The sequence below is a fragment of the Benincasa hispida genome, chromosome 2 (assembly GCF_009727055.1).
Source record: "Benincasa hispida cultivar B227 chromosome 2, ASM972705v1, whole genome shotgun sequence".
Taxonomy (NCBI): Eukaryota; Viridiplantae; Streptophyta; class Magnoliopsida; order Cucurbitales; family Cucurbitaceae; genus Benincasa; species Benincasa hispida.
Window position 1 is genome coordinate 57,981,246 of NC_052350.1, and position 72,089 is coordinate 58,053,334.

The window sequence follows — 72,089 nt, forward strand, 5'->3', positions numbered from 1 at the left end:
CAATTGGAGAATAATCAAGTTCATAGCTGTTGCATTTCGAATAGAGAATGACATAAGAACCTTATTGAATCGTGATGGTTGCTATGGATTGATATATCTGATATATATTTTCTATCGTTGATTTGTGCTCCATAGTCTTACACTAACAACATCGTCCAACCATTTCAAATGAATTGTTCAAATACTAATCTATTTGGTGTTCAGCATTTATGTTGAAAAGCTCCACTTGGTGGTTGGTCAATAGCTTGCAATCTCGCATCAATTACCATCAATTCTATATACCTATGTTTGTAAACAAATCAAAAATGCTCAAGCATGTTGTTCTGCCATTTTCTTGTATAGAGAAAAAAACAAAAAACAATTATCAATTTTTTATTGTATATCTTTTGTAGAATGTTATAATTAAAATATTAAAATTTTTTCAGTTTGATAAAAACATAGGACTTTTTAGAGTTTATGAACATCAACTTTTAAACATAACAATAAATTAAACTTTTTATATTATATTTTTAAATCAGTAACAATAAATTTAAAACTTTTTAAACTATTTTTGTAAATAATAGACTAACAAAATTAAACTTTTTGTCAAATTAAAATTAAATCTAATATTTTCAAAGTTAATACTGAAAAATTATCAACTCTATCAACATTAAACATAACAACAATAATTTTTCATATGAAATAAACTAAAATTTTCAAACATATTACATAGTGTAAACTTTTGAAAACTATTACTAACTCTATAACTTCAATTAACTTTTCAGATATTAAATGTATTAATATCACTCTAAATATCATCTATACATAACAATTAAACTTAAACATTTTTAACACTATATAGACAGTCAAATTAATACTAAATAAAGTCAAATATCATATATTGAATATAAGCTAAAATTTTGCAAATATCATAAGTTCAATTCTCACAAGATTCGACTGGGTAGTTGTCTCTTTTTTCTCAAAGTGACAACGTTCTGACGGCCTTTTTCCTGTTATTTGTTATCTGACCCAACAACTACAAAAAATTGAAAAAATAATAGGAATTCTATAAAAAAAAAAAGATCAAGAACAAAAAAATAAAATTTTTAATTATTCTTAAAAATAAAAATTTAAGTAGAGTAACGAACCAGTATAGTTGTTGTGTTAGAATAATATTTTTATTAGAACGAAATAGCAGAGAAGAGAAATGGAAATGGGAGGAGAGGAAGATGATTTCAAAGGCTTATTTTCGAAGGCAATGAGGGAGCAGTGACTATGAAAGGACAGTTGAACAAATCAAGGGGAGAGAAGTGGCAAAATCAAGGGCAGTGATCTATCGAGGGGAGTGAGTGAACAAAAATGAAAAGATGTGGCTTATGGGGTGAGCTTAGAAAAATGAGATGAATATGGGTCGACGTGATTTGAAAAACTCAAACCTTCATAAGAGTTTAGTGAGTGTTGAAAAGAGAGCGGCCATATAAGCTATGGTGTGAGAATAGTCATTAAGGTATTTGCGGCAGGAGGGGCATTAAGGCTATAGGTTAGAGGGAATCGTATCAGTGGGTAGGTTAGAGAGAGCATGCATGCAGGAACACATAGAGGGAATCGGAGCAGAAGGCAAGCATTGGTGATAGGACCCTACACACCTTTTTTTAATTTACTTGATAATAAAATAAAAGTGAAGAATGAATTTGGTCAATGGTGTGTTATTATATAGTATATACATATAATAGTATATATACTATGCATAGGAAACTATCATATCATATAACTTCTATGACAAGGTAATTTATAATGATAAGATCACATATGAGCGTAAGATTCCTGCGTATGAGCCTATAATCTACACAATCTACTTATATATCCTTGTCAAGGGTTGAAGTTTCGATTTATGTATGTCGAAACTTCAACCTTCGACAACCTTTATATACATATTGTTTCCAAGTTTTTCTTTGTTTGTCGAGTTCTCAACGTTCGACCTCTACATTAATCGAATCCTCAACCCTCGACTTCTAGCCTCGAACTCCAAAAACAACAATATTTCTCTAATAAGTTTCAAAACAATAATATTTCTTTAATAAGTTTTGAAAATAACAATATTAATATTAAAGGTCCGCGTTTTAATTCTTAGTCAAATTTAAAAAGCGAAAAACGAACTTTTTGAAAACTAATTTTTATATTTTCAAAACTTTGTTTTCTTTGAAAATATATGAAGAAATTGGATGACAAATAAATAAACTTGGGATGTGTCTATAAGGCTACTTAATTTTCAAAAACTAAATGGTTATACCTAAGCTTTCACGATCATTCATTTAATTTTTTCTTATAAAAATTACTATGGATATAATTTATTTATGAGTTTCTTGTTAATTTTTTAGCTTTAGATTGAGCGATTCTTTTTCAAGTTCAAATAACATGGAAAGATTCAAACTAACTATGATGTTTTAGAGAAAAGCATTACTAACACTAAATTATATCATATCCTAAAAATATATAATAAAATATCAAACTATATTTAATAACCAACCAAAGTGAATATCAATATAAACATAGTTTAATTGATATGAACTTGTATTTTCAATTTTGAAGTCTAAAATTCAATATGTCACCTCAGATGTATAGTAAAAAAAAATGGGCATTATTGTATTTCATAATAATAATAATTAAAAAAACAAAAACAAAAACAAAACAAACAAACAAATGGTAGGTACATATATGATAAACCTACCATTTATATTTCATAAATACAATGCATAGGATTGTTGACTTCAAATCTTTACTACCAACCTCTTAATTAACTTTATCAAAACTTAATTAATTCAAATTCAAAACCTTTTCTTCACCAACTTTATTTTTATTTAAATGATAGAAGTATGAGAATTTAACTTTCGACCTCAAGAAAATAAGTACACAGGAATAAAATGAAAAAAAAATATTTCAAATGGCAAGATTGTTAAAAATATTTATATAATATAGCAAAATTTCATAATCTATCAATGATAGACACTGATAGACTTCTATCAATGTTTATCAATGTCACTAGTAAACACTGATAGAAGTCTATACTAATAAACATTGATAGAAATCTATCCGTGTCTATTATTGATAGATTCTGAAATTTTACTATATTTTGTAAATTATTTGATTTATTTTTCTATATTTGAAAACAATCCAAAAAAAATCTAACAAGCTCAAACCACTAAGAAAGTGGGAATTGTTGAATCACAATAATTAGATTTATTTTCAACCATTCAAACACATGGCATATATCGAGGATTATTTGGAGTTATTATCCTTCCAAAAAGGTCATAGTGAGAAATGTTTGGAAATGGGCAAAAATTTCAAAGAATCCATCATCAACATTCCAAGTGATCATGAATAGTAGATAAACACAACAATAACTCAAGGGTACAAAAATACCTAATAATAATAATAATGACAAGAGGAGGGTTTTTGAATATTATATAAAGAGAGAGTGGTGGAAGTAAAATTATAAAGAAGGGATTTGAGTAGGGTTTCATTTGAAATATATGGTGATGGAGATGAAGAGGATGATGATGGTAAGAATATCAAGAGAAGGTTTTTGGAAGAGTTGGTTGATTTGTGGAGTGGTGGGTTTGGTTGTGATGTTCGGATCAATGGTTTGGTTGGCAAATTCTTCTTCTCAATCTCCAATGAGAATTCTTGTGGATACTGACGTTGATACCGATGATATTTTTGCCCTATTCTACCTTCTCAAGCAACCTTCCTCGCTCTTTCATCTTCAGGTAAACGTATAGTCTAATCATTAAACATGCATACTGTTGTTTCCAGGTTTGAATTAATGAGATTATAGAGAAGTCTCTGTCTTATAGATTTAAACTTACGACTTCTTAAAATTAAAGGAATTATTTAAATTCTTTGTATCTAAAAAAAATTACAGTAATTTTCTAACAAATCTTTTTTATGATAAATTTTGAAAGTGATACTCACACTTTTTTGAATTCAATCTAATGATATTCTTTTCCGATTAAATACTTAAAAGGAAAAAAAAAGGCAAATAAGTATATTCATATCTTGATTTGATAATAGTTAGTCAATTTTTGGAAGCAAACTTTTTTTTTTTTTGGTTAATCCTAAATTTTACATTTATTTATTGTAGTATTGGTTGATTTCTTAAAAATTATTTACCTGGTCCTTAAATAACATATCTTTTTTTCTTTATTCATCAAATCATGACAATAAGAAATTTTTTATAAATATTTTGAAGGTATATATATTAAGATAAATTTTATTTTCAAGGGACTCAAAATTTTAAGTTTTTTTTTTTTTTTTTTTTTTTTTTTTGTAAGTTTAAGAATTAAAACCTAATATTTGAAGTTTGAGGGAGTAAAAAGGAATATTATAAAATTTGGGCACAAAATTCTCCAAACCAAAATAGAAGTTGAAATATTATAAATGTATTATATTGAGGTTTTAAGCATTATATTTGTTATAAAAAAAAAAAAAACACTATATATTTATAGTTGTAGAAGAAGCTAGAAAGAGAAGTGATTGATTGAGTGATGGAAAAAAATAACAAAGTTGGAGAAATGAAATAAACACTTTTTTAAAAAATCTTATTTATTTTCATTAGTAAAATAACAGGGAAAATGAGGAATCTCTTCTAATCTCATTTTTATTCTAATTAAACAAAAAAATAATAAATCAAAAAAACAAGTAAAGGAACCAATTCCTCATTTATTGGAGACACCATTCCATTTTACTACTTTTAGATTTGATCTCATGAAATTACAATTTCTATTTCTTTCTAATCTTCATCTTTTATCATTAATATCCAAATTTACACCCCTCAAAATTTCAAATAAAATTTCCAACTTAATGATTAAAATGTTAAACTTTACGCATTTACCACAAATTAAATCTTTTTACCTCTCCATAGGAGAAAAAAATTACGTCTAATTACCATTAGTTTTAATTATTTTGGATCTTCATTATTTAATTTGTTATTAGATTGAGACTTATTGAAAATTTAATGATCTATCACAAATTAACAACATGAGTATAATCCAAGAGGAAAAAAACAATAATTTTATCCAAATGTCAGAAATTCAAAACTTTTCACCCCTAATTGTTGTACTAAAAAAACAACTTATTATAAATTTTAAAAGTCCAGTGGTCCATTATATACAGAATTAAAAAATTACGATTAGATACTTTTTAAAATTTACGAACTTTTTTTTTTTACACAAACCTGAAAATTTCAAAATATCCTTTGTAAATAACAAATATATATATATATATAATTTGAATTAGTTTTCTTAATAGGAAAATAGACTATCTCCTTGCAATATACTATCCTTAAAAAGAAAAATAATCAAGGTCTGAGCTATTTCATACATATTATGCTTTTATGGGAGAATTAAGGACTTTTTTGGCAACTTCTTGTCAAATTTGTTTTGAAGAACTCTCATTGGATGAACTGTCAATTGCCAGCCTTTTATTATTCTCATTGGAAGTTGTTTTCAACTTTGTTGGGAAGAAGTCTCAAGTTGTCACCAAATAGGTAGTAGATCATTGAATTATATATATATGTGTGTGTATATATTATATTTACAAACCTACTAAATATAAAATTGAAATTTTAATTAACATGATCGTAGCTCAACTAACACTATCAACCTCGAGGTTAGAAGTTTGATTCTCTCACCTCACACTTTAATTACAATATATTTACAATATAATAATAATAATAATAATAATAACAACGACTTATTAAATACAAAATTGAAAGTATTTTTCATCAACATGTAAATATCTTCATCAATATTTTCACGTTTTCATGAGTTATCAATATGAAGAGTGAATCAGTATTTTTATTAATGTGTTTAAACAACGTGTAATGATTATATATTAATTTAAATATTTTATTTTTTATAATTTTTTAAAGAAAAAAATATCTTTTTAGTCACTAGATTTTAAAATTTTACATTTTTTAGCTTTTAAATTTTGAGTTTGATTTCAATTTAGTCCATAAATTTCAAAATGTTACAATTTTACCCTTGAAATTTGTGTTTTGTTTCAATTTGGTTCCTAAATTACATGATTTACCTCTAATTTCAATTTTCCACTAAATATTCACTTTTAGTCTATATAGTATTAATATTTTATTAATTAATGTAAAAGAATTAAAATAACTCTAGCTAATTAAGTTTCATTATTTTCTTTTTACTATTAAAATTTTATTTTATAATCATTTTAAATTAATTAATAGACATTAACGTCAAAAATCAAAATGAATATTTAGAACAAGAAAAACGAGGTTAAAATTTGTAAATCTTGAAATATATAAACCAAACTGTAATGAAACTCAAAGTTTAAGAATAAAATTATAACATTTGAAAATGTAGACTAAAAACTCAAAATTTGAAGATTAAAATAGAAGATATTTTTAAATTTAATAACAGAAATTTTAACTTTTTATTTTTTAAAAAAATATCTATGGACACTACTTTATTGCTACTATTATTATCATTAATGTGTGTATTTTGGGATGTAGGCAATAACAATCAACGGGAATGGATGGAGCGACGCGGGACATGCGGTGAACCATTTGTACGACATGTTGTTCATGATGGGGCGAGACGACATCCCAGTTGGTGTCGGCGGAGAGGGCGGCATTTCCCCTAATGCTACTATTTCCCCTCACGTCGGTGGCTATTTACCACTCATTGATCAGGTTATTTAACCCAATCTCATGCACTGACGTCATTCTGTAATGAAAATTGATATGGTCGTAATAAAATTTTATTAATAGATCAATTGTTATAGGCTATAACCACAGGTTTAATTGAATTACTTTTGAATATTTTACTTAAAATTATGAATCTGTCACTTTTATTATTACCGTTATCATTTGACCTAAATAGTAATAGAAATGACAATGATAACAGTAGGATTCGCAACAGGGTCGAGCGGAGCGGGGGGCGTCCCACGTCCCCGACCCCGTGGGGGAAATTCACCCTCATCCCCACCATTTGAAGGTGTGGACAGGGGTGGGGATTCCCTGTTTCCCCACAGAGATTCCTACCTACCATATTTAATTTAGGTTTTTTTTAAAAAAAAAAAAAAATTGGGCTTGGCTTCCTGGGTTTAGAGTTAGAAATTAGATATTTAATATTAGACTTCAATCCAACACTATACATTATAAACATATATATAAATAAATTATTTTATATATTATAAATATATATATATCAAATCGGGGTCGGGGTCGAGATGAGGACGAGGCCCCAAAAATTTTCTCCGGTTTGACCCCATCCCCGGTCAAACTGGGGATTCTCCACCCTGATCGGGGCGGGTCCCCTTGACCTCGTGGGGAATTTTATCAACCCTAGATAACAGTAAATGCAACAAATTTTACAGTTTTCATAATGTGATAATATAATAACAATAATCGTAACACTAACAGTAATAGTAACGTAATTTTCAAACGCAGTCGAATTGGTCACTCTCTGCTCCTTAATCGGATTGCGTTTTTCTATTATAGATTTAGAAGTGGCCCCAAATGGCAGTATTAATACAGAACACAAATAAACAATACCAAACATAATAAAATGGGGTCCACTTTTTAGATTATTATTGATTTATTACGTTTTCCTTGGGGTAAATGAAGTCTAAATTATTTATTTAAAGGTAAATTACAAAAACTACCTTGAAGTATGGTTAGTAGTTGCAGTTACATCTTAGAACTTTTAACGGTAAACATTGAGCCTTCAAACTTATACAAAGGTTAAAATTGGACCATCAAATTTACATAATTGAATAAATTATAACAATCGTATAAATTTGAAGGTTCATCTTTTATTACTTAGAGGTTCAACTTCAATAACTATTATAAATTTGAAAGTCCAATTTTAAATATTTATATAAGTTCGAAGGCTCAAATTCTAGAATTGAAAATTTAAGAGTATGATTGCAACTACAATCATTTTTGCAAGTTCCCCCATTATTGAAAATCCAATCAACTTTATCTTCTATTTCTAGTATTTCTAACATTTCTCATGTTCAAATGATTTTAAGTTTGACATCGTTATATTATGTTAAACAAATTTCTATTTTGAAGTGGGTTGAAATGATATATGTCTTACTTTCTTAAAATGTTTTTCAGTTTTGAGTGTCTTTTCAATTTAGTCCATAATATTTAAATATGTGTAAGATTTCAATTTGGTAACCAATATTTTAATTTTTTTTTATTATTAAAATATCATTTTTAGTGCACACTTTGAGTCTCATTTTAGTTTAGTAATTGTAATTTGAACTATTCAAATTTAATCTATGCTCTTTTTATTTTTTTAAAAAAATAATATCTACATTTTTTTTTGGTTAGTTTGAAGTTAATTTTTACCAAACTTAGTTAAGTGATAGGCTAAATTGTAATAAATAAATAAATAAAATAATCCTAAACTTTGTTATTTATTCAAAAAAATATTTATACATTTCAAAATTACAATATTTTTCTTAATCTTTTATAAATATTTCGGATCTACTCTTACAGTAGTAATTTGTTACAATATTGAACATAAAGTCGATGTGGCAATGGCTTGGAATAAAGTGGTCGTGACTAAAACATTTCTCTGGATTAATTCTGAATGAACGATGTTAAGCCCACGTTCGGATTTATTTTTAATTCAAGGGTAGTTTTGAAATATTTATGAAAGATTGAAGATCATATTACAATTTGGAAAAATATTTTTTTTTTAACGAATGAACGAGTTCATGGGTATTTTCTTCTATAATCTATTTAAAATAATAATGATAGTAATAATCATTTTACTCAACAAAAATAGTATGTGAACATGTTTTAAAATTTTATAGAAATCCTTACTAAAGGCATGGTTAGGAAATAACCATCATTTTCAAAAACAAGAGAAACTAAAAACAAAAGCGGTTATCAAATTTAACCTTAATCTTTCCCTCCTTATTTCCTTATTTTTGTTATAATTTTAGAAAAATTTTAATTTACACCCTGGGTTTGTCGATTTAAATCATAAACTTCCGTAAGTGTATCAATTAACAATAAGTAAAGTATTGTATTGAAATGCACTATAACCGAAGTTTAATATCAATATTAGAGGGAAATGTTGAGTTCTAATTTTTATGAAAATTTTAATAACAATATTGATAAATATTTTTTATACATTATATATATATATATAGTTGAAAATGTCAACTTATACCCCTAAACTTTGTATCGATTTAAACTCTAAACTAATAATTGTCTCAATTTAGATCATGAACTTTTGTAATGGTATAAATTTACACTCTTTATTATATTCGATTTGGAAAACCTTTTGTGAAACTTACAATTGTATCAATTAAATCCAAAATTTTCATAAATGAATCAATTTAGACTCTTAAACAAAATTTTCTTTAAACATTATCCCTACATTTTTTTTAGTAGTCCATTTTTGTAAGGTTGACATTTAAAGAAGTCTACACCTATTCGAGAATTAATGCATAGATTATTTTCAAATGTAATCGAAATAAAGAGTCTAAATCGATTGAACTATAAAAAATTAAGAGTTTAATTAACTTAAATTATAAGTTTTATACGATATTTGGATGAATGAAATTTAAAAGAAGATATAAATTGATCAACCCATAAAAATTTAAATTTTAATTAATATTACTGTTAGTTCATAGTTTTAAATGATACAATCTCTAAAGTTCAAAAGTTTAAATTAATATTATTATATTTGTAAATAATTTTTGAGTTATTTTCTTTTAGTGAAAACATCCCAAAAATTTATAAGAAGTATTTAGTTCCTTTTTTTTTTAAAGCTGGAGTAAAACTGAAATGGCGCGGTGGCCGGTGGTTGGTTTGAACAGGGTGTGTCGACGGCGGGGCAATGCAGATACAGGCAAGCGATTCCGGTGGGAGAGAAAGGACGTCTCTATGCCAATACCAACTTTGGTTTACGTAAACCCTTTCTTCCTCAGGTACTGCTCTTTCCTCTTCTTCTTTCTTCAATTCAATGGAATTTCGCATTAACCAACTCACCTCTCACCCTGTAAATGATCAATGACCCGTCCCAAACTTAAATAAAATCTAACCTTATGTTTAAGTCAAAATATAGTACCGCGTTAAGGATGACCATGTCATGCAATGGTTTCTATTGCAATTTTTATTTTTCTAGTACTTTGATGTGCTTATTGCGATGGGTGGAGAAAAATGAAGATCGCGACAAACATGGTCATTGCGTTTAGACAACTATAGATGTTTCAATTGTTTTCGGGAACAGGACGGCAGGTCATTAATCATTGAAGGGTTGAGAATATGTCTGTACGAAAAAAATTATTGATTTGACTTGCTCCATGAACTTCAAATAACTTATTGGCTAAATTGGTAATTTGGTCCTTATTTTTTGGTTTAAAAAGTTTTAGTTTAGTCTCTATGCTTTGGGCTTAGTTTCAGTTTGATCCTCATGATTTTGGTTTAGTTTCAATATAGTCTTTATGATTTTTATTTCTCTATGATTTGGTCAAAGCCAGCAGTGAACGAAGTGTTAAAGTAGAGAAAGCTAGCGTTCCGTACTCAGCCGGCCAAGCAAAACTCCAGCTAAGCTAATAGCTCTCATTGTGGGATATCTAAAAAAGTCTTCTTTGTGGCCTTCCTTCTCTTCTGGATCCAAACTTCATAAATTGTCCTTGAAATTATCATGTTGACAAATAGTGCTTTAGTGGATTTTACTGTGGTTTATGGCTGAGAAAAAATTTATAGAATATAGGTAGGTTGTTAAAGTGGGTAAAACACAATTTTAGGACGACTTGTGAGGTTGAACTAACTATAGGAACCAAATTGAAAGTTGAAGCTAATCTTATAGCGTAGACTGAATTGAAACTAAGCCTGAACCATAGAGATTTAATCGAAACTTTTAAAACCATAGAACTCGATCCAAGCCATGTAATTTAACCACACTTATTTGTTGATAGTTTGTACTTAAGTTTCAATGTAGTTCCCAGTTTTTTAAAAGGTTTTATTTGGTCTCTGTAGTTTTGTTAAATCTCCTACAAGCTTCCATGGTATTACCAAAAACTGAAAAAGTTAATAGTTCTCCTTCTCTTCAGTAGAATGTTTTCCAAGCACGGAGGATATTTTCTTTGGACCCACAGGGCATTGACTTGGCATTCAAAGAAAACTATCAACATTTGGTTGATTAAAAGTTTTTTGTAGAAACATTTAGAATTACAAAGTTCGAGTTCAAACTGAAAACAAGTCCAGAAGACTAAAGTAATAATTAATCCAACCTATTCTAGACTGATAGACTTGGTTGTTTTTCGACAATTTTGCAATTCATTGTGCCTTTGATTCATTGCCTCATTCTTCAAACAGAAATTCAGTCCTTGTTATTTCAAGGGGCCCCCCTTTTTTTATACATGTTGATGCTTGACAGGGTAAGAGGAGATATATTCCTATGAAGCAGCCAACTGCACAGCTGGTGATGAAAGATGCAGTATCTGCAGGGCCTACTACAGTTTTTCTTATGGGAGCTCATACAAACTTGGCCATATTTCTTCTATCAAATCCTCATTTGAAGAAAAATATAAAGCATATATATGCCATGGGTGGTGCTATTAGAGAAATTTGCTCAGAAAATGCTGACAAATCTCATGGGAAGACGTGCAACAATATCGGGAACTTGTGGCCTCCAAATACAAATCCATATGCCGAGTTCAATATATTTGGAGACCCTTTTGCTGCCTACACAGTAATTTCTACTTCCACTGTTGTTAAAAGTTGATTATTAACATTCTAATCTACGAAACAATCTGTATATGATGATGAATGTTATGTGTCAAATGTTCTAAATCATACCTCTAAATAAGATAACTCGACATGGAGAGTAGCTAAATATGGAAAAAGAGAAAAGGTTGATTAAAATTTCTGTGAATGCTTTTGCTACAAATTAACATGCCACTATTTGCAGTAGAACTTTCGTAGAGATATGGATCTCTCATTTTGATACCTTCTCTCTTTGTTTTTCTTTCTTCATTTTGTTTATCATATATCCTTCTGCTAGTTAAGTTTGGTATATTGGCATTGTATATAGGGTGCTTTGATAATTAGTATTTAGTTCAACGTTTTTTAAGTGCTTGGCTATCAATCGCTTGGGCTGAAAACACGCTATAAGTGCTCACATTGAGATGCTTTTGACTCTTTTTTAAGAACACTTCAAATTCTTCCAAATTTGAACTTTTTTAGTGAGAAGTGCTTTTGGCCATATTTTCTTTTGTGTAATTTTGGGTTATGTGTCTGACATTACAGTGTTGCTTCTTTGGGGAACAGGTACTACATTCTGGAATCCCTGTTACACTTGTTCCTCTGGATGCAACAAGTACCATTCCTGTGAATGAGAAAGTATTTTTGGAATTTGAACAGAGACAGAACACTTATGAGGCTAAATATTGTTTCCAGTCTTTGAAAATGGCTCGCGATACTTGGACTGGCAATGGATTTTTTGAAGTAATTTTCCATAACTGATTGATTCAATTATCTTTCACTTAGAAAGATGTCTGATTTCTATAGCTTCTCAAGCTAAGATAAAAATAATTACAAACTTATCATGTTCATTGTAGTGACTTGGCATTTTTACAGATTTATTCGATGTGGGATTCTTTTATGGTTGGTGTAGCTTTGTCCCAAATGTATAATTCGGACAGAGGGAGTGGAAATAATGCCTTTTCGAAGATGGAATATCTAAATATCACTATTGTTACGTCCAACAAACCTTATGGGATCTCTGATGGATCAAATCCACTTGTCGATGGACATTTGCTCCCAAAATTTGGTGTCCAAAAGAATGGGGTGCACAGTGGTCATGTTCAGACGGGAATGCTAGATCCATTCTGCCTTGTTTCAACTGAAATAGGGAAATGCCAGGTATGTTGCATTTTGAAGTTTCGAGCAAATTTGATGATCGTGCAATTTTTTAAATAGAGAGCAACTTCTTGTCAATGATATATGTACAAGAAAGTATTCATATGTTAGCATATTTGGAATTGTCCTTTAGGATTTTTATAGAAGATTTATAGCAGCTAAGAAGAAAATTTGTAGGAAGTGGGTTGAAATTGCATTAAAGTCTAGGGTCTAAGTTAAGAAACTTGTGACAGACTCTTCAATCACAAGAAACTCTTCTATGCTAAATATAATTTGTTGGTTGACAAAATAGTGACAGTACAGCTTCCAAGGATTGACCCTAATGCTAGGTTCAAGCCCTCAAGTGAAAATTCATTTGATTACCATTTGGTTTTTTATTTCTAACAATTGTGCTTGTATTCTTACTCATTCTTTCTAATTGTTTTCATCTTTCCTAAGGGAGCATTTGAATTCCAAAAGCAAAAATATGTTTTTAAGTTTTCAAAATTTGGCTTGGATTTAGAAAACATTTATAAGAAGATAACCCAAAAAAAAAAAAAAAAAAAAAAAATCATACGTTGAAATAGTGTTTATATAGATATAATTTTCATAAATAAAAAATCAAATAGTTATCAACCAGAGCTTTAATTATTTGAACCCATATTATTGCTGGAAGTTGGTCTTGGAGTGGGAGAAACAGGGGTGGGCCTTGAGAACATTGCACGGAGTGGATCCTCCATGCCTTGGTTATTTTTGGAAAACATGGTATTCGTGTAATTCGTTTTGTAGTCAAGTCAAAGATTTTAAAAACAAGTTGATGAAGTCTAATGGCTGTGTTTTTTTTTTTTTTTGTTGCTGATGAAGTTTCTTTTAAACAATTCTAAAATTTTTAGTAGAAGTTTAGATTTTTCATTACTAGACAAGTGTTAAAAGAGTTTCATACAATGCTCATAGGATGGTTATACAAAGGAGGCAGATGGCCCTGAATCAGTTCAAGTTCTAGTTGCTGTGGAAGCTAAATCAACTATTGACACCAACAGCTCAATTGATAAAGCATTTTATAGAAGCTTCCTGGATGTAAGCTCTCTAAGTCCTTCAGGCAATGATGTTGAAAAAGTTATTTGTTCTTTAAAAGTTTATTTAATTTCAAGGCAATTCTCTATATGGTTATATTTGCTGTTTTGTATTTTCTTTCTTTCTTTTTCTCTCCCTTTAGGAGTTTGTTTCCTTCAACATTTATTCCTTTTAATTATATCAATGAGAAGTTGTTTTGGAAAAAAGATTATGTAGACGTGACTTGTGTAGCGAGGGGTTTTCGCAGATACAAATTTGGATCCAGTTCATTATTAGTTAAGCAGTGTTTCTATTGTTATGAATTTGTGAGTTAGTGTTTTCCTTAGTTTAGAGAGTTTTTGTGGTTTCTAATCGAAGCCTTCTAAGGATTAGTAGCTCCCTATAACGAACCTACCATTATTTATTTTACTTTTATGTGGAAATAAATCTATCAGATTATGTGCATGAAAGTGTTGGATTTTTCTAATTATAACTGAATTAAAAATTTTGATGCTTGATTGTTCTACCATTTCTACCCCATTTACTTTCTCAGTGAAATGTTTACTAAAAATTGCAGGTCCTTAATAGTCCACGACAGACAGGGAGGTTTGATTTTAGAGCTCAGTTTCCTAACTACAGGGAAGTACTATATAGACCAAAGTTTGGGAAGAAATTACTAGGAAAACCAGTTATTTTTGACATGGATATGAGCACAGGAGATTTTCTCACTCTTCTCTATCTCTTGAAGACACCCATTGAAATCATCAATCTAAAGGTATTGTGTTATTTTGTTCGGTTTTTCATGTTTTAAAATACTTTTCAAACTTTATCATGATTTCAAAAATCAAAACCAAATAGTTATCAAATGGGACCTTAGCTTTAAAAATTTAGTTATGATTTCAAAAAAGATCGAAAGAGTTCGTCACAAAATCAAGAAAAGTATTAGGAAATAAGCATACATTTTAAAAAAAGAGTGAAAAACAAAAATGCTATGAAATGTAACCTGTATGTTTAAGCAAATATTAATGTGAATTTTCTTGGATGAACCTATAAAATCAATCAAGATGATCCTATAGTTTCTACTTTTAGTAGAAGTGTTCAGTTCAAGTTTGTTCCAAAAACCAAGAATTGCGTGTATTTCAAAGAGAACTTCAATTCTATTTCAATAGGTGTCAATTACCTTGCCTTACTTGATATGAAGCCTAGGCATGGCTGTTTCTCTTTCTTCTGTTCTTGTAAATGTTAACACATCATTTCCCAGGGAATAATAATTAGCCCAAATGGATGGGCAACGCCTGCAACAATAGACGTTGTATATGATGTATTACATATGATGGGCCGTGACGACATTTCGGTTGGTCTTGGAGATGTATTTGCTATTGGAGAAGCACATCCATCATTTCCTCCTATTGGAGACTGCAAGTATATCAAGGCCGTTCCTCATGGTAGTGGTGGCTTCTTGGACTCTGATACACTTTATGGATTTGCTCGAGACTTGCCTCGTAGTCCTAGAAGGTAATTCTTTTTAGAAAACATATATCTTGATATGACTTCTCCTTATGGTTGAATAATTGTTCATCTTTTTTTCCTAGTTCACAACGTGTGAGATTGGGAGAATTGGGATTCAAATCTTTGACCATCTTGATCGAGGGTATATATTTAAATTAGTTGAACTATATATTCAAACTAACCATGATTTGATGATTGTTTAGCAATAAATAATTCCCCACACATTGTATTGGATGTTTTAAGTATGAGTTTGGAATGACTTTGTGGGGGAGAAAGTGCTTTTCGCTAGTTAGATTAATTTTTCAATATCTTCATGCTGTTTGGTTAAACAGAAAGTCTCTTTTTTGAAATTTCAGAAACATTTAAAATAATTTTAAAGTGCTTTTAGAAGTACTTAAGCTCCATTTGGTTCACAATTCATTCTCGTTTTTATGTTTTCAAAAAAAAAATATAAATACAAGGAAAACAATTAAAACGTATTTGGTATACTTTTTTTTTTAAAACGATTTCTATAAACAACCTTTGAAATAGTCAATTTTCAAAAACAATAAATTGTCGTTTTCTTTGTTTTTAAAATTTGTTTTCAGAAATTATGAACATGGGATATACTATTGCATTTTCAAATTCACAACTAAACAAAAATTTTGAATTTTGAATTCAAATTTTCAAATTTTAAATTGGAACCAAACGTATTTTCGCATATAGTGAAAAAGAAGAATTCGTTTTTGTTTTCTACTGAATTTTTTATTTTTTAAAACAATGTTCGGATCACGAATCAAACGAGACCTTAGAGTGTGGAATGACTTTCTAAGTGCTTAAAAATGTTCTAAAATAAAAAAGAAAATGTTTTTAACTCTTAGAAAACCATTCCATATAAACCCTTAATCGATGCTTAAAGTATTTATGGGAAAAACATTTCCTTAAAGCATTACTCTCAAAAGTCATCACAACTTACTATAAGTTGCATCCGACAGCATAGCTCAAACGTTTTGCAATATTTGGTAGTCCTATGGGTTCAAATGGTCGAGTTGAAAGTTGAATGAATAAAAGGATTTGGCGTCACTCAGAATTGATACACACGAGGGTGTGCAGGTCCATTTATGGATAAGTAGAATGGGGCTAAATACCATGATTACCATAAAACAAAATTACATTGGTTAACCATTAGTTTTAGTTTCCATAGAAATGGAACTTAGTCGTTTATAATATGATGCTTATATCTAGAAAATCATTTGCTGTTGAGATCTTAATGGATGATTTTCTTCAAGTACATGTAAAATTGCTACTGCATAAGTGACAAACTTTGGACAAAACCAAACTTCCATGATTTTTCCTGTTCAGATATACAGCTGAAAGTTCAGTGAAGTTTGGACCATTTAGAGATACTGATCACCCTGAACTCAGACAGATGTCTGCACTTGATGTTTGGAAAGATGTTGTGCAATCTCTAGATCTGGAGAAAAAAATAACTGTTTTAACCAACGGACCTTTGACGAATCTCGCTCAAATTGTACACCATAAAGCCATAAGCACAAGGATTCAGGTAAACGATCATAATCTTTCATTTATTGCATACGCATATTATATACGATTAAGGATTGATGATATGGTGAGAGAAGATAAACTGCATAGTGAAAACATTCTTTGGTTGGGTTAAAAAACACTTCTGCTACTTCAACTTTCATGGAAGTAACAATTTAGTGCCTAACTTTAGTTTATGATAATTTATTCTATGTCTTTTCAATTTTGTAATAATTTAGAACATTAAATGTAATTGTTCAATATTTGTTTTTTAGGTACAACTGGAAATTCATACGCCTTTTACTTTTGATACTGCCACTTTAAACACAAGATGATGTATATTGAAACTGTTTTAATCAATTTATAAAAGTCTATGACCTCAATCTTCTATCAATTTCAAATGGTCCGTTAATCAAATAGTTCATAAACTTCTAACATCATGCAAATTTTAATTTATAATAGGTCAAAAGTGTAAGAGTTTTGGAATGAATCTCAATTTCTATTAAATTCATTAATGAAAAGTTAATTATAAGAATTAAAATAATGTTATATTCAAATTTCAGGGATTAAAATCTGAACATTTTAACATAAAATAAAGTACCTGAAAGTTGTAGAAACCAAGAACAAGTTCAAAAGTATCCAAAATATTGTCTTGATTATTTGTTGTTGCAGGAGGTATATATTTCTGGAGGAAACATAAATTATGGTGTAGACAAGGGAAATGTGTTCACTATACCTTCAAATGAGCATTCAGAATTCAACTTCTTTCTGGACCCCACAGCTGCAGATTTGGTTTTGGGCTCGGGATTGAACATCACACTTATCCCATTGAACGTGCAACGGAAAGTAAGTTCTTTTCACAAGATCCTCAAAAAGTTGAAGCTCGGAAACAGAACTCCCGAAGCACGGTTCTCTCGACGTCTACTCTCCAGGCTATATCACCTTAAGCAGAAGCATCATCAATACCATCATGTGGTAAAGTTGCTTAACTTGATTATTCTATATAGACTCTGCTTTTGTCTATTGGTCAATCAGGCAGTAGTTTCTTGAGTTTCTTTATCTCTGCTGGCTCTTGGGCATCTTAAAGATTTTTCGTGTGGAACATGCATTTATAATCAATTTGTTGCATTATAGGTTTTTAGACATAGAACTTTCATCCTCAGTTGAAAATCATGATCATTTTAGTTCAAAGTAGAAATAGTTTAAGAAGAGAAAATTTTAAGACTGTGTTAGATGGGTTTTTGGTTGTTTTTTTTCCCTAAAAATATTAAATTACTAATTCAATCCTAAACTTTGATAGTTGTGTCAATTCAGTCCCGAAACTTTTAACAGTTTCATTCACGATTACATTTCTCAATCATAAATTCTTGTCATATAGCCTCCAAATGATGTGACATATCAATTGGACAAATGTTAGAAGATTTGGTATGATATGATGCAAATGACTGAAGGAAATAAATAGTTGGACAAATTTTAGTGATTTGATATGTTGCTTGGATCAAATGTACTAGTGAGTCTGAGATGACTTTTGAAAGAGTCTAATTGAAATACTTTTAGCAAGTTTTTGGACGAAGCATTAACTATGCTTCTTTTAAAGCACTCTAAAGTATTTTGAAAATATTTGAGAACTTCAAAGCCACATGTAATTATTTAACCAAATCCTAAAATTTACTTTAGGAACTGTTTGGAATGATTTTAAAATGCTTTAAAAGGTATTTTTAAATGAAAAAAGTGTTTCTAAAAAAAAGAAAAGTTCTCAAGTTCACTTTCTTTGCATGTGCCACTTTATTATGTCTACTTGACTGCTTTTGTCATTTTTCTATCATGATGCATCAAACTTGCAAACACTTGTCCAATTAGTATATCAGATAACATTATCATTTAGTTATGGTTAACCTAAGGGATAACACTATCATTTAGTTATGGTTAACCTAAAGAAAATATTTCTTTTGAGTTCGACAACATATGGGGCGAAGTTGAACCTTTGACTACTTGGTTGATGGTACATGTCAGAACCGGTTGAGTGATGTTTAGATTGTCATAAAGATTATATCGAATCGTAGTGTAAAGTTTAAAGACCTATATAATTAAAACATTCTAAAATTTAAGGATTTAACATCACGATCGTGATTGAAATATTGACTTTTAATTTAGTCTTTAAAAAATGAATTTAGTTTGCTAACCTTTGTCTTTGTGTTTTTCATTTTCTAAAAATACTTTACACATCTAAGCTAAATTTTGAAAAATCAAAAACAACTTTCTTAAATTTACTTTTCTTAGTATCAAATGTTTTCAAAAGTAGGTTACAAGACAGAAAATAATGGAAACAAACAAGCATCCTACTCAAAGTAGAAAACTAAAAACAAAACCGTCATCAAATTGGTTGGTAAGACATCAACATTTTTTTTTACAGGATATGTTCTTAGGAGAAGTCCTTGGTGGAGTGAGCTTAGCTGGAAAACATATGAATCTGAAGCAAACATTCAGCATGAAGCCTCTCAAGGTAGTCACAAATGGAGGTGAATCAAAAGTAGGGCAAACAATTATAGATGAGAAGAAAGGGAAGTGGGTGAGAGTTTTGGAGAGTGTAGAACCACTTGCATTCTATGAAGATCTTGCAAATGCATTGGCTGATGAAAAGCAATCTGCTGTTATTGGAAGCTTTGAGGGCCAGAAAAGGCTGTGGAGTGCTTAAGTATTGGTTTTGTATGGTGAAGGAGATGTGTTGAAGAATGTACATAAGAAGCTGAATGATAAATAGCTACTCAGAAACCCTTGTATTATAAGTGTCATACTTATGTGACTCTTCTCAGAGCTTGGTTTTATGACAAATGAAATATGAAAAAAAAGCCAAAAAAAATCAATTTTTTTACTGTGTTATTTAGTCAAGTATGTTCATTTTATGTTAAATTATAAGTTTAGTCCATGAATTTTCAAGTTTGTTTTAAATAGGTCCATGAACTTTCATTTGCGTGTCTAATCGGATTTTGGAATCTCAAAAGTGTGTAACAAGTCCTTAAACTTTCATTTGGGATAGTTGCAAGAATAGGAAAAAAAAAAAGCCTACATTAATATATTTTTGCTTTTTTTATATATATAAAAAAATACAAGGATATAGCTCATAATTGAAATTTGATTTCCATCCCACTCTTATCATACACACGAAAAAAGAATTAAAATGTTTCAAAAAAGAAGTAAGAAGAACTTGCCTCCTATAAATGACCTAAGAAGAACTTGCCTCCTATAAATGACCAGTTATGCATCCCTCTAAATGGCTAATAAGTATGAAGAATGTGCACCCCTCTAAATGGCTAGTTATGTGAGAGCTATAATAGCTCACTTATTGGGTGGGGTGTGTTAAGAAAGTAGAGCTAATTCTAATCCCAATTTTGCTACAGTATCGCTATTTACAATTCTTAGTGGTTAAAATAACCAATCTTCCTCCAATTTTTCTAATGGCTCCACCTACCAACGATCAGCTCCACCGAGCATCTCTACCAGCCAACTCCAACGTATACCACCTCTAACACTTGATTTTGACGACGATCACCTATGCTAACCACCTATGATGATCAACTTTGACGATTACCTCCAATGACCACCCATGCGACTAACTTTAACAACCACCTTTGGAACCAACTCATAATATTTATGTTGAATTTTATGTCCTAAAACTCGTAGTTTGTAAACATTAGAACTTATTCCCTTGACTATTATATGAGTACTTGAACTTTATGTGGAGATATACTAGTGGATCAGGTTCAAGTAAATAGTCAAAATGATCTATAGTATATGAATAAGGTTGGGTACCTTATTCTGGTAACGCTATTGGATGCGACCTACTCTATAGTTGTTACAAACAGTTGTAAAGTGCTACATACGAAGTGATCCTAATTCGTGCATGTTGAGACATGAGGAGTGGGGATGTCCTGTGCAAATGAGTTTTGTGCAAGACCGGACCACAAAACCTGTCACTCTTACTTTATAATATTGTTTACTGTTTAAGACTGACTATTTCAAAGCGATGACCTAGGTAACTTAACCTTAATCCTGAGCTAACTGCGAACTCCTATTTGTTCGGGATTATCCTTTGATCTGCAAACGGTGAGAGTAGACCAATTGCCTCTGCTCAATAAGCTTACTATTTTGGGATAAGACCGGATGAATAGTTGAAAACATAGGGTGCAAGAGGGAATTCACTCCTACCCGATTAGGGTTAGTAGAGAGGTTGTTCCCTTTAAGTGTTGATCTTGAACAAGAGGCCTCACCCTCTCATTGGCCTAAGAGGGATTCGATTTGTTGATTGGATCACAGATCAATTGTTCATTAAGGGATCAGTGGAACTTAAGAAACAAAGGTAATTTCGGGCATAAATCAGAGATTTGACCCTGCCATTATTACGAGCAGCCTGTGAAGGGTTAACTTACTAATCATTATTATATCGAGTGGACATAATATATCTACAGTGAGGGGAGTTCAGCTATGGGCTTTAGTGAAATCACGCATTAGTTAACGAATGGGGTTAGATCGGTCTAATGAGATTAATCGTTGGAGCCCATGATCTGTAGGTCCGCAAGGTCCCCCTACTAGCTCGTAAATGGATAAGCTCTATAATAACGTGATAAGTTAATTTGAAGTGTTCAAATTAGAATTAAATGAATTTGGAGAAATAATATTTAAATATGATTTAAATATTTGAAGATGAAATCGTGTTAAAAATTAATTTAATATTTGATATTAAATTAATTAGAATTATTTAAATTGTTTAAATAATTATTTTATTACATTTTATAAAGAAATTAATTTTAGGAAATTATTTTGTAAAATTAATAATATTTTAAGTTTTATTAAATAAATTTATTTTGAAATCAATTTTGATAAAATTGAAAAAGAAAGAAAAACATAAAGTTGAAAATTTGATTTTCCATTTACTTCAGAACTAGCTCACCAACAACCCACTTTAACTTCATCAACTCCAAGCATGAGATGCATCTCATGCAGCAAGCTTCTTTGCATGAATGTCTGCAATATATAGAGATTTTGAGTGTTTTTGGAAGAGAGCAACCGAACAAAATTCTGAGAAAAAGTGGGAGAGAAGAGTGTTCTTCTCACATGGGCTACTATGAGCTTCTCAAAATTCCCTTAATTCTAACTTAGTTTGAGTCACACTACTCAATCTTGAGCCCAAGAAGATAGTAGGAAAGATCTTGGGGTGGTCTACAACAAGATCTCGTGAGATTGCAACTGAATCAAAGCTTAGAGGAAGTTCTTCAAAGATATGTCATGAAACCATCTGTTGAAGCATGCTTTCTTTTCTGCCAAAATTAATGAATTACAGTGCTTATGGATCCTGGTTTTCTTCCGTTGCACATGGGTACCTTCCAACTATTTTAGTTTTTTCTTTGTAGTAATTTGACATGAATTGCTCTCTTACGTTACTAAATTAAACGTAAAAGAACAATTACATTTAACATTATTTAATATATTTTTATATTAATTAGTTATTTAATCATTAAATAAAAATAAATAAAAATAGGAGAGATTTTCAAAAATAGAAAAATAAGGGAAACTATTTACACAAAATAGCATAACTTAATCATCTTCCCCTTTCTTCATCTTTCCATTTCTCCGTCTTTTTTTTTTTTCTATCTTCTTCTTTTTCTTCGGTCCAATCCTGGTCTCTCACTCTAACCCACACACTTTCTTCTTCTTCTTCTTTCCGATCTCGGTCTCTCTCTCTAACCCACGCACTCTAATGTCCAACAGCCACTGCACTCATGCCCAACTGTCGATACATTGCCGTTTGGGTTTACATCACAGATCTAGTTGTACGTTATCGTCAGTCAGTCGATTTTTCTCTCTCTACCCAATTCAATCTCTCTCTTCCTCTAAACCTTAGATCCTTATAGCCTAATCCTCGTTGTCGTTGTCACGTCACCACTAGCACTACAGTTTGCCAGATTTTTTGCCATGAAGGGTAAGATTTTGGGCATTTTGGGTTAATTTTGTTTGGTTCTTGAACACCTATTAAGTTTTGGTATTGAAATTGATTTACCCATGAAGCCAATTTTTGTTTTATTGCTTTTAGATAGTTGTGATAGATATTATTATCAATGTGTATCACAAATAGATGTTGATAGACTATTAACGATAAAAACTTATACAAGTCTATCACTAATAGACATTGATAGAAGTCTATCAATGATAAAAACTAACAGAAGTCTATCATTGCTAGAAGTTGATAGAAGTCTATCAGTATCTAGTAGATACTGATAGAAGTCTATCGTAATACTATCAGTGATTGAAACTGATACAAATCTATCACTAATAGACGCTGATAGAAGTTTATCTATATATATCAGTGATAGAAACTGATAAAAATCTATTCATGTCTATTAATGATAGAAACTCATAGAAGTCTATCATTGATATTATAGTGATAGAACTTATACTAGTTTATTACTGATAGACGCTGATAAAAGTCTATCAGTGTGTTTTTTTTGCTATTTTTGTAAATAGTTTGACATTTTTCTATCTATGAAAAAATTCCATAAATTATTGTTATATTAAACATTAATTAAATTAATTACTAAAAATAATTAATTAAAAAATTAATAATGAATAATAAAATTTTATACTAAATAGTTAAGATAACATAAAATATTAACTTAAATGTGTATTAGTTGACTTTCTTTTTACTATAATAGACATAGAAAGATCTTAACCACATATTTCATGATTACTATCACTTCGATGCTAGTTGAGATACACTCATTTTGACTTTACTAGTTAGAACTATGTGTATTGCATGTGTTTCATGGGTTGAAATAAGAGTCTAATATTTGGTAGTTATCTTTTTCTTTCAAAAATAATTTTTTTACTATTTTTTTTAGTTTTCGAATTGAATTTTTATCTCTTAATTTAAATCGTTGATGGTAGAGAAAAAAAAACAAAAGTATAATATTTGCATTTATAATAAGAAAACTTTGAAATAAAAAGTTAATCACTTTTATAAGAAATAAAAACCTATTTCTAATAGGTTTATAGCTCCTATTTAACTTCCTTAAAAAAAGACTATTCTATTATCTTTGTCGAAAAAAAAAAGACTATTCAATCTAAATCTCAATCCAATACAAAAGCTTTAAAAAAATGTCGTTTACCTTAAATGATAATAAAAAAAATAAAATAAAATGTGATATTAATTAAAGATAAAATGTGATTTTTTTAAAAAATATTTCTCCTCTCGATAGTGATTCTCCACCAATATATATATATATATGATTTGTTTTATTTTTACATGTGATGCTCAAAATTAGGATTTTTAATTTTTTTTTTATTTTCTCAACAAAAAAATAATATTATATTTTTTAATTTCATTATTACGTGTGATGCTCAAAATTAGGGAAAAAATGATCCTATTTATTTATTTATTTTTCTGATGCATGATTTTCAACTTCTATCCTCCAATATTGCTCATGTTATTTATTTATTATATAATTATTTTTTTAGTTTGTTGGTAAACAATGAAGTAACAAATATAAAGAATATTCCACTTCATCCATCTTCGTCCGATCGACCTCCACCTAATTATAATGGAAAAAACAACATTAAGTTCTAAAAAGAAAAAAAAAGCTTATCGATCTGATTAAGGGAAAAAAAGTTTTTAAAAAAAATGTAAATATCTCAAATATAAAAAAATAGAGAAAAAACATGGAGTTATAAAAAGAAGAAAATTCATAATAAAATAGAAAACAAAAAAAGAAAGATACATTAAAAGATTGAGAGTATAATTTAGAGAGGAAATTTAGATTCAAATTTTAGTTATGTTTGATCTTAAATCAAATTCCGAGAGAAAAAAAATCCAGGCTAATTTTTTTTTTTTTTTTTTTTTTTTTTTATCGTGATAAAAGCTATTTTTCAACCTGATAAAACTATTATTTAAAAATAAATATGAAAAAAATTCAAGATTTTAATGTGATAATTTTTAAATAGGGATTTTTTAATGCGATAATGCTTAAATATGCCAAGAGAAAAATCAAGACAAATATAAGAAAAATTGAAGAGAAATGTTTACATATAAAGGTGAAAAAAAAGGAAGGAAACAAAGTCAACAAACATTAAAAAATAATAATAAAAAGAGAGAAACAGAGATACCTTCTACATAGTTCTATCTCAGCTACAAAAAGAAAAATATGTTAACAAAATAAAAGAGATAAAGATATCATATAATACCTTAGAAAATTGAGAACGTAATTTAGTCCCAGATTTAAAAATTTAAATAAAAAAAGAGAGCACAAAAACAAAATAGAAGGAAAGGAAGAGGGTGGAAACTCGAGATTTAACATACCTAGAAATTTAGATTTCAAATCTTAATTTGATTTTTTATAAAATTAATTTAGAATTATCATATTTTATTTTCCCCCCCCTTTTATCTAGATGTGAATATTTAAAGATCTATTATTTTTCATTTTTTTTAATTCCCTTTTATCTTGATTATCTGCACGTGAATATTATTTAGAATTATCATATATATATATATATTTTTTTTTATATTTTAAAAAATTTTTTGTTATCTTTTATCTAGATGTGAATGTTTAAAAAATCTGTATTTTTTTTAGATTCTTCAATTTTGTATAGATATCTACACGTGAAAAACAAATGTCGCCGAATCCTAATATATTTATATTTAATATTTATTTGAAATTAATAATCATAATTAATTAAGTTATATTTTTATTTGAAAATCTAAAACTTCCCTAATAATAATATTATAATTTTTAAAAAGTGAAATTCTTGTGCAATAAAGAGAATATTAAATTTCATGGCAAAACCCGTAAAATTGGTTAAAAAAAAAAGGAAAAAGAAAGAACAGTTTTTTTTTTTGGTTCAGCCGCAAGCAACTCCCACGCGAAGAACTCCCTCCCCGCAGTCGTCAACTCTCAACCTCGCCTACGCCTCTCGCCGGTCGCCGGTCGCCGGTCGTCCACCGTTCGCGCCGGTGGGCTTCTGTCGCCGTCCGTCGTCTCAGACCAACGTTGCTGTCGCTGGTGGTGAGTTTCTCGTGGATCTCTCTCTCTTCCTCGCGGTTTTTTTTCTTTATTTGAAATTTCAGTTTGTATTCATATGCCAATTTTTATGTTTAATGAATTACTGAAATTTTCAGTTCAGCTAGTTTTTCTTTTATGTATGCCTTTCAAAATCAAATGGGTATTTTTCTAAAATTCTCTCCGGAATTCAGTTTGAAGGAACTTCAGGTTTCCTTCCTCGTTTTTTTGCTTGTTATTGTGGTGTTCGTACTGATTTTTTTGTTTTTGTGTCTTTTTTGTTTTTCAGTTTACCGACCGTTGTAGTTTATTGTGACACATTTCAACATGGTGTGGTGTAGCAATTGTGTAAAAAATGTTGCTGGGTCTCGAGATGAAACCGGTTTCCTGTTAGTATTTATTTTGAAATTTTAATCTATGACCATTTGTCTTATGATATGAAGATGCTTACTTAACTTTATCGTATTTTTTTGTGGGTTTTTGTATCTTTGTTTAATAGATACTGTGATATGTGTGGGAAGGTGTTGGATTTTTACAATTTCTCTCAAGATCCTACTTTTACAAAGGATGCTGGAGGGCAGGTACTTAAATTCTAGTTGTTTTGCTATAGTTCTATTCATATTCCTTTTTCCTAATTTATATTTGTCCCGTTGGTGATGTTGTAAAAGAATAGTGTACTGTTATTATCCACAAAAATGGTCAATTCTCTCCTATGAATCCATGGTATTGCTGTAGTATTCATATTTGATGCCCGAATGAATTTGCAGAGTCAATTGTCAGGAAATTTTGTTAGATCTATTCAGAGTAATTTTTCTGCTTCACGAGAAAGGACATTAAATAAAGGTTTGCTGTATGATTTACTCTCTCTTTTTATGACCAACATGTGTTATATTTGTTTTCTTCAGGAATGTAATCTACCTTGATTCTTCAAACTGTACTAAGTATATTATATATGAACTTTTGTATCCCAGCTTTTGAAGATATGAGATACATGAGGAATGGTTTAAATATGGGTGAGAGTGATGAAATAATTCGTGTAGCCGGGGCATTTTATAGAGTAAGTTTTTTTTTTTGAGCCCTATGTATGTGATGTTTATATGTATGTATATATTTATTCATTGATGTTTCTTCATCTTTAACTTGCAAGATTGCTTTAGAGAGAAATTTTACACGGGGACGCAATACAGAGTTTGTACAAGCCGCTTGCCTTTACATTGCTTGTCGGTATGAGATTTCCCCTTCCTTGAATTACAATTATTCTGGACATTTATTCTAACTGATCATATATATTTTTCGTTGCATTGAGTGACGATATAGATTTGGTTATATAAGGCCGTTCAAGAAATTTCTTGGCAAACAATTTATTGTGATCTCCCCAAGAAGATTGTCAGGAAATGAAAATGCTATGCTTCAGAATGATATATTCTTGTTGGGATCATCCATTTGAACCTCTTTTTTACTATGGTTTGTTTGATTGCTTTCCACAAAAACTTCTTTTCTGATTCATACTCACTGTCTACCATTATAACCATTCCCATGTGTCATTGTGTTCTCTATTTCTTTGAAAATTGTGAGTGTCCAAGTCAATTTATGTGCATCTTAACCTGTCTCACAAGAAACATGCTTAGGATTTATAATAATTTACCTTGAAACATTCATCCAACCAAACATTTTAAATATGATTTTAAATATGTGGCTAGTTGTTAAATAACTGATAGACCCAAAAGCTTATGTTGATGAGTTATGATAAATTTATTTATATCAACACTTTAACATTCTCTTTCACTTGTGGGCTTAGAAATATAAGATCTAACAAACGAAAATCAATATTAATTGGAGAGTAAAGGGCGTTGGAGGGGTTTGAACACAAAACCTCCAACTTTGATATCATACATGTTAGAGAACATGTGGTTCCATCTCAAAACCTATCGGCAATGAGAAGCGTAACTCATCTAACTTATTAAGATTGCAAGGTCCCTTGATTTTTCATGGAGTTCCATTTCAAAACCAATTGACAAGGAGAGGAGTAACTCATCATTTTATTAAGATTGTGAGGTCTTTTGATTTTTCTAATGTGAGATCCTCAACATGCTCTCTCAAGATGGTGCCTCTTTGGATTCAACATTCTTGTGTTGGATCTCAATTTTTGCTTTTTGGACCAAATGCTCATTTGAGTTTTATGAGCTCTGATACCATGTTAAAACATCGATTGACTCAAAAGCTGAAGTTGATGAGTTATGGTAAATTTAATTATATCAACACTTCTACACTAGTATGGTTTGAACCCGTGATTAGATGACATTTACATTTACGTAGTATCCCTTTGACTATTAAACCAATTTAGTTATCTTCTTCTTCTTCTTTTATTTTTATTTTTTTTAAACTTAAGAAATAAATACCATTTCATTACCAAAAGAGGGCTCCTGAGATGTCTACACACCAATGGGTTACAAAAAAGATGCATCATGGGTGGCTAATTGAGACAAATTATAATTACAAAACTTAGAAGTAGATGACCAACTAGAAGCAAGACGAATGACTAAATCTCAAATCAACTCCCTTCTGAAATTCTGATGATGGAACATTCTTGAATTTCTTTCAAACCCAAGCCACCTTAGGAGAGAAACCACCCCATTATACCAAAGGATCTTAGTTTGCCTCCTAAAGAAGGTGCCATTAGTGAGTTGAAGAAGGGCCTTCAACGTTTTGCTAGGCCAACACCAATAAATATTTAAAATACTGAAGAGATTCTCCCAACAAGCAACCATTAAGAGTCAAAAGAAGAATAAATACATCAAAGTTTCTTCACTATATTTGAAAAGAACACACCAATAAGGGGTAAGAGCCATATTCTGAAGGGTCCTTTGGACTCAACAAGTATTCAACCTCTCAAAAGAGAAGATCCACAAGAAAACCTTCCCTTGTTTTGAGCAGGGGCATACAAGTCAAATTAACATACTGGTGATCCAGAGCTGCATGATGCAAAATCAGCTTTGACAAGAAAGACTTGCAGAAAACCTACCCCTATATTCGAGAGTCATAGCTTAATGTCTTCCATATCAATGTAGTTAACATCCTGTGCCCACCTTTGAAAGAGGCATTTTACCTATTGTCGACGTATTTATAAAGATGTGAATGGAGCACAACACATCAAATTCTATTGGAGATCCTTAAAAGAATAAAAGAATATAAGAAGAATGGTAGTGACCTACTTATTTTTCGAAAATAAAAAAGGATAGTAACCTAGGTACTTTGAAGAATCCAAAAGCTTCCTTTAAGCCAAGCTCATTATCTACCTCATTGCTACCCCTCCTTTATTTGTAGCTGTTGAACCTACTTTACAGTTTGTTGAGCATCAGACACTAAATTTGGTAAGGAGTTTCCTCTCTCCCTCTAATGCGAGTTGGAGAGGGTTGCCTCCTTTTGGTGAAATTCCAAAGGGAAAGATTTGTGTTTAAAAAAATTTGTTCAATGATGTATGATGTACTAATTTCAAACTTGTATTTTGTTTTGTAGGGAAAAGAATAAACCATATCTTCTAATTGACTTTTCAAATTATTTGAGGATAAATGTGTAAGGGGTCTCTTCCTTTAGTATATACATTTTGATTTTTATGTACTAGTATTTTTACACCTTTGATGTTGTTTGCAGCTACGTGTTGGGTGCTGTATTTTTGCAACTCTGTAAAGTGCTAAGACTAGAAGAACACCCTATTGTTCAAAAGCCTGTGGATCCTTCCCTTTTTATCGATAAATTTACTCAATGTAAGTATTTCATGTCACGTAGTTGCAAGTGTAAATGGCTTTTTTTTAATGGTGTTCTCGAAGAAAGGTGGACTCTATTTGCTTGTTTGTTTGTTTGTTTGTTTTTTTTGGAAATGAGAAACGAGATATTTCTTTGAAAAAACGAAAAGAGATTAATGCTAAAAAATGCGAAGCTCCATCGAGGAAAAAAACAATTCAAATGAAGTTAAAACATCCTCGAGATGGTATTGTACATTATACAATACCATCATGAGGATGTTTTAACTTTATTTGAATTGTTTTTATCCTCTATGGAATGGGACCCAAACCTTTCTTTTGAAGTTAAGTTGAGTTGCCCAAATAAACCCTCATCTGCCATTGGCCTGGTTGCTCAGGTTGTTATTATCGAAGGGAGGCAAACGTTCCTTCTCAAAGGCACGTGACAGTCATGGTCTGGTATCACAACCATGACTCCTCAATCTGAATCTGAAGAACAATTTTCTAGTCCTTATACCAAGTCAGAAGCTACCAGACAAGACCCATCCTCCTGTTATCTGCTATCCCTCTAGATTTCTATGAAGATGGCTGTGAACAACAATCCGAGAATATTGAGACACTTTAGTCTAATTAGCAAATTGGGGGATCTGATGGAATCGACGAGGACGAAATTCCTCTATTGCATCCGAGTCTAAGAACTCTGGCGTCGATGCTGTTGAAACACGACCTGTGTATCATGGCCATTCCAAAGAAGCCAAAGAAGGGAGGGAAGACCAATTCGAAAGCAGGCAGATTAAAAAGGGAGTTGAAGAACCTTGCTACATCTATAAACTATAATGGGAAGCCACAACCACTGGCTACAGAAGTGTTGCCTGCCCAACTATGATTATCATCTTATGGAATGTTCATGGCCTCTACTCGAGGAAAAAAGAGCGATGGTGAAGGATCCATTTAACAACTCCAATGCCACTTTTGTTATTTTACAAGATACAAAAAGTGTCAACATTGACAGTAAATTTATCAAATCGATTTGGAGCTCTAGGAACATTGCTTGGGCCTTTTTGGATGCTATTAACAAGGCTGGCAATATCCTCATTCTTTGGAATGAGCTAACGACACAAGTTGATGAAGTCATTAAAGGTAATCATTCACTTTCTATTCGGATTTCCCTTATGGATGATTACTTTTTTTGGTTGATAGGGTTTTATAGCCCATTAAAGGCCAAAGACAGGGACTCATTGTGCGAAAAGCTCTATGACCTCTCACATCTTTGTAAGAGCACTGGATTATTGGAGGTGATTTTAATGTGTCAAGATGGTCGTTTGAAAAATCAAGTGGTAAACCAAGAACTACTAGCATGGATCTTTTCAACAAATTCATTGATGATTGTTCCCTCATTGGACCTACTCTATGGGAAGTACACATGGTCAAACTTTTGAACTCCTGTAATGACATTGATCGAATGCTTTTTTATGTCCGAATCGTGCATTGATAAATACAAGAGTGGAATTGTCAAGCGTCTACCTCGGCCTACCTCAGATCACTATCCTATCTACCTTACCCTTGGTGTTAAAAAATGGGGGCTTGGCTACTTTAAGTTTGAAAACGTGTGGATGAACCATCATTCCTTTACTGATACTCTTAAAAGTTGGTGGTTACAAAACCAATTATCTGGATGGGCTGGAAACAAAAATTGAAAGGCCTCAAACCGGTTTTGGAACAATGGAAAAAAGAAATTTTTGGATGCATACATACGAAGTAGCAAGACCTACTGAATGAGCTTAACAACATTGATGAATTTGAGGAAGCCCATTGTTTGGATTCTGTTAGACAGCATAGATGGTCCTCTATTAAGGATGAGCTCATGGAGATTACTTTTATGGAAGAGACCAGAGGGTGACAAGAGATGTAGGGTGAAATGGGCCAAAGAGGGTGACGAAAATAATAGATTCTTCCATAGATTGATGTCATATCGCAAGAGGAAGATCGTGATTGTGGAGATTCTAGCGAGGTAAGGACAGAGCCTTGTTGACGACAACGACATTGAAGCTGAGTTTATTGATTTTTACCGTGAGCTCTATACCAAACAAAAAGGATGTCGTTCCTTCCCAATTATTGACAATTGGGACCCATAACCAATGATCAAGCTACTGCTCTAGAGGCCCCGTTTAGCAGGATGAAAATTTTCATGCTATATCTGACATGGAAATCGATAAGTCTTATGGCCCAGATTGATATACTTTTGAATTCTTAAAAAGGCATTGGATCATCCTTAAAGGATGACATTAAAAGGGTGTTCCAAGACTTCTTTGAGAAAGCCATTATCAATGCAAAACTCAATGAGACTTACATTTGTTTGATTGTCAAAAAGTTTGGTGCAAAAAGGGTTGGGGATTATAGGCCTATCAACTTGACAACTTGTCTCTACAAAGTCATAGCTCGAGTTTTATCAAAAAGACTTAAGAAAGTCCTTCCACACACGATTACACGAAACCAGTTTGCTTTTGTGGTGGACCTTCAGATTGTTGTTGATTGCAAACGAGCTTATTGATTTGTATGCTAGATCCAAGACTAATGGTGTGGTTATAAAACTTGATATTGAGAAGGCATTTGATATGGTTGATCGAGAGTTTTTGGATAATATTTTGCTTGTTAAGGGTTTTGGTCACCAATGGATAAAGTGGATTACGGGATGCCTCTTGTTAGCTAATTTCTTTATCATTATAAATGGCCACCCGAGGGGCAACAAGATAAAAGCCTTCAGAGGCCTTAGACTGGGAGGCCCCCTCTCTCATTTTTTGTTCACATTGGTGGTTGACTGTCTTAGCAGGATGCTCTCAAAAGGCTCCAACACTAACCTTATTGAAGGCTTTGGTGTTAGGAACACGGGCTTCAAATTACACATTTGCAGTTCGTGGATGACACCTATCCTTTTATCCTCACCCAAAAGTGAAAAGCTGACCAATCTTTTTGGGATTATTAAAAACTTTGGGCGTGGTTCTAGCCTTAGAGTCAACCAATCAAAGACAAAATTCATGGGCATCAACATTGACAACACTAAAATCAATTAGATGGCTACTCTTTTGGATGCAAGGTGGGATCTTGGACATCTACATACTTTGGGCTACCATTACATGGTAAACCTTCATCTCCTACCTTTTGGGCGCCTATTATTGAGAAGATTGAAAGAAGAATTAATAATTGGAAGGGTTCCCACATTTTCAAGCTCTACGGCTTAACCTTAATACAAGCCACCCTTAGCATTCTTCCAACTTATTATCTCTCTACTTTCAAAATATCCACCAGGTGGCCTATTAGATTGAGAAGCTTCATAGAAATTTTATATGGAATGGCAACAATGACAGTAGAGGCATTCATAACATTCGATGGCAAACGGCACAGCTCCCTACGTGTGAAGGGGGTCTTGGGTTGATTAAGATAAAAAAAGAACCAAGGTCTTTTGGCTAAATGGATTTGGAGGTAACAGTTTGAGAGAGATGCTCTTTGCAGAAGGCTTATTGATGCTAAATATGGCGCCCCTTTACACCCTCAAGGTCGTTTCTTCAAAAAGTACAAAGGTCCTTGGACTCATATTGCTTCTCAGGTTGCCCACATTCACCATAATATCACCCACAACGTTGGCAATGGCACAACCATTTCTTTTTGGAATGACAGATGCGATGAGAAGCTAAGACTCATTTAAAACAATGTTGATTAAACACATCCATCGCGCCTTGTGTTGAACGATGCCAAGCGCCCATGCCTAGCGAGCCATGTGGTGATGCCGAGCGTCCTATGCGTTGATGCTGTCGAGCGACCTATGTGTCGATGATGAGCGAGCTATGCGTTGATGTTAAGCAACCGTCCTATACGTCGAGGCTATGCGACCATGCTATGCGTTGGAGGTTGACGATGACATGCACGATGGATACGTTGGACATAGGCCATGCGATTGTAAGGTTGGACGCATGGTGGTTGACTCTTGCGATGGTTAAGGCTTGCGATGACTGAGTAAGTTGGGTTGCGATGGTGCTGTGTTGAAAACCAAGGGGAACTAACGGTTGCTATGCATTGATTGCATACTATACGTTGATGACCCACTATGCGTTGATGATTACACTATGCGTTGATGGCATACTATGCGTTGAACATCCAAGGGTTTGTGTTAGCCTAAGAGAGGGCGTGACTGCAGCAGTTATCAACCCTTTTGTTGACACTTACTGCCTAAAAACTCTTGTAGAAATAACTCTAATGCCAATGAACAATTTCAACAATCAATTGATTAAGTCAAGGAGGCAATCAATAGCTGATCAAGTAGGGCCATTTTATTACAACAATGTAATGTTTATACAACTCCAAGACTTAACAACAAAGTTTACAACAACAACTGTAAAACCCCGGAAGTGTAACTGTGGCATGTGGCAGACCTTGACCTTAGCAGCACCCTGGAACTTCTCACCTTTCGCTACCTGGGGGGGAATAAAACATAAAACATGGAAAACATGAGCTATAAAGCCCAGTGAGTGGTGCCTTTAAATAAACAAATAACTTTGTCAACAGAAATATACTTTTGGAAAGCAATGCATAGTCAACAAGAGTATTACCACAAGTTCAATATTATTTTCCAACCAAACTGCTGGACAATCCCCAGCTCGACCGTTGGTTAAGACAATCAACCCCAGCTTGACCACTGGTTATTGTGTGTTGTACAACTCCTTATATTTCCTGCCGGTCATCACCGACTATCATTTCCCGCCGATCGAAGTCGACTATATTTTTCCGCCAGTCGAAGCCGACTATATTTTTCCGCCAGTCGAAGCCTACAATATTTTCCCGCCAGCCGAAGCCGACTATATTTTCCCGCCAAGTACCTTTGCAAGCATGCTAACTATACATCCCGGGTACAATTTCAGTTTCCAAAGCAAACATACAAGCAATATCTTAACAAACATAGTAATCAGATAAACATATATCCTTGATCATGCCAATTTAATATTATCCCCTATATATATTTACCTATATATCGAAATTACATCAACAATACAACAACACAATAACCACTCACCTTGATCGGTTAAGAACCTTTCTCTTTAAAAGTTCCTTGGTCACCTTGGGCTCCCTTTTGAACCCTACGATCCAGATTCAACTTAAAGCTCAGATTACTCATAGTTCTAGAACTTATTTTAAGATGCTTCCTTCTGCAAACATGTTCTAAAATGTCTCAGGAAGCTTACCATAAAATATTAGCTCAGAAATCCTCGTGGTTTGGCCGGAATCATCATAACATCAAGACTGGCCCAGCTTACCCGACAGCCTGACCCCTGTCTTTTTCTCAGTTTCCATCCCGATCCCTTGGAGCTTCTTCTCCGGCAGCCCTACCCTGAAAACTAGACTTGCAGAGCTTTCAGATGGCTTTGGAATCATTCCAAACGCACGAGTATCCTGGGAGAATTCCTCGTCCCAAGTTGATGCTACTTCTTGTCTTTTCTGCCCGACAGCATCTCCCCTCTTGGAACCTCTTGACCTACGCATGCGTTCTTCCATCAATGCATAGTCTTCTCCCAGTTAGTCCTCACACACTCTTTTTTATGTCCTTTGAAGAGAAATTGAGTTCTCATCTGAAGTCCTTGGCCTTATTTATTGGCGTCCAAGATCGCTCCACGGCTGACACCTCCTACTTGGCCGCATGTCCAAGTGTCTCTTCCTTACACCATCGATACAACTTTTGATCAACGCAACTTTGGGTGTCCTTCTCCTACATAGCCAACGCATGGGGCTTAATTTTGCATGTCACCTCATGCACCCACCTCAAATCTAGTTAAGACTCCTTCCTAGCAAGACACATGTCTGATGACGTCCTCCATATGAGCTCATCCTTCATATGCGTCCACAAACCCCTGGATGTTCAACGCATAGCACATCACCAACGCATAGTGCATCACCAACGCATAGTGTAGCACTGCCGCAGCAAGGCCGTCGATTGCCATCAACGCATAGCCTCGCTACATGTCATCAACGCATAGCCTCGCCGCATGTCATCAACGCATAGCCTCGTCGCATGCTATCAACACATAGCGTTGTCGCATACCGTCAACGCATACCTTCGACCGCAACGACAATCAACGCATACCCCCATCACCGCATGCCATCCATCGCCGCATGCTACCAACGCAACCCTTCGGCCGCATATTGTCGCGTCCAGCACATCCATCGCGCTTGCCTCCATCGCCGCATGCCTCTATCCATTGCATCCATCGCATCCAACGCATCCAACGTCCAGCGCCCTTGGATGCGCAACTTGAGGCTGCCGCATGCGTTGTTCTAACCTCTTCAAGACCTTGGCTGCTGCATGCACTACTAACCTCCTAAATAACCTCTCAAAGTCTAATGGCCAACACGTGGCACATACTAACGCATTGTTAAATACTTAGTCATTTTTCTCCTTGGCTTACAACGCATAGTTACTCTTGGAAATGCCTCTTGCCAATACTTCGGCCAATCATGTGTCCAACCTTACAAACGCATGGTTGGCTTTTCAACTTATGCATTAATGTCTCCTAATACTTCACGTATGGGTCCTTTTTGACCTTACACTTAGCCAATATTTCATCAATTAAAGCTTAACTCAACACTACTCAAGGAAAATCTATTTAACACTTAGAAATTTCCTTCTCTTCAACATAGGATTTAACTTTCACTTAGTTAATTTCCTTAACCACTTGCTTAAGTAGGGAAAATGGAAATCCGGGTTTCACATTTACTTTTCCCTTAAGAAGGTGGAAGTTATCAACCCAAGACTATGAACTTACGGACGCAATAATTATCAGCTTAGATTACTCATAGTTCCAGAACTTATTTTAAGATACTTCCTTCTGCAAACATGTTCTAAAATGTCTCAGGAAGCTTACCTTAAAATCTGAGCTCAGAACTCCTCGTGGTTTGGCCGGAATCACAAAATCTCCAAGACTGGCCCAAGCTTACCCGACAGCCACACTTCTGTCTTCTTCTCAGTTTCCAGCCCGATCCCTTGGAGCTTCTTCTCCGGCAGCCCTACCCTGAAAACTAGACTTTCAGAGCTTTCAGATGGCTTTGGAATCACTCCAAACGCATGAGTATTCTGGGAGAACTCCTCGTCCCAAGTTAATGCTACTTCCTGTCCTTTCTGTCCAACAACATCTCCCCTCTTGGAACCTCTTGACCAACGCATGGTCTTGCTACCAACGCATAGTCTCCTCCCAATACACTCTTCTTTATGCCTAATAACTCTTGCGGAAATAACTCTGATACCAATGAACAAATTCAACAACCAGCTGATTAAGTAGACCCATTTTATTACAACAATGAACGTTTATACAACTCCAAGACTTAACTATAAAGTTTACAACAACAACTGTAAAACCCTCCGGAAGTGTAACTGTGGCTTGTGGCAGACTTTGATCTTAGCAGCACTCTGGAACTCCTCACCTTTCGCTACCTGGGGGGAATAAAACATAAAACATGGAAAACATGAGCTATAAAGCCCAGTGAGTGGTGCCTTTAAATAAACAAATAACTTTGTCAACAGAAATATACTTTTGGAAAGCAATGCATAGTCAACAAGAATATTACCACAAGTTCAATATTATTTTCCAGCCAAACTGCTGGACAATCCCCAGCTCGACCGCTGGTTAAGATAATCAACCCCAGCTTGACCACTGGTTATCACATAATAAAAACATCCCCAGGTTTATCATTGGTTATCCCTGGCATGATCCTACATTTTCCCCCAGTACTTTCACACGTATACTAAGACAACAACAATTTCTGTGGAAACTTTCCCTGTACCCTATTATCCTGCCAATGTGCACATTGACTATTTTCCCGCTAGTTATGCTTAGGTAACTTGACTATATTTCCCGTCGGTCGTCACCGACTATCATTTCCAGCCAACTGAAGCCGACTATATTTTCCCGCCAAGTACCTTTTCAAGCATGCTAATTATATACCCTGGGTACAATTTCAGTTTCCAAAACAAACATACAAGCAATATCTTAACAAGCATAGTAACAAGATAAACATATATCCATGATCATGCCAATTTAACATTATCCCCTATATATATTTACCTATATATCGAAATTACATCAACAATAAAACAACACAATAACCACTCACCTTGGTTGGTTAGAAACTTTCCTTTCCGAAGTTCCTTAGGTTTCCTTGGTTTCCCTTTTGTACCCTAAATTCCAGATTCAAATATCAGCTTAGATTACTCATAGTTTCAGACCTTATTTTAAGATACTTCCTTCTGCAAATATGTTCTAAAATGTCTCAAAAAGCTTATCATAAAATCTTAGCTCATAACTCCTCGTAGTTTGGCCGGAAACAACAAAACATCAAGACTGGCCCAGCTTACCCAACAGCTCGACCCCTCTGTCTTGTCCTCATTCTCCAGCCCGATTCCTTGGAGCTTCTTCTCCGGCAGCCCTACCCTGAAAACTAGACTCTTTTAACTTTCAGATGGCTTTGGAATCACATCAAACGCACGAGTATTCTGGGAGAACTCCTCGTTCCAAGTTGATGTTACTTCCTATCTTTTCTGCCCAACAGCATCTCCCTTCTTGGAACTTCTTGACCAACGCATGGTCTTGCTACCAACGCATGCGTTCTTCTATCAACGCATAATCTTCTCCCAATTAATCCTCACACACTCTTCTTTATGTCCTTTGAAGAGAATTTGAGTTCTCATATGAAGTCCTTGGCCTTATTTATAGGTGTCCAAGATTGCTCCACGGCTGACACCTCCTACTTGGCCGCATGTCCAAGTGTCTCTTCCTTACACCATCAGCGCAACTTTTGATCAACTCAACTTTGGGTGTCCTTCTCCTACATAGCCAATGCATAGGGCTTAATTTTGCATGTCTCCTCATGCACTCACCTCAAATCCTTAAGGCTTAAGACTCCTTCCTAGCAAGACACATGTCTGATGACGTCCTCCATATGAACTCATCCTTCATATGCGTCCACAAACCCTTGGATGTTCAACGCATAGTCTATAATCAACGCATAGTGTAATCATCAATGCATTTGTTCTTGACCAATGCATGGTCTTGCTACCAACGCATGCGTTCTTCCATCAACGCATAGTCTTCTCCCAATTAGTCCTCACACACTCTTCTTTATGTCCTTTGAAGGGAATTTGAGTTCTCATCTGAAGTCCTTGGCCCTATTTATATGCGTCCAAGATTGCTCTAAGGCCGACACCTCCTACTTGGCCGCATGTCCAAGTGTCTCTTCCTTACACTATCATTGCATTCTTACATCAGCGCAACCCAAGGTGTCTTGCTCTACTTTCACCAACGCATAGCCCTCAACTGTTACATGTCTTTTTATGCATCCACCTAATTTGCTTAAGGCTTAAGATTTCCTCCTAACTAGCCACATGTCCGGATGACGTCCTCCATATGAGCTCATCCTTCATATGCGTCCTCAAACCCTTGGATGTTCAACGCATAGTATGCCATCAGCGCATAGTTGGCCATCAATGCATAGTCTATAATCAACGCATAGTGTAATCATCAACGCATAGTGGGTCATCAATGCATAGCAATCCTTGGTTCCCTTTGGTTTTCAACACAGCACCATCGCAACCGAACTTACTCAGTCATCGCAAGCCTTAACCATCGCAAGAGTCAACCACCATGCGTCCAACCTAGCCCATCGCATGGCCTATGTCCAACGTATCCATCGTGCATGCCATCGTCAACTTCCAACGCATAGCATGGTCGCACGGCCTCGACGTATAGGACGGTTGCTCTTAGCATCACGCATAGCTTGCTCGTCATCGACGCATAGTCGCTCGGTTAGCATCGACGCATAGGATGCTCGGCCGCATTGACGCATAGGACACTCGGCCGCATTGACGCATAAGATGCTCGGCTGGTCCAACGCGTCCATCGGGGCCAACGCATAGCAATGCCTAGTTCAACACTTAGTCAATTTTCTCCTTGGCTTCCAACGCATGACAATTCTTGGCAATGCCTCTTGCCAATACTTCGGCCAATCATGTGTCCAACCTTACAAACGCATGGTTGCCTTTTCAACTTCTGCGTTAATGTCTCCTAATACTTCACGCATGGATCCTTTTTGACCTTACACTTAGCCAATATTTCATCAATTAAAACTTAACTCAACACTACTCAAGGAAAATCTATTCAACACTTGGAAATTTCCTTCTCTTCAACATAGGATTTAACACCCCCTTCCTCTGATTGCTCAGTCAGAAGGATACTTCCGTTGTACAGTGTTGGAATGTGGATTATGAGTCATGGGATTTGGGATTAAGGCGAAATCTCAATGAGTCGAGATTGATGAATGTGCTTCCCTATCGACCCTTCTTGTGGCTCCGAATGTCACTGCGACAAACGACTCTTGGAGGTGGAACCTAGACAAATCAATCCATTTTACCCCCAAATCTCTCACTTAACATCTTGCATCTGATGGCAATGTCCAAAATGCTCTCCTTTATGATAATATATGGAAGGGTCGTATACCCAAGAGATTCGATTTTTTCTTTGGGAGGTGAGCCATAGTAGCATCAACACTACTGATACCCTTATTAAAGGACTCCCTCGGTTGTCTCCGCCCCAAGTTGGTGCGTCATTTGCCATGCTAATGCTGAAACAATTATGCACATCTTGGCACGTTGTAATTTTGCCCAATCACTTTGGAGGTAGATGCTAAAATCTTTCAACTACCATGTGGCCTTCCCTAATGACCCATTAACTTTGTTGAATATTCTTCTTATTGGTCATCCTTTAAAAAAGGATAAGGCGGTCTTATGGGAATTCATCATCAAAAGCTTTTCGTGGCTTATTTGGAATGAGTAGAACCAACGTACTTTTGAGGACAGAGAAACTGAATTTACAAAATTCTTTGACCATCTATTGTACACTTCTTTTTCATGGTGTAATTTTACACAGTTTTTTTTTGTGATCACAATCTTACATCCCTTATTGCACAAATGAATAGCATCATGTAATCCCCTTGGCATGTTTGCCCTTTTGTAATTTCACAATATCAATGAAATTATGATTGAATGTTTCTAATAAAAAAAAAGAACATCCTCGAGAAAAACCAAAAATAATAATCCAATCAAAATACAAAAGGAAAAAAAAAAAGAACCAAGAACACTAGGCAAAAGAGACCAAAGGAAGCACGAGTAACAAAACCTGAAAACAAAGGACTTGTAAGTCAACAAATGCTTCGATAAACTTCAAACAACCAAAACAAAGGCGCCATAGACTTCCAAAAAAGGCTTCAACCATCAAAACCTTGAACTTCAAAATGAAACTGAACAAGATCAGCTAGACAACACCAAAATAACAACCAGTGAAGTCTTTGAAATACTTAGAACTACACATTTTAGGACAATGATTACACTTACAGGCCAAAAAATCATAATTAGATCTTAATTTGTGGTGACTAGGGCATGATATCTTTCATCTGTAGTCCACAAACCCTAATTAAGGAATGAAATTCAGAGGACTGAGGGATAGTTAACTACTAATGCTGATGATTGCTAAACTTCCTGCATTCCTTCTATCCTCACCCGGAAAAGACTTTCGATGCTTCTGCAAAAGAGTCTTCAGTAGGAGATTCATCAATCTCTATATCAAATAATTGTGCTTTAGGTATTTTACTACTCATACTAACGTTTGGAGAGGAGATAGGATCCTTAGTAGAAGAAGAGCTTAAAAAACCTTTGGTTAAAGTAACATTTGATCCAGGAGTCTCATCCAAAAAAGCATTTGATCCTGAAGGAGTGATCACCGAATGAGTGTACGAGATGAAAGGTTGTGAATGAGGTTGTTGTAACTTTGGTGAGGAAATATCGGCTGAAGAGACTCAGCATAATTTGTAGAAACTTATGTGGCTTGAAAGTCATTTTGGGGAATTTTTTTGCTAATGATCATGCACAAAAGTAGAATTCAAATCAACATCTTTGCCCATAAATTCCTGAGGTGACAAAGTAAAGCCTTCATCCATCATAACTTGATTTATTCTCTAAAGATCCATTGAGTTTATAATATTAAATTGACAAATCCCCATGACCAGCATGTGGAAAATCTGTAGAATATATATCCCTAAAATGAAGAGAAAAATTGCCAAACTTCCAATATATCATCTCAATCAGCCGAAATGAAACCACATATCCTTTTCTCCGCTTCAATTTTAGTAGTTGTAGAATCAATAAAATTAAGAGTCTGGAAAGGAATATTGATCAAACCTCCAAAATGTTGACCAGTTGTTTCAAAACAAGAACGTTTCCAATAAGACAAAGGTATGTTATTAAGAATTCTAGCTGCCATATCCCTCAATTAACTTTGGAGGAGATTATTCATCTTGGGACCATTTCTCAACTTTTAGGTGAAAATATCCAATTTTCCTCGACTTTCCATCGAATTCCAACTAAAAAAAATTACCATGTATGTTATCTTCGAACAAAAAACCTATGCGTGAATGGATGTTGCTCTTAGACGAAAAATATCCACGCACGTGTGGAATATCCAACACCCAATTTCAAAACGCAATACCCAGAAGAATATTGGAAACTAAAATCTACAATGAAAGTCCAGTTAAAAAAGTTGGTCAACAATGAAAGCAGCTAATTGAAAGAGCTTCGTGACTTTGATACCATCTCAAACATAAGAATAATATTAGTTCTTATTGAATGAAAAGATGACTACATGGCTTGTCTAAATAACAAATCATTTGGGAAACAAAAGTATAGAAAAAATGGTATACAATAAAAGAATACCTAGCTCCATCAATCATTTACTAATTAGGAGATCACTACAAATAAGGAAATAAACATCAAATATCTGAACAATATAATTTGACAGGTTTCGATTCTTCGATAGGTTTTAGTGGAAATGTCAATAGTTTGTAAATCTGCTTCCTGATACAGAACATGGGGGATGTTGATTTATGCAAACCTTGGACTAATAATGTGTATTTACCTACACTTCAACTTGGTTTTTACTACAAGTGGACCACTTTGCCATGGTTTTTCATTTTCTTTAGTTTGATTTTCTAATTTTTTATGGGATTTTTTTACAATATGTGGGGTGGTAGATCAAACCTCAAATCTTCAGGTTGATAGCATATCATTACTTCCTTCAATTTTATGTTTCATCATCATCATCATTATTTTATGTTAGTTTGCATGTATAATGTATTTTAAGGTCTTAGATATTAAAGTATATGCATAGATATATTTAAAAAAGAATTAAAAGAATCATGTGTACCCAATGTTTTAGCGTCATACTTTTTTTTTATAAATTAATATGTTGTCTTGCTATGTCCGTTTGTATCCCATGTTAGTGCTTCTTAGACTTAACATTTTGAATAATGAGATTTGATGAACATAATGGTTCCTAGGTTTGCTTGGAGGAACAAAGGATGATGGAATGAAAAAGGAGGTTTCCAGAACTGCATTGAAGATCATAACCAGCATGAAGCGTGATTGGATGCAGGTCTGGTATGGGAATTACCATATTTTCTATCGACTTCATTTTGGTTCTTTTTGAAGTTGATTTTGACTACTAAAAATTCTTGCAGACAGGGAGAAAGCCTAGTGGCCTATGTGGTGCGGCTTTATACATATCTGCACTTTCTAATGGTGTCAAGTGTTCCAAGTCAGACATTGTAAGTAATGTTGATCGTTCTCTTTTAGTAAGTTTGAAATTACAATGTTAATATTTTCTTTTTGCACTTTTTCTGATGAGGAACATTGTTTTTGAACTTGAATGATTACCAAATAGATTGTCTTTTTCTTTTCCTTTTTTGAACTTGATGTAATACCAAAGGACTGAATTTAAATGAATGTAATTATATTTCTCAAAATGAGCAGAGATCTTTATTTATAGATGAAAGGATTACAAGCTTGTAGAATAACAAACTAACTAACTACCTATTTTAGCTAACTCACTCTTAACTCATTTACAAACTCTCGGTACACCATATTCCACCCCCCTAAAATCAGACTCGACCACGAGGATGACAATTAGGATGTCAACTGTAGTCATCGGGGGGAAATAAGGTTTGAGATCGGCAACATTGAATATTGAATTAATATGTAGGTCATAAGGTAACTCAATGTGGTAACTTGGTTTGGCCATTGGTCTGCGAATGAGAAATAGAACTGAAATGTAGTCTTCCACTCATCCCTCGACCTCATTCGAATCTGGTGTATTACTCTTCAAGTCCTCTTTTGAAAAAATCAAGGCTGGCTCCTCCAAGTTGATCAAGTAGATCACTTATTTGAGGAATTGGAAAGTGGTATTTCACAGTGATTCGATTGATGGCTCTACTATCCATGTACATCCTCCAACTACCATCTTTTTTAGGAGTAAGAAGGATTAGCATCACACGTGTGCTAAGGCCTGATTGAATGTGCCTTTTTTCCATAATTCTTCAATATGTTGGTGGAGGATCTCATACTCCTTATGACTCATCCTATAGTGAGGAAGATGAAGGATTGTAGCACTTGGAACCAAGTGAATATGGTGCTGAATATCTTTGCTATTTTTATATTTTTTTGTCTTTTCAGCAACTATAAGACCCAATGTATCACTCTCGTTACAAAACATTTTGCAATGTATTTGAGGATTAAAATCTCCTTTGGGAGCAATCAGCACCGTTTGGAGAACACAAGACACCCTATCACCTTCATCCGTGTCAATATAATTGGCTTCTTCCTTATTATCTTCACTGCATCCAGCCAACGAATCCTCTTTTTCATCACATATGCTGCTGTTTTTTGTTGGGGACACTCATTAGATAGTGCCCCATTTGGCCACACCTCAAACATTTTCCCGATGTAGGCCAATTATAAGGATTTTAAACTTTCTGCTTGTAAAAAGCCTCTATTTCCTTCTCACCAACCTCTTCTTGCTTTTCTTTATCCTTTTCCTTGGATGAAATTGGTGGAGTAGGATGGTCCAAGGTACTGTTTGCTCTTCTACTTATAGAAGCATCCCAAGGACTTTTCTTGAAGTTTTTTTGGAGCATAAATCATTCAATTCCTCTACTGTTTCAGCATAATAAATTGCATCATCCAACAGATGAAAGTATTGTAATTTTACCTTCTCTTTGATGTCCACCCATAAGCTGCCAATGAATCTTGTAATTGGATGTTGTTCATTCTCCATCAAATTTGTTCTTGCTCCCAATCAGTGGAATTCTTCCACATAATTTGCCACTTGTCGAGGCCCTTGTCTACGGTGTTATTGATTGTAAAGGGACTGCTCATAATTGGGAGGAAGGAACCTCTATTTCATTAACCGCTTCATTCTTTCCCACGTTCGAATTGGCCTCTTCCCTTGCCATTGCCAGCTGATCTCCAATTGATCCCACCAAGTGGAAGCTCCCCCTTTCAACTTGAAGGCTACCAAACGTACCTTTTCGTGATCCGGCGTATTCATATATTTGAAAAAATTCTCAGTGTTATTGATCCAATCGAGGAATGTGTTGATGTCACGCTTCGTATTGAAAGTCGGCAAGTCAATCTTCATTTTGTAATCATATGAGTCACCTCTATCTCCATACCTCTCTTCTCGTTGCCTTCTTGGAGCATATAACTCTTCTTCTTTATCATACTCACTTGAAGCATCCCAATCTTGGAATTCTTGTTGCCATTCTTGCCTATTCAAACGTCTTCTTGGATCTTCTTGGAGCTGCCTATGCAATCTTGGAGCTCTTTCTTGATGAATTTCTTGCTGAAATTCAAATTTCTTGGCTTTCCAGCACCACACTTACCTCTTCCCCATTATTGCACGAATGGTTGAGCGTTCTCCTGATTTTGAGGTGCTGCTGCCAGTCTCTCAACCCTACGAGTGAGGGTTTCCATACTTTCTTGAATGCTAGCCACCGTTCCATGAATTCCCTCCAAAAAGTTCTCAACGGACAGCCGGTATCGTGTTGTAGTTCTTGGAGAGAGGGTGGGGGTTTCTTCCACCTCTTGATCTTGCCACAGGTTGTCTCCTCTCGAGTGGGTAGCCCTTCTTCCCACCATCAGCCCAGATTCTTGGTGTGCTCCTGTCTCTTATACACATCTAGATGTGTATAAGAGACACGGACAGCCGGTATCGTGTTGTAGTTCTTGGAGAGAGGGTGGGGGTTTCTTCCACCTCTTGATCTTGCCACAGGTTGTCTCCTCTCGAGTGGGTAGCCCTTCTTCCCACCATCAGCCCAGATTCTTGGTGTGCTCTGACCAATTTGATGTTAACCAAAGGACTGAATTTGAATGAATGTAATTCTTTTTCTCAAAATGAGCGGAGATGCTTTATTTATAGATGAAATGATTACAAGCTTGTAGAATAACAAACTACCTACCTATTTTAACTCACTCACTCTTAGCTCACTTACAAACTCTCAGTACACCACAACTTTTCATTGATAAAATGGAAAGAGATTAATGCTCAAATTACAAGAAAACCAAAAATAAAATAATCCAAAATTACTAAAACGAATACAAAGAAAAGAAATGGAGAAAATGACTAAGCAGGAGAAAAAAATCAATCTGGATCTAATGTGAAGAGGCTTGAACCGGTGCTAAAACAAAGTGAGCAATCCAATGAAGAGGCTTATCCTGTAAAGACTGTTGAACTCTTTCAAACCAAAGCTTTAGCAGAAAAACTTGAACGCCAACTAAGCTTGAGAAATGCTCTTGCTCTCTCTCTATTCTCATCCCTGTTCTTACTTTTCAACCTGAACCAAACAGGGTTTCTAATCTTGCTCTTGACCATGACAGCCTCGCTTAACAATGTCAAATAAACATAGTCCCCCCCCCCCCCCCCCCCCCAGACATTTTTTTTCATTGAAAAGATAAAAAGAGAGACTATTGCTCAAAAGATATGAATCAACATAAACAACGGCAGTTGTATGATAAAAATAATGTTGAATATGCAATTTAGAGGGTCCAAATTATTTATTACTGTTGGATTTCCTTGTTTGTTCTCTTGTAATATTGGATGTTTATTATGTATTCATCATGTAATATTTTTTTCCTTGTTGGTAGTTGGTCTCCCTTCTTATATAGAAGACCTTGTATTTGATTCATAAAGTGGAGGAAAATAATATTACATACTTTTCTTCCCAACTTCAACTATTACGTTCTTATCATTTTTTTAGGAAGAAACAAACTTTTCATTCTAACCTCAAATGTAAATTAACCCTAGCGTAATTTCTTCTGATTTTGATATAATATTTGTTGTTGTCTTATTTATGATGTCCTAAATGAATATCAGATAAAGATTGTGCATATTTGTGATGCAACATTGACAAAGCGGTTAATTGAGTTCGAGAATACAGAATCTGGCAGCTTAACGGTAGGTGATTTGCTTTGATACAGTCATTGCTTTCTTGTGGTGTATTGTTGTTCAATACGAGTTATAAGAGATGCTAGCAATAGAATATTTTCAGTCATCAGTATCCTTTTAGTTGATCTTATTTTATCGAGAAATGTTGTTTTACTTTAAGATAACTTGTTATCAGTTCGACATAAAGCTAAGATTCTTTGACTTTGAGTTGTCGAGGTTTTATGGGATTGTGGTTCTGAAGAAGCGGTTTAGTTTTTGATGATAAAAGTACATTATGGAGATTCTTGATGCAATATATAGTTACTACTTCTCAGTTTGGGTCTTACCTTTTTTTATGCGATGAAACAGCAGTCTCATCTTTCTTACTCCGTTGAAATTGGTTCTTATTTATATTTATATTTTGAAAATTGATAAATAATTATCTTTTATGGAAAAAATATATTTCTACTGTTAGCTCAACATGATGAATTTGTTATTATGCATTTTTTTTGTTTATACTGTTATTTACTTATACATGGAATGTATGTTTGTTGATTCTTGTTCAAGCCTTTGAGCACATTGATCTTGAGGAATATATTCCATCTGGGAATGCTGATATTTCAGGGAAAATGAATGTTAGAGTTGGTTGTATTGCCAAACATGTTTTTGCAGACGGCAGTAGAAATTAAAATAACTAGTTTTTATTTTAAGCTCTTAAATTTATTCTGCATGTCTTTTATTTTCAAACCAGGGTAAACCTGAGTATTGATAAGGACTCATTGATTATTTCCATTTTTAGATGGAGGAATTTATTGTCATGGCAGACAAGATCAAGGGAAGCAACTCTTATACTCATAATGGCTTGAATGCAACGAGTGATGAAGTACTTTGCGTGCATAAGAATGAGTGCAAAAAGCCATATGCTCTTGGTCTTTGTAAAAGTTGTTATGATGATGTGAGTCTCTCTCTCTCTCTCTCTCCATGCTAAAAAAGGTGATGCGTAATTGTAATTTCTTAAGTTCTATCCAATTTGTGCAGTTTGTTGAACTTTCTGGAGGATTAGATGGGGGATCAAATCCTCCAGCATTTCAGTGTGCTGAGAAAGAAAGAACGGAAAAATCAATGGTTGAGGAAGGCTCTGATGACTCTAGTGCTATTGGCAAATTTTTTCAAGGACTAAACCCATGCACCAATGTAATGCTTTCTTTATCAAAATTTTCTCTTCTTTTCCTTCGTTTCTTACTAATTGACATCATCAATAATTGTAATGATTTTCTTATTTCAGAAGGTGGTAATGACTCTAGTTCCATAGGTAAATTTTAGTGAATAAATATTCTAAAAACGTTTGCTGGAATAAAGTAATTCTATCTCAATAACTTGGGCTTTTGAGACTTAACAACGTTCAAAGGCAGCGTCAATCACTTCAATTTGAATTTAAATTTGGATAATTTCTTCATTTTAAAATGGATGGATCGTGTATTATAGTTACCCGTTGTTTTTTTTTTCTTCTTCTCCTCCTTCAAGTATAACATGTGAGAATATGGGGTTTTAAACCTCCGACCTCAAGAAAGGAGTATATGCCAACCAATTATTGTTGAGCTAAGTTCATTTTGACTTATTCGAAGTTTTAAGATTGCAAAAGTTGTTAGTGGGCTTTATTTTTAAAGAAATTGTATCTTATTTGATGCCTGAGGTTGCTCAAAAGTAAATGGGCTGGAGAGGGCCAATGAGAGAAGTGTTTATAAATGGCGCCACCGAAGATAATTAATGGTAGACTTGTGAACCCACCAAACAAGGTGCACCAATATCAATTGACTAGGGAATAAGGCCAGCATGGAGCAAGGTTTGGAGGTGGCATGTGAAGGTCTAAGTGAGAGGGATGTGCTTCATAGTTTAATTGGCGGTGTACTTTAAGACTTATCTGTTTTAAGGCATCTGATTGTAATTTGTTGACAAAGAGAATAAGTGATGGATTTGTCAGAGTTGCACTGAAAGAGAGTGGATTATGCCCCTATCAAAAGGGAGCAAGAGACAAGTTATGTTGTCAATCAAGGTGCTATTGTGAGCCTGACATAAGGGCCCAATAAAGGTTTTTATTTCTTATTAATGTCCGAGGTGGACTACAAACCCAAGAGTAGCAATTCGAAATTGGGATATTACATAGAATTACATTAAATGAAATGAAAATCGGTACGAACTTTCATAATTGTAAATGAACTCACTTTAGTTTGATCATCATATTATAAGGCATGTAGTTTGAATCAACGATGTTATAGAAACAGGGTTCTTTGGTTAAGCATAGATATTGAATTTTCATCCATTTACATCTGTCTTTGTTGTTTTTTCTTTTATAGACTGAAAAAGGATCGGACAATGTACATGCAGATGCATCAAAAACTGTTAGTTCTAAAGAAGCTGAAGCGAAAGGTAAGATGCAAAGTCTTAACTTCATGATGCACTGAGAATTGCCGTTTTTCAAATTTGTTGATGGATGTAATATTCTAGTGAGAGAAAAAACCCAAGCCAAAAGAGTTACAAAAATTTCTTCAATTGGACAAAAGTGAATCAAAGCTTTACAAGCTTAAAAGAAAGGATTATTTACACCAGGATAGCTAAGAAAATCATAAAAAATTGCTGTTGTCTGTTCCTATAATCCTTTGCTTGTGGTCTGAGTGTAAAATGTTACCATGACAACATAATGTCTCAGAAGCTGCAGATGAGCAAAGAGGACTTGATGATGGTGCTACAAAAGCTGGAGCTGATGGCCCAGGAACCAGTGCTTCAGATGAATCAGAAAATTGGTCTGATATAGATGATATTGAGGTTTCTTTTCTTTCTTCTTTAATTTTATTTTGATTTCAGTTCATTTCACTATTAATATTTGGTATTTGCATAAGGAGTTGGAATGAATGGACTACAAAATATAGATCGAAACATTAATACGTAACTGTTTTTCTGGAGTAATAAGTGACATTTGTGGAAACTCCGAGTGCATGTTTGGGAAAATTGAAGCTTAATATATATTATCCATTGCGCTGACTCAATACCTACCACTGTATGTGCGATGTGGAAGGAAGTGCAAGAAAATGCACCCCGCGGTTGCTGGGATAATGAGATATTGTAGTTTTACTTTACATTTTAATTCTTCATTTGGAAATCAGGTGCATCTCTTTTAAGACTTGCTTGCCACTTTGGTGCTCTGTGTAGTTAAAAGAAAGCCTGGTTACTGCTGCTCTGTGATAATCATAATTTTGATTAACATTGAAGTTTACCAATTGTGCTATGATTCTACTTGGGCGTATGCTTCTTTAAATGATTGATCTTATATCTCTTGAATTTTTTTAGTGTTTTGTCTTGACTTGATATACAACCACTCAAACGTCAATACATTGCATAGGTTGATGGCTATCTTCACAATGAGGAGGAGAAGCATTACAAAAAGATAATTTGGGAAGAGATGAATCGGGAGTATCTTGAGGTGCATATTTTCATTCTATTTTCTCAGTTAGTATACTTCAGAAAAGTCAACTGTGAAAAAGGGACACTTTTTTTGGAGTAACTTTATGCGTTTAGTGCTATAATTATTGCCAATTCCTTGTTTGTAACTCTGAATATGTTATAATTTTACAGGAACAAGCAGCTAAGGACGCAGCAGCAGCTGCTGCAAAGAAAGCTTATGAGGCCAATTTCCAAAATTGTTCAGAAGATTTGAAGGCAGCAAAGGATCTTGCAGATGCTGCAGCGGCTGCTGTTGCAAAATCTAGAAAGGTTCCATCTTCATTTGTTCCGTCTAAATTTGTCTCACTTTTGCCCTTCACTTATTCATCTTTGTGCTTCTATTGAATTTTTTATTTTTTTATCTTTTAAATATAGCAGAGGATATTGCATCCTCTTTCTCTCATAATTTGATTTTGTTGATATAATTGATTCATGATTTTTATTTGCAGGAAAGACAACGAAAACGAGCAGCAGAAGCCAAAAATGCCTCTCCTGCACAAACGGCAGCAGAAGCCACCAGACAGATGTTGAATAAAAAGGTCCTACTTCAAATCATAAATTCATTTTTAGTTTTTCTGTATTAAATAAAGCTGATCAGAACATTGACAGACTTTGTTCTGACTGGCTATCCTGCACTGTGCAGTGTGGCTGATGGTATTCTTTAATTGACCTCTGATGTGTCAACAGAATATAATTGGACTATTTTTTCTTTTTTCAAATTTTTGCACTAATACTTGTACTTTTATTATGCTTACCTATTTTAAGTTATTGATGTCCAATACAATATTGTTCTACTTTGTTTAATTCGTTATGACAATTGAAAGTGGTGTTTCTTTGCTTATTTCTGTGCAGAGACTCAGCTCAAAAATCAACTATGATGTCTTGGACAAACTCTTTGACGAATCTGTATGTTTCTATTGCACCTTTTTATTCCACTAATAGTCGAGATATATATATATATATATATTTGGTCTGATTTTACCTTCACCTATGAGCTTAAGCTTTTAAGTTTTTAAGGCTAAAATGAGTACAGCTTAACTGACAGTGCTTGTGCTACGAATCGAAGTCAGCGGTGCAATTCCCCCACCTCACATATTGTCAAAAAAAAGTTTGAACTTTTAGATCAATTAGTGATTTAACGAATTCATCACATACTCATAAAGATTACATGCTACTTTCTTGTATTTTGGCAATGAATTTCCTCTCTTTCGAAAAATGTGCATCAATGGGTATTGTGTGGTGATCTACTTTGCAGGCTGGTACAGAGCCTTCGACTAAAAAGAAACGTGAAGAGCAGGCTGAAGAGACTGACAAGCCGCAAAATACAACTAAAGAATTCGAACCCACAGAGGATCAGGATGATGACGATGATGGTGATGGAACATATGATTCTGGTCTTTATTATGAGAATATGGAAGAATACAACTATGAACAAGATTATGGCTATGATGAATATGATTGATTTCCGATATCTTGGGTGATTCATATTCAGCTGTTTGAGATTACGAGCTAGTGTTGGCTGTCAATAGTTAGCTGATCTTATATTTTTATTGTGCTGCTGTGTGTTCTATTAGATGAACATTAAGCATGCGATTTGTTTTCTCTTTGATTTTGTTCTCCCATTTGTTTAAAAACTACATTTGAGCCTTTTGTGCTCATTTTCATAAAGTTTTGCAATGAAGATAGATTAGTTAACATAGCTTCCATATTCAAACTTCAAAGCATTTATTGGTCTTTTTTTTTTCTTTACTAAAAGGTAAAGGAAGTTAAAACCATATATCCCAGTGAAAGAATATGGAATTGATAAATTTTAAATAAAAATAAGGTCTTGTTTACTCATCCATAATCAAAATGAAAATTAATCGGAATGGTAATAGTATTTTGTTGATGTTTATTATCTGGAATTAAAATGATATATATGTGTGTGTGTATGTATTTTTATTCTTAATTTTATCTATTTATATTTACTTATTATTCAATTATGTTTATTTACATAATATTTTTTATTTTCATGATCAACTTGATAAAATTTTAATATCTGAATAAAAAGTTAAAAAATAAAATAAAAATATTTTAAAATCAACCATCCCATTCAAATTCTAATTTGGTCGTAGGTTTTTATTTCTTCTGCCAGAACATGTGGATATACAAATTTCTGAAAGAAAAGAAGTCAATTATGACTTTTCATTCAGATTCTGCTTTCGTTGAAAAATAAAATATAGTTACTAAATTAACTTCTCGAAAAAGAATATTATTTTATTTATTCATTTTAAATGTTATTACTTATTTATACTTGAAAGTTTGAAAAGTCAAGAATCCATATTTGTTAGCCAAATTATTATTGGCCGACCCAAACCACATAGACCAACCATGCATTTTTTTCAAACTTCAACGTATTCAATGATTACAACTTATATTCATCGATAACTATAAATCTTTTGATAATAATATTTATATGAGAACCCCAAAGGGATTTAAGATATCTGAAATATATAAATCAAATTTTCGGAAATTGTATTCAATAAAATTAGAGATCATTATATGGATTGAAACAATCGAGACGAATGTAGTATAATCGTTTGAGTGGATATTTATTGAAATAAGGATATCGAAACAATCCAATATGTCCATGTGTTTTCATAAATAAATCAGAGTAAGGATTTACTATTATATCTATATATATTGATGACTTAAATATAATTGAGACTCCTGAAAAGCTTTCAAAGACAATATAATATCTTAAGAAAGAATTTGAGATGAAAGATCTTGGAAGAACAAAATTTTGCCTTGGCTTGCAAATTAAGCATTTAACAGATGAGATATTTGTTCATCAGTCAACTTATACAAGAAAAGTTTTGAAAATGTTCTATATGGACAAAGCACATCCATTAAACATTATAATGGAAATTAGTTCACGAGATGTGAATAAAGATATATTTTGACCTTGAGATGATAATGAAGAACTTATTAATCCTGGATAATGAAGAACTTATTAATCCTGGAGTACTATATCTTAGTGCAATTGATGCACTTATGTATCTAGCTAATAATATAAGACTAGGTATTGCATTTTCAGTAAATTTATTAGCTAGATATAGTTCTTCTCCAATAAAAAGACATTGGAATGGAATTAAGTATATACTCCGTTATCTCTGAGAAGGATTGATATGAGTTTGTTTTATTCAAATAAATCAAATTTTGATCTTGTTAGTTATGCAGATTTTGGATACACACAAAGCTAGATTTCAAACAGGTTATCTATTCACATATGGAGGAACTGATGTATTGTGGAAATAGATCATAATAGCTACTTCTTCAAATCATGTTGAAATTTTTGCAATTCACGAGGTTAGCCAAGAATGTGTATGACTAAGATTAATGAATCATCACATTCATGAAACATGTGGCTTGTCTTCTAATAAAAAATTTTCAACAATATTATACGAAGACAGTACAACATGTATATCCCAAATCAAAGAAGGATATATTAAAGGAGATAGAACAAAACATATTTTCACCAAAGTTTTTCTATGCTCGTGATCTTGAAGAAAATGACAATATCAATGTACAACAAATTTGTTCTAAAGATAACTTGATAGACTTATTTACAAAGACATTAACTACCACAATCTTTGAAAAACTGATGCACAACATTGGAATGGGGTGACTCAGAGATCTCAAGTGATGTTTCCATGACGGGGAGTAAATATATTTTTTAAGAGTATAAATTATAGGAAATATGTACTCTTTTTTCTTCACTTGGATTTTTTTCACATTGGGCTTTTTCCTAGTAAGGTTTTAAAGAGACATATTTCATATATATACTAGACATATAAGAGGAGTATTATTATGATAATAGATGCCTATTAGATGCTCATACTTAGTGTCCATTGACTATGTGTCGTGCCCCAATTTCTCAAAGTATTGTCTATGTGTCTCAGCATTACACATTATTAGTGTCCGTGTAATTCACCTCCTACTTGCCAAATTGTCTATAAATAGTGGCATTTGGTGGGTTTTTGAAGACACATTAGACAAATTTCATGAAAATTAGAGAAAGTGAAGAATTTATATAAATCTTATTTTATATTTTACTAATTTATTTTATTTTGTCTATTTATATATTATGTTTAATTTATTTTAATATTTATTTATTTTATTATTATATTATACTATATTTATTTTAATATTATATTTTATTGGTATCCGTGTTCCCGTTGTGCTCCTCAAGTTCATAATATGTTTATTTTTTTATATTGTTACATTTCTTATTTATGTTTTTTTTTTAAATGATGTATTATTTGAGGTTGTTTTCAAATAAAGAAAAATGAATCAAGTTATTTATAAATATAACAAAATGTCATTGTCGGTGATAGACTGACAATAGATTTCTATCACTCAGTGATAGAAGCTATCGCTACATACCATAGTTTATCACTAATAGACATTTTGCTATATTTGAAAATATTTTCAATAGTCTTACCATTTAAAACAATTACCCTATTATTTATTTGGCATAATAAGGAAAAGAGAAAATTGCCTTTTTAGTGTTTGAGTTTTGATTAATACTTGTGTTTGGTCTCTGAGGTTTTAAAATGTATTTTTTTAATCCTCAAGTTTTTAAGGATAGCTTTAGTAAGTCTTTGGAGTAATTTATATGAACAGAGTGATTGAATCTTCATAACTTGTAGAAATACAAGTTATTTATATTGTTTTATTTAGATATTACGGCTAAAAGAAAGAAAAATTGCGTCGAAAGTATAGAAATTGACTAAGAAATGCGAGAATTATAAATTGTTTTCAATACACCCACTGACACCATTGCAATGGTAGAATAGAATGTTTCAAGATTGTTTTACAGGAAATCAAGTCAACGCATGCGTTCATGACTCAAAGATAAAATGAAAAATGCATCTACGTCGCATTGTGCCCGTCAATCAATATTGGAGAGACGATCAACGCAATGACGGTAGATGCGACAATCGATCAAGAGCTTTGCGATCAACACAATTTCAACCGCATGCGGTAATAAAAAACAACATCTCATGCGGGCAAACGATCGAAGATGTAAAGAGCAACGCAATTGCGGAGGATTCAGACGTACGTACAACTGTCAGTTATGCATTTCTGACGGGATTGATTGCGTAACAGAAGGAATATTCACTCCACTATTTCAGGATCTGCCTTAACAATAAAGTGGGAACCACAATACAAAGATTCAAAGCTTCGCCTATAAATAGCTTGTGCAATTCCATTGAAGAAATATACTCGACACGGGAGACTTGAATATTAATCTAAGAGAGAGACTGGTTGAGTGACTCATCAGAGTAGATCCGGGATAATCAAGAGACAAGGCCGAGAGGTGAGTCTCCGGGCAAAGAATCTTTTCAATCCCCGCCGTTGAAGCTCAATACGAAGGTCATTTCTACCAGGCGAACATGCCTGAGAAGGAAGCTCTTCTTTTCATCCATTCCACACGCCGACAAGCAAAACCTCCATCCAGATCTGTGTCAAGACATTGACACTCTTCTGTATTTATTTATATCTCATTTTCATCATTTGTACTCATCTTCTTCACTCTATCACTCACTCCATATATCAGACGCTTAATCTTAGTATTAATTGTTATGATCATTGTCATTATCATCTCTCTGTCTATTTCCGTTCATCCATGATTCAATTTCTCCATGATGTTTTCTTAATTCTCTGGGTAATTAATAATAATTAAGCAAGTAAATTAATCTGTGTTAAGAAAATAATTTAATCTGTGTTAAGGAAATAATTATGTTTAGCTAAAGCATGCTAGATGACATCTTCACCTGTGAGAGCAGAAGTGAAGATGTCATTCCGCCTATCGAGAGAGGGTTGGAAGAATGCGTTAACTAAAGCGAGAAGTACTTCCAGAGATGGAAGCAACCCTGTGCTCATCACGTTCATCCCTGTTTCACCATAGAGATATGGAAATGCGGTCGATCACTGAGAGGTGTACGCCAAGGGAAAGCGGAACTTAGTTACATCTTTAACACAATTAACAAACTTGCGATGTTTTTACTAATTATTCCTTCTATTTCTGATTCATACATAAAAACTTGTCATCGCATACCACGATCCTTTTGTATAACTTCACAGTCAGTCTCGAACTCAGTATCATGTATCATGTATCTGTTAGTTTTAGGGCTTCAATCAAACCAAGTATTTTGATGATAACATACTCATATTTTTTGTACTAATATTTTCAGTATTTCAGAGTCACTATCTTGTAGAGCTTGGAAAGACGATTCCAACGCAATTTGAATCGCTCAAATCGGAGTTCAAACGAGAAAGTTATAAGCAAAAGAAGATTGGAGAGGAAATCCAACGTGGCACCTTGCTGACGTGGCATCCGATATGGCGGCTGACATGGCACACAAACGATCAATATTATGACATGACAGCTGACGTGACACTCCAACCAGTCACTTTTTGCTGATGTGGCAATGACGTGGCGACCGTGGACGAATGAGATAATGACAAGTGGCGGTCACCCAGCTTCACGCGCGGACGTGCCTGTGGTTTCTTCACAGAATACAGCGGTGACGCTCAATCTCCTCCCCTATGCGTGTGGTGCTCATATCATCCGGCTATTTTTTATTTTCTTATTTTTCTTTAATTTCCTGATCCAATTTTCTCCAAATTATCACCAAATTTCAACCTTTTCAAATTTGATTTCCTTCCTAAATTTTCATCCTTCAAATCTTTTTTATTCTCCAAATCTCAATAATTCCAATCTTTCAAAATTCCTTTTCAAATCATTTCCTTTTCTATTTTTATTCAATCTCTACCCTCCATTTGCAATCATATCCAAGGCCAAAATTTATCCCCCTCGTCTATAAATTCGACTTGATTTTACTCTTCATAAACACACCAAAAGCTATTAAGTCTTAAGCTCTCAATTCTCTCTACTCTCAAATTCTTGTCCTCCTTGCTCCTAAATTGGCCTAGAGTTATTTTTGTGAGTTTTTTTTTGAGTGCTCAACTTGTGTATTTAGCCTTCAAGAGGTAATATTGTGAGGTTTTCTTTTAATTTTTGGGAATTGTATTAAGGTGTGGGTACACCTTGGGTTGTGAGAAAAAGAAATTGGTTTGATCCTGTACCAGTAAAAATGATCTTGGGTTTCTCTTTAGTCTAGGAAAGAGAGGGTCGTGTGTCGGTTTGGCAAGAGGATCACTTAGTGAAATATCCAAGAAGGAGACAGAGAGTGGAGTAGGCAATTTACCAAACCACTATAATTCCCAGTATTTTCTCTTCCTCTCTCTTTTATTTCTTGTTTTCAAATTTTTTGTTTCTTGTCTTAGTTATTTTTTTTAATCTTTCCAAATTACATGATTTAATTTTTAGTGTGTTATTTAAATTTATCCTTGATTAAATTGTCTTTAAATTTGAAGTTATCATAGCTTGCATGATTTAAGTTTTGTGTTGCATAAATTTTCTTTAATCAAATTAGTGGATTAACTTTATTGAGCATTGTTTGAAGATAAAATTATTTCAAAAAAAAAAAATTTGGTAGTCAACCCTATTCAACCCCTCTATTGTTGCCTTTAAATCCTACAATTGGTATCAGAGCAGATAGCTCGATTTTCTTATTTCAAAAAGGTTTTGTATTTTTTTTCTTGATTTTACATTTTGTTTTTTTTAATCTTATTAAATCTGGAATTTTTCTAATTTTTGCAAAAAGTTTGAAAATTTGAGTTTTAAAAACTGTTTTCATTATAATTTTTTTCTTGAAAATTGGTTATTAAAACCTTATTTTTTATTCTCTACTTCTTAATCTTTGAATTCTTTTTGACTAATTGTATTAAAATTCTAAATTTTGAGTAATTGTAAGGTATTTCTTTTACAAATAATCTTTATTAAAAACAAAAATGCCAAACTTATAATTCTCTGTGTGTTGCTTTATCGAAATAAACAACTTAATTGTTTCGAGCTTATTGGTCATACTACTTGGAACCTAAGTGATGGTAAAGGTATATTAGAGTTTGAAGGCAAATGTATCTTAACCACTAAGTGCCACTTGTTTTTGATGGAAATAAGTTATTCATGGTGGGTAAAACTAGAGAGATTGAATAGATTTATTTGATTTCTATTGACTATGATCTATTGGAATAATCTTGTTTTTTGAATTTCCTTTAATTCCTACAAATAGTATTGTAGTTATAATAAAGATAATTCCTAAGAGAAGTAATAAAGAGTTTAATATGATGAAGATAAAAAAAGAATTTTTTTTTTAATGCTAAAGCCATGAATTGTCTGTTTTGTGCTTTATGTCCGGATGAGTTTAATCGAGTCTTTGCATGTAATTCTACTAAAGAAATTTGGGATATGCTTGATAGTAACTCATGAAGGAGAACTAATCAAGTTAAAGAGTCAAAGATTAGCATGTTAGTTCATAATTATGAATTTTTAAAATGATACAAATGAAACTATATTGAATATGTTTACTAGGTTCACGAATTATTGTTACTGCTTTGAAGGATAGGAAAATCTTATACCACCTCTAAAAATGTGAGAAAAATTCTTAGTTCATTGCCTAAGAGTTGGGAAGCTAGGTGACAGCGAGTCCAAGAAGGCAAAAAGACCTCTCAAAAACTTCCATTGGAGGAGCTCGTTGATCCTCTCAATGAAACCATTGAAAAAATAATCAATGAAGGCCAATTGTGGAAGAAGATGTCAAAAAAGTAGAAGACTTAGCATTAAAGTCCACTCAAGTCAAGAGGACTCTGTAACTAAAGCTGAACTAAATAATGAGGAGTTCGTTACTTGACCAAGAAGTTCAAAAAACATTTTAGGAAAAAGAACTTCTCAAAGAAAGTTAACAATCAATAAGGGCAAAAGGAGAAAATTAAAGCAACAGAGATACAATTATCTTATTGAATGCAAAAGCCCAGACACATGAAGTGGAGCTGTCCTCAAAAGAAAAAAGCTCATTTCAAGAAAAGCAGGTAAGGCCATGAAGCGCTACTTGGAACGAAAGCGATGTGAAAGCGAAATCTTGAAAGCGAGGAAGGAAGTAGCAAATCTATGACGTTATGACTTTGGAGACGAACGGAACGAGTGATAGGTAAGTCCTGAAAACCTTACTTTTGATGAAGTCTATTGATGCATATAAATGAAGTTAAATTGAATTTGAAAAAACTAGGTTGCAAATATATGTCTCTTAGGAAAGAAAAAATGTTACATTAGCTCTTGACACTAAATAATTTTATATATTTGAGCTAGATAATCTAACAGAGAAAAAAATGAGACATTAGGGGAAAAGATCTAGATTTATCTAAATCAAATTTGCATGCTTTAAAAGAAGAGTATAAATTATTAGAAAATAAAAATAAGAAATATTTCAGCTACTTTTTTTAAAGTTTACAAATGGGAAAAAGAATTTAGATATCATGATGGGTAAGCACAAATGCACTATTTGATAAAAAGTGGCTTAGGTTATAAATCTTGAATTTACAAAAACTACTTTGTCAAAGAAGTTTCATTATTTGTTGTGCATGTTGGAAAACATGGCATAAAGCTTATGCATGCAATTTAAGAAAAATCAATATTATTGAATTAAAAAGAGATTGATTCCTAAATTTTTGTTAGCTAAACTCCCAGGACCATAAAGAAATAAGTTGGTACCTAAGGTTACATCGAGAATTAATTCTCTCAGTTATGTTTTGAGATCCATAAAGAATAAGTGGTACTTGGACAGTGGATATTCAAAACATATGAATGGGGACCACACAAAATTCAAATACCTAGAAAAGAAAGATGGAGGATACGTTACCTTCGGCGACGATAAAAAGGGTAAGATTGTTGGCAAAGGTAAATATTAGTAACGGTTCAAATTTTCTTATTTGAAAATGTTTTGTTGGTTGATGGTTTTAAGCATGATTTATTAAGTATTAGTTAATTATGTGATAAAGGATATAGAGTAATTTTTAGTTGATAAAAATTGTTACAATAGAAAATGCATGTAGGAAAATAAGTTCGGTTTGTAGAAGGAGAGGATAGAATTGTTTATACTATTGATCTATTAGATTTTGTCCTATAATAGAAAATAAATGTTTACTCGCATTGCATGAAAATTCGTGGTTATGACATAGAAGGTTAGGTCATGCTAGCATGCATTTAATTTCGAATATTTTCTAAGAAATCCCATGTTAGAGTCTTCCAAAATTAAACTTTGAAAAAGTAAAAATTGTTGATGTTTGTCACATGGGTAAACAAATTAAGTCTTCTTTCAAACCAAAGAAAATGGTTTCTACTTCTAGACCTTTGCAAGCTTTACATATGGACCTTTTGGACCTACTAGAGTTTGCAAGTCTAAGTGGAAAATATTATGCGTTTGTTATAGTTGATGATTTTTCAAGATTTACTTGGGTTTCATTTTTATCTCATAAGGATGAAGCTTTAAAATCTTTTATTAGCTTTTCAAAAAGAATTCAAAATGAAAAAGGTTTTTATGATTTTCGGAAAATTAGGCAGTGATCATGGAGGAGAATTTTGAAATGCTTTTTTTGAGTAAATTTTTTGTGAAGAAAATGAAATTTCTCATGATATTTTCTTCTCCAAAAACACTCTCAACAAATGGTTGTTAGTAGAAAGGAAAGATCGATCTTTACAAGAATTAGCTACCTCCTATGCTTAATGATATATGATTACCAAAATCTTTTTGTGGGCTGAAGCTGTTATATATTGCATCTTATGTAATGAATCGTGTTTTAATAAGACCTATATTTAGATAAATACTCCTTATGAGCTTTTTTTAATATAATAAAACTCCAAATATTAGCTATTCGAAGTCTTTGGTTGCAAATGTTTTATTTTGAAAGACAAGATGTGAACTTGGAAAGTTTTGAGTGCAAAACGGAAATTGCAATATTCTAGGATATATTCTACATGTAGTAAAGCATAAGATTTTGAATAAAAGAACTCATGTACTTGAAGAGTCAATTGAATGTTGTTTTTGATGAAAACATGTTGCCACTAATAAAGTATCTGCTGGTATGATGAATTAGAAAACCTTGTGAAGATCTTTAGTATTAAAGATAGGAAGAGCGATATAATGAATGCTCAGAAAGAGCCAAAAATCCCTCCCTTCAGTGATAGATTCTGCCATCCACCTTCCTCAGGAGTTAATAATAGGTGATGTATCTCAAGGGGTAAGAATTTCGCTCTTCTTTAAATGATTTAAATAATGTTGCTTTTGTTGTCTCAAATTTAAAAGTCTTTTAAAGATGTTGAATCTGATGAAGTTCTGGTTAATTGCTATGCAAGAAGAATTAAATCAATTTGAAGATAAATTGTGTGGGAACTAGTCCCGCATCCTAGTGATCATTCTGTTATAGGTACTAAATGATGATTTAGAAATAAAATGGGCATGAATCTGGTAATATTGTTAGAAATAAAGCTTAGACTAGTTGCTCAAGCCTAAGTCAAGAAGAAGGATAATGTAGATTATGAGGAAACATTTGCTCCTGTTGCTAGAATTAGAATCTATTTCGCATGCGCTTGCATTTGCATCTCATAAGAATTTACTTTATTTCAAATGGATGCGAAAAAGTGCTTTCTTAAATGGTTTCATAATGGAGGAAGTTGTATGTTGAACAACCTCTGTGTGAAAGCTTTGAAATGCCAAATTCATGTTTTGTAAATTATAATCTAAAGCAATTTATGGGTTCTAACAACGCTCTAGAGCTCGGTATGACCGTTTGGAGTAAATATTTTGTATAATAGATTAAACAATAGTTTTATAAATGGACTTATTGATTACTCTCTTTTATTAAATTAAAGAATAACGATATTTTATTAGTGCAAATCTATGGTTGATGATATTACATTTGTGCTATTTACTCTTCTCTTTGTGAAGAATTTTCAATGTGTATCATAGTGGTTTGAGAATGAGCATGATGGGGAGAAACTTAAATTTTCCTTGGACTTCAAATTAACAACTTGAAGATGAAATCTTCATAAAATCAAGAAGTACACAAGGAATTACTCAAAGGTTTTAAGTTCGATAATACAAAAGTAGCAAAGACCCCGATGAGAGTACACTACAAAGCGGTTTGATGGATTAAAAAAGGTAAAAACGTAGATATTAAAGCTTATAGAGAGTTAATGATCGATCCTTGCTTTACTTAACTGCGAGTTAGGCTCTATGATATGTATGTTTAGTGTATGCATGTGTGCTAGAATTTCAAGTGACATGTCACTAAAGAATGCACTTGTCAGTGTATGATTAAAAAATTTTTGTTTAAATGATTTACTTTGAGTACCTGTTGTATAATTTATAGGGCTTATGTGTATCCTAAAAAATGCATCATTTTAGATTTGATTGTATATTCTGATATATTTCAATCATGTCCTAAAGAATCGCACTTGCATGTTGTTTAAAAAGAATTTTTAAATATTTTACTTTTTCTCAAGGTGTGTACCTGTGTTTGATTTGGGCTCTTTACTGGTATCTCCTAAAAAAAATGCATCTTTAGATTTGATTGTATATTCTGATATATTTCAATCATGTCCTAAAGAATCGCACTTGCATGTTGTAAAAAGAATTTTTAAATATTTACTTGGTACCGTTGATTTAGGCTTATGGTATCCTAAAAATGCATCTTTAGATTTGATTGTATATTCTGATGCTGATTTTGCTGGTAGTCTAACTGATAGAAAAAGTACTAGTAGAACATGTCATTTTCTAGGTAGTTCTTTAGTATCTTGGTATAGTAAAAAGCAAAATTCTGTTGCATTATCTACCACTGAGGCTGAATATATTGCTGTTGCTAGTTGTTGTTCTCAAGTTTTATGGATGAAACAAACATTGCGTGATTTTGGTTTAAATTTTGAACAAGTATCAATCTTTTGTGATAATACTAGTTCAATTAATTTAACTAAAAATCCCATTCAACATTCTAAAACAAAGCATATAGATATTAGACATCATTTTCTTCGAAAGCATGTGCAAAATAAGAATATTGTCATTAATTATATTAATACTGAGAACCAAGTAGCAGATATTCTTACAAAGGCATTAAATGAAGAAGCCTTTTTAGACTTGCACTTGGTATTATTAGAATTGCCTAATTATGTTTGATAGGGGAAGCATTATTCATATTTCTATGAATTTATGTGTCATAATTTATTGAGGGGTAGCATTATTTGTATGATTAAGGGGGAGAAAAATCACTTGTATGTCTTTTTGTTGATAACAAAAGGGGGAGAAGTATTTTTGATATTATGATGGTTTGTCATCATCAAAAAGGGGGAGATTGTTAGCTTTAGGACTTTCAATCAAACCAAGTATTTTGATGATAACAAACTCAGAATTTTTGTACTAACATTTTCAGTGTTTCAGAGTCATTACCTTGTAGAGCTCGGAAAGACGATTCCAACGCAATTTGAATCACTCAAATCGGAGTTCAAACAAGAAAGTGATAAGCAAAAGAAAATTGGAAAGTAAATCCAATGTGGCAGTGACACGTGGCACCTTGCTGACGTGGCACACAAACGGTCAATATTGATGACATGGCAGATGACGTGACACTCCAACCAGTCACTTTTTGCTGACGTGGCACATGATGTGGTAGTGACGTGGCGACCGTGGACGAATGAGATAATGACAAGTGGCGGTCACACAACTTCACGAGCGGACGCGCGCGTGCGCCGCATGTGCCTGCGATTTCTTTACAGAATACGGCGCGTGACGCTCAATCTCCTCTCCTATGCGCGTGGTGCTTATATCATCCGGCTGTTTTTTATTTTCATTTTTATTTTCTTATTTTCCTTTAATTTACTGATCCAATTTTCTCCAAATTCTCACCAAATTTCAACCTTTTCAAATTTGATTTTCTTCCTAAATTTTCATCCTTCAAATCCTTTTTATTCTTCAAATCTCAATAATTCCAATCTTTCAAAATTACTTTTCAAATCCTTTCCTTTTCTATTTTTATTCAATCTCTACCCTCCATTTGCAATCATATCCAATGGCCAAAATTTATCCCCCTCGTCTATAAATTCGACTTGATTTTACTCTTCATAAACACACCAAAAGCTATCAAGTCTTAAGCTCTCAATTCTCTCTACTCTCAACCTCTTGTCCTCCTTGCTCCTAAATTGGCCTAGAGTTATTTTTGTGAGTTTTTTTCTGAGTGCTCAACTTGTGTATTTAGCCTTCAAGAGGTAATATTGTAAGGTTTTCTTTTAATTTTTGGGAATTGTATTAAAGTGTGGGTACACCTTGGGTTGTGAGAAAAAGAAATTGGTTTGATCCTAAACCAGTAAAAAGTAGCCTAGGAAAAAGAGGGTCGTGTGTCGGTTTGGTCCTCACCTGCAAGAGGATCACTTAGTGAAATACCCAAGAAGGAGTCTTAGAGAGTGGAGTAGGCAATTTGCCGAACCACTATAATTCCTGGTGTTTTCTCTTCCTCTCTCTTTTATTTCTTGTTTTTAAATTTTTTACTTCTTATCTTAGTTATTTTTTTAATCTTTCCTAATTGCATGATTTAATTTCTAGTGTGTTATTTAAATTTATCCTTGATTAAATTATCTTTAAATTTGAAGTTATCATAGCTTGCATGATTTAAGTTTTGTCTTGCATAAATTTTCTTTAATAAAATTAGTGGGTTAACTTTATTGAGCATTGTTCGAAGATAAAATTATTTTAAAAAAAAAACTGGTAGTCAACCCTATTCACCCTCTCTAGTGTTGCCATTAGATCCTATAGTATCTTGTATCATATTAGTTTAGGACTTTACTTTTTAACGCACTTTTAATTTCAACGCAATTTTATTTTATCAACGCAATTTAAATTCATGTACAAACTAAATCTTTTATTAATTGTAAAATTGGTCGCATGTATCACAAAAGTAACGTATTGACGAAAACAATCCTTGTGTTCGACCTCAGATTATTCTGAGAAACTTGCGTTGGAATTATACTTGGTTTCAGCGCAAGGAAACTTGTGACACGCATTACTCGATAGCATACTACATACTGCAAGCATATAGTTAACAACGCATATTTAGAAGTAGTATCACATAAAGTGTGCATGAGCAATAACAAAGCATAACATTCCATTTTCGTCACCAAATTTATGTTTTTAACGCATATACTTGTTCAATCATTCATATTCATATTTGTTCATATAATGTAAGATATAAGAATAGCGTTACAAGTTTATGGCAACATGAGCTTGTAACACATTATCTATCATCACAGTGCATGCATAACAAGGAATCTAAGTTTACCGTGTCAAATTTCTTTTTCTAAAATGATTATTTCAACAACCACTTCTAACTCGAGAAAGAGCAAGACACCATATTGAATGAGATTGCTTACATTTATAATTGTTGATGACATGTTTGGAAGTGATTCCTAAATTGTTTAAATCATTTTTGTCATTTTTAAAATCACTTGAAAAATATTTTTAATCACTCAAAATCGATTTTATTAGTATAAAAATTGTGCTTAAATTGTGAACTTTAAACATCCAATTAATTTTGGATAATAAAAAGTATTTTTTTTGAAGTGATTTTAGCTACGACAAAAATGATCTTTAACTTTTTTTTTTTTTTAAATCACTTTCAAATATGCACTAAAGGAAGAAAATGAAGAAAACGAACAATGATGTCTCTGCTTTCACATAAATATCTACCGACTAAAAAGGGCAGTTGAAGGCATCCTAGAAGAAGAGAAGGGGAAGAAAGAGAAAAGAGGGAGATGGGATGTGGGAAAAGATAATTTTTTAACTATTTTTTTGTTTTTTTGTTTTTTTTTTTTTTTTCTAATTTCAAACTTTCATGTAATGATATAAAATAGTAAATAAAAAAAATAAAAAAAACATCAACATAACTTTTATACCTACGATGAAAAATTCGATAATTGAGGGCCTTTGAAACCATTTAATTTTTTATTTCTAGTTTTTAAAAATTAAACTTATTTCTTCTTTATTTTCTATAATATTTTTCATTTTTATTAAGTAAAAGAGATGAATTTTTAGTAAAATTTTAAAAGTAAAAATATATTTTTTAAAACATAGGCTTAATTTACACAAAAAAAAATAATAAAAACTAAATTATGACCTAACGAGAAACCACATTTAAAAACTTTAGAGACCAAATGCATCTCTTCAAAACTCGAACTAAAAAAGTAATTGAGTCTTTCGCTTGGTTAAAATGGTTTAGAGATTTTTTTTTTTTAAAAAAAAATACCTAATAAAAAAGCTCTATGGAGGTGTAAGGAATCAAACCCTGTGCCTCTCATATGCGAAGTGAGCACTCTACCATATGAGCTACACTCCCTTAATTGATGGATAATATGTTCATAAAAGTATTGGATTTATTAGTTTTGATACGGTATTTTATTTGACACTTTAAAATTGTTTTATGGTCTTAATCCTACTGTCTCTAATCCTGTTTTTTTTTTTTCAAAAAAATGTTTTCTTGTTAAATTTATAAGAATGTAACCAAAATTCTTAAACTTTTATTTAAAGTAAGCAAACATTTTAAATCTAATAAAGCGTGTTCTTAATATACTCAATATTATTCTATTCTTGTTTTGCATAAGAAAAATGGTATCAGGTTCAATTCATGTGTTAAAAAATACTTTTTTTTTTTTTGAAAGAACCATATATGTTGGTTTAGTAGCCAACGAGTTTATTAATAACCTCGAGGAATGGTTTTAATATCCATGGTTGCGACTCTACCTATATCATACGAACTTTTTTGGCCCCCAACTATTGTATGATAAAATAAATTTATTGTGTGAGATTAGTTAAAATACACGTAAGTTAAGCCTAAATATGGATATAAAAACAAAAACTTTATCTTAGTTCAACAACTCCAAGAGTGTCACCATTTTTTTTATGACAATACATAAAATAAATAAATAAATAATATATCAAACAATATCTTAAAATAAGTTGGAAAAAAATGTTCAATGAGAGATTTTTGGAGAAATTTGATTCGTTAAATAAACTTTGTATTCATTTTGATTTGTAATATAAATAGGTGTAATCTCTAGTATATATTCTTTTGATACTTTTTTAGACATTGAATGGAGTTTAAAACTCCTAAGTCTTCAATCTGTAAGAAATTGTAATCTTGAGATCGATCAGAGTTTCAATCTTGTGGAATTTAAAGAAGCTTTAGTCTTCCAAATCTTCAAATTGATTAAAGCTTCAAAGCTTCAATTTTTAAGTTACTATTTTCTTATTTTCGAGGTTTAATATTTTAAAGCAAAAAAAAAAAAAAAAAAACCTAAATAATAAAAATAGAATTGATTGGAAAACTTTTTTGTTTTTGTTTTTTTCAATTTTGGCTCTTTTATCTTTCATAATTAGCAATATATCGAGTAATGAAAATGACACAAAATACAAAATTTAATAACTAAGTACACTTTAACTCAAGCTTTTTTTTAGAACATGTGACAGGAGAATTGAATCTCTAACTCTGAGATGGTTGATATTATAAGTCTTATATCAATTGAGCTATACTTATTTTGATACATTTGAACTCAAGTGTTAAATACAACATAATATAAATGCTTTTAAGAACAAAAATTGAACTTTTATTATCACTATGTGTGGACACGTCTAGCTAGTAACCGTGAGAAGCTAAAGAGAAGGTACTATAAAAAAAAACTTAAAACTGAATCAAGACATCTTGAGTTGACCATGACTAAACAATGATATGTCTTAGAATAGCTTAGGACATGTTTGAGAGTGATAATTTTGAAATGGTTAAAATCACTCCTACCATCATTTTCAAAATCACCATGGAAAAAGATTCTTTTGTACCCCAATTTTTATTCACTAATGTCACAAGTAATGGAATATGATGAAAGTACTACGAATGTGTCAATCTAGTTTATATTTCAATACACCTATTTCTTTTTTTTAAAAAAAAAATCAAATAAATTTCAGTAGATATATAAATATAAATTCAAATAACATCAAAATAATTCTAAATTATTAAAAACATGTTTGATAATAATTTAAAATCATTTTGAATAATGCTCCTATTCATGCATTTGTATTTGTGTTAAGGTAGGTGTGTCGTAGAAAGAGCACATGAAGTTTGTTTGAAGTGTTGAACTTATTATAAGTGGATATATACTGAAAGGATAGGGTGGAACTTATCCACATGAATATTATTAATTATTATTCTTTTAGTAAGAAGTGCATGTGTAGAAATGAAATAATGTTCCCAAGAAGAAGCCATAAATTATAGTTAAAAGGGGATTGACTTTGTTGATAAGGGAATCTGTTTTTGCTAGAGATTTGTATATGGACAGGTTATTTATTTATTTGTTTGTTTTTAGACAAAATTAAAAACCTTTTGCTCACCACAAGACAAGCTAGTGCTTCCTTAAAGGACAATGAAGCTGCCAGTTCAATGAATGTAAGAGAGAGATGAGGTTTAAAATAATCTTGAATCTACCTATTTGCTGGTTACATATATAGGAAAATCAACTAAATTTATAACAATAAATGTAGTAAAAATTAAAACTATTGGTAAATATAGTAAAGTTTAATTCCAACTATGGTAAAAAATCTAAAAAATTTCAACACATTAAAAAAAACACTCATCAAAATGATTACAGTCTATCAATAGATTGCTAAAGTCAGAAGTCTATTAGTGAAAGAAGCCTATCACACTAATAGATTTTTATTGTTGATAAAATTGTATCAGTATCTATTAAAGGTAAACTATTATTATGAATAGTTTAAGTTCAAATCATAGACTTGTATTGTTGTTCGGACAATAGCTATATATGGAAGTCTATCGATGTCTAGATGCATTGCTGTCATAGTCATACTTGTTCAGGGCATATGACCACATGCCCAAACTAACCCATTTTTATCATGCTTTCATGTATGTATCTTAAACAATCGATTGACCCAAAAGCTTAAGCTGATAGATAAAGATAAATTTAATTATAATATCTAACGCTCACCCTCACTTGTGGGCTTGAAATACGTAGAAGAACCAAACAAGTGGAAATGAATTAATTGGGGGAGGAAACAATAATGTAGAGGTTTGAACACAAGACATCCTAAACAAACCTACTTTGATAATGTATTTCATTTTGCAATTTTTTTTTTTTTTTTTGTACTTTTTTTGTTAGTGACTTCTTGTCATTTTCATATGAAGCATAGTGAAAGTTACAAAAATGCTTATAATATGTTATACGGGGTAAGACTAATCATCACACCTTCATACTCAAAGTTGTACCATAATTGCTTTCCAACGTACGAAAATCATTTTCCCAAATATGCTTTCAAATATTTGCGATGACCTTTTACTCGAACTCCGTTTTCTCCTAAACGATGGTGGAGGTTGTAGGATACGACCCTTGTGTCATCGACTATTTGAATAAAAATTGGTTGACTTAATCATGAGTGTGAACAAGTGTCACACAATGGTTTTGTGAACCTTTCGTGAGTGTGATTGTGACACATACGTGTTCTAATTGTGTAACTAAATACTAACCGCCACTTGACAATGGCCAAGCGAGCCCCATGCCTATGCCATGCATATGTTGCAATACCTTTCTTGATTAAACTAGTTATTTGAGATCAATTACCTAGGACCGTCTTTCCACAAATTTCATTTATTTTATTTATTATATGGATAGATTTTCATAATGAATCTTTAAATAAAATTGAGTGAGGATAAAAATGTGCTTGTGAACGAGTTATAAAAGTAAATTTTGAAGATGACATTTTTATCATCTATCACTATCTTAATTTATATGACATGGCCTTTCGTCTAAAAATAATCAATATATATATATATATATATATATATATATATATAAATGTCCACTGAATGTATATATATAATCTAATTTGATTAACACAACATGGTTGTTTTGTCTTCCATAACTATCAAATACATAAGCTAGAAAAGAAAAACAAAATCTTTTAAAACTATACATCCAACATTTACCATTGAAAAAGGGGAAAATACTAGAGAAACAACTTTAGGGGAAAAAAAGGATAAAATTGAAAGAGAGGGAAAAGAGAAGAAACAAGATAGAAATAATAATTAAAAAAAAAAAAAGATATTAGAATATGATATATTTACAAGTCCAAAATTCCATAGACATTAATTTATTGTGTTTTGGTTGGTGGTTTGTTACATTGGATTTGAGGCATGGGCATCCAAAAGCTGTTGCTCTAGCTGCAATGTCAAATTTAAAAAAAAAATAATAATAATAAGAAATAAAAAATTATGCTCCTATTTTATGAGGCAATCAAATATAATTAACAGTTTTGGATTTGATCATAACTTTTTTCTTTCCATTAAAAATAAAAACTCTAAGTTTAATTATTATCTATTTTTTAAAACTAATCAAGGATTTTAAAATTTGAAAACAGTGATGAAGAAGAGAGGTTTTAGTTTATTTTTAAATATCAGAAAATGAGATAATTTATTTACATTATTTATTAGTGATGAACATTGATAGACATCTATCAATATTAGTAGATGTCTATCAATATAAATAATAACATTTTATTATATTTAAAAATATTTTCAGTATTTTATCATTTAAAATTACTTTTATAAAAAATTAAAAAACATAACAAATCTAAAGAAATAAATAATATTATTATCCAACAAAAGTTAATATAAAAAACCTTAAAGAGAGTCTCCAACTTGTTCTTCACCGAAGCAAATTCCTCCTTCACATGTTGTAAACATTTTAGGCACCTACAAAATTAAAAGGAAGAAAAAAAATCATAAAATTCCCATTACAAAATTCTTTTGTTCTTTAGAGAGAATTTTTTAGGTGTTTTCTTTAGCTTATTTGATTAAATTTATTGGTTGAACGGTAAATTTAGTCTCTATAATTTAAAGAAAGTTACAATTTAGTCTCCATAACTTTAAAATATAAAATTTAGTCTCTACAATTTGATAAAACCTTCTAAACCACAGTATTCATGAGAATCTTTTTAAACAGAGGAATAAATTCTAATTATAAACTATAGAAACTAAATTCTAATTTCCCTTATAATTTTTTCCAAATCATATAATTGAATAATTAATTAATTAATACTATAAATGGTAAATTTTATCGGGTATAAGATAAAATGGAAAAAAAGAAAAAAACATACACAAAAAAATATTAAAAATGGAAAAAATGATTAAATTGCAAAATTGGTCCCTATGGTTTGAAAAAAGTTAGAGTTTTACAATTTTAATTAGAATTTAGTCCATATAATTTGATAAAATCATCAAAAGTAGTCCTAACCGAATTAGTTATAAGATATTATTATGAGGTATTATCAAACTATAAGGACTATATTCTAACTTTTGAAATTATATGAACTAAAATCTTTTTTTTTTTCAAAATTACAGAGAAAAATTAAAAAGAAAAACTGACCCTTCAATATTCATCTCTTGACAGTTGGTGCGAAAAGCAATGCAAGCCATCTGCACTTTGTTTGCTCCAATGCTGTATGTTATTTCAAACACTCAA

The 72,089-nt window shown here is 32.6% G+C and overlaps 3 protein-coding genes across 9 annotated transcripts in view; 2 read left to right on the top strand and 1 right to left on the bottom strand.

Annotated features, from left to right (window-relative positions):
- Positions 1 to 3,449: 3,449 nt before the first annotated feature.
- Positions 3,450 to 19,809, top strand: LOC120071620. Of its 3 annotated transcripts, XM_039023977.1 has the most exons (12): positions 3,450 to 3,746; positions 6,518 to 6,697; positions 9,850 to 9,960; positions 11,415 to 11,729; positions 12,308 to 12,484; positions 12,617 to 12,901; positions 13,832 to 13,954; positions 14,508 to 14,705; positions 15,192 to 15,445; positions 16,781 to 16,982; positions 17,633 to 17,935; positions 19,374 to 19,809. In XM_039023977.1, exons 1-12 carry the CDS (start codon positions 3,510 to 3,512, stop codon positions 19,653 to 19,655), a joined length of 2,667 nt encoding a protein of 888 aa, XP_038879905.1. In that variant the 5' UTR covers positions 3,450 to 3,509; the 3' UTR covers positions 19,656 to 19,809. The 3 variants fall into 3 exon arrangements, with proteins under 3 accessions (XP_038879905.1, XP_038879906.1, XP_038879907.1); XM_039023978.1 differs by lacking the exon at positions 3,450 to 3,746 and having other exon boundaries at positions 6,599 to 6,697; positions 9,802 to 9,960; XM_039023979.1 differs by lacking the exons at positions 3,450 to 3,746; positions 6,518 to 6,697; positions 9,850 to 9,960; positions 11,415 to 11,729 and having other exon boundaries at positions 12,324 to 12,484; positions 12,598 to 12,901.
- Positions 19,810 to 25,796: 5,987 nt separating this feature from the next.
- Positions 25,797 to 52,283, top strand: LOC120071802 (transcription factor IIIB 70 kDa subunit-like). Of its 4 annotated transcripts, none has more exons than XM_039024185.1 (20): positions 25,797 to 26,010; positions 26,294 to 26,393; positions 26,504 to 26,585; positions 26,772 to 26,847; positions 26,976 to 27,061; positions 27,152 to 27,228; positions 29,521 to 29,577; positions 29,656 to 29,768; positions 43,167 to 43,261; positions 43,347 to 43,433; positions 47,036 to 47,116; positions 47,886 to 48,041; positions 48,125 to 48,280; positions 49,441 to 49,513; positions 49,803 to 49,909; positions 50,484 to 50,564; positions 50,717 to 50,854; positions 51,034 to 51,123; positions 51,437 to 51,490; positions 51,840 to 52,283. In XM_039024185.1, exons 2-20 carry the CDS (start codon positions 26,332 to 26,334, stop codon positions 52,044 to 52,046), a joined length of 1,878 nt encoding a protein of 625 aa, XP_038880113.1. In that variant the 5' UTR covers positions 25,797 to 26,010; positions 26,294 to 26,331; the 3' UTR covers positions 52,047 to 52,283. The 4 variants fall into 4 exon arrangements, with proteins under 4 accessions (XP_038880113.1, XP_038880112.1, XP_038880114.1 ...); XM_039024184.1 differs by having other exon boundaries at positions 25,798 to 26,010; positions 49,794 to 49,909; XM_039024186.1 differs by lacking the exons at positions 25,797 to 26,010; positions 26,294 to 26,393; positions 26,504 to 26,585; ... (3 more) ...; positions 29,521 to 29,577; positions 29,656 to 29,768 and adding an exon at positions 30,228 to 30,884 and having other exon boundaries at positions 49,794 to 49,909.
- An 18,220-nt stretch (positions 52,284 to 70,503) lies between these two features.
- The window catches only part of LOC120071745 (histidine-containing phosphotransfer protein 1-like), a 3,297-nt gene continuing 1,711 nt past the window's right edge, over positions 70,504 to 72,089 (bottom strand). Inside the window, exons 4-6 of one of the 2 annotated variants that reach the window (XM_039024120.1) lie at positions 71,994 to 72,065; positions 71,248 to 71,320; positions 70,504 to 70,789 (exon numbers count right to left, since the gene is read on the bottom strand). In XM_039024120.1, the coding sequence (XP_038880048.1) occupies positions 70,745 to 70,789; positions 71,248 to 71,320; positions 71,994 to 72,065 (190 nt within the window). In that variant the 3' untranslated portion in view covers positions 70,504 to 70,744. The remainder of the gene's footprint in view (positions 70,790 to 71,247; positions 71,321 to 71,993; positions 72,066 to 72,089) is intronic. The other variant, XM_039024122.1, reaches the window with a different exon arrangement.

What these genes read in the sequence shown, in the direction of transcription:
- LOC120071620 (XM_039023977.1), top strand. Translation starts at nt 3,510, where the DNA reads ATGGTGATGGAGATGAAGAGGATGATGATGGTAAGAATATCAAGAGAA. An exon ending in CCTCGCTCTTTCATCTTCAG is followed by an intron (nt 3,747 to 6,517) that starts GTAAACGTATAG and finishes TTTGGGATGTAG; the next exon opens with GCAATAACAATCAACGGGAA. An exon ending in ATTTACCACTCATTGATCAG is followed by an intron (nt 6,698 to 9,849) that starts GTTATTTAACCC and finishes TGGTTTGAACAG; the next exon opens with GGTGTGTCGACGGCGGGGCA.
- LOC120071802 (XM_039024184.1), top strand. Translation starts at nt 26,332, where the DNA reads ATGGTGTGGTGTAGCAATTGTGTAAAAAATGTTGCTGGGTCTCGAGAT. An exon ending in AGTGTTCCAAGTCAGACATT is followed by an intron (nt 43,434 to 47,035) that starts GTAAGTAATGTT and finishes AATGAATATCAG; the next exon opens with ATAAAGATTGTGCATATTTG. An exon ending in ACAAACTCTTTGACGAATCT is followed by an intron (nt 51,491 to 51,839) that starts GTATGTTTCTAT and finishes TCTACTTTGCAG; the next exon opens with GCTGGTACAGAGCCTTCGAC.